Below are 72,089 nucleotides of genomic sequence, written 5' to 3' on the forward strand. Positions count from 1 at the left end.
AAGAATGTGCAAAGCAGTCATCAAGGCAAAGGCTGGCTATTTGAACAATCTGAAATATAAATTATATTTTGATTTGTTTAACACTTTTTTGCTTACTACATGATTCCATATGTGTTATTTCATAGTTTTGATGTCTTCACTATTATTCTACAATGTAGAAAAAAAGTAGTTTGAATTATTGTTTTTGCAAGCAGGAATCAGGTGGATAAAATGATGGTCAGATTTGCTAAATGGAGGGCGAGGGAGAGCTTTGTACACGTCTCTGTGTGTGGAGTAAAGGTGGTCTAGTGTTTTTTTTCCCTTTAGTTGCACATGTGACATGCTGGTAGAAATGAGGTCAAACGGATTTAAGTTTGCCTGCATGAAAGTCCTCGGCCACTAGAAGCATCGCTTCTGGGTGAGCATTCTCTTGTTTGCTTATGGCCTTACACAGCTTGTTGAGTGCATTCTTAATGCCTGCATTGGTTTGTGGTTGTAAATAGACAGCTACGAAAAATATAAATGAAAACTCTCTCAGTAAATAGTGTGATCTACAGCTTATCATGAGGTACTCTACCTCAGGTGAGCAAAACCTTCAGGATTCCTTAATAGGCCTATAGCCTACAGTAGGTTTGATATTTGATTGGAGGTTAACTTTACAGTAATGCTATTGGTCAACAACTCCGATTTTGAATCCGAAGAACCAAAATGTTATAAAAGAGTCTTAGATTCCTTGTCTCTTTCTTTTTTTATTGTTCCTGAACTGCTGTGGTAAGATACTGCAGTATCTCTCTCTCTTCTTTCTTTCTCTCCCTATCCCATGAGCTATGGGCCATGGCTCAAGTTATGGTTTCTTTGTCTCGCTCTCTCTTTCTCTGACCATGCTTAGAATAATGCCTTGTAATGCTTGGTAATGCTTTGTAACTTAAGCTGTATGCCTTCGATGTGAATCAATTTATTTTACAAAGTAATTAAACCTGTTGGGGCTAGGGGGCAGTATTTGCACGGCCGGATAAAAAGCGTACCCGATTTAATCTGGTTACTACTCCTGCCCAGTAACTAGAATATGCATATAATTAGTAGATTTGGATAGAAAACACTCTAAAGTTTCTAAAACTGTTTGAATGGTGTCTGGGAGTATAACAGAACTCATATGGCAGGCCAAAACCTGAGAAGATTCCATGCAGGAAGTGGAAATCTGATTTGTGGAATCACCTTCAACACTTTGCCTATGAAACACACCGTGAGTTAGGATTCATTTAGCACTTCCTAAGGCTTCCACTAGATGTCAACAGTCTTTACAAAGTGGTTTGAGTCTTCTCCGGAAGAAACTGACCGAAAGAGAGGCCTGGAAAGTTGGTCATAGGGGGAGGGCCATTACTACTATGACGCGGGCGCCCATGGGTACCCTTTTGTTCCGAAACGTTTAGTAAGACAATGCAATCGTCCGCCTTGAATATTATTGAAGCTCTGATTGAAAAAGGCCCTAAAGATTTATGTTATACAACGTTTGACATGTTTGAACAAATGTAAATATATATTTTTTGCACATTCGTGACGACAAGTCCCGTGCGCCTCGTACATTATGAGTAGCCTTCGGAACGCGCTAACAAGAAGGAGCTATTGGGACATAAATTATTAACTTTTTCAAACAAAACAACATTTGTTGTGGACCTGGGATTCCTGGAAGTGCCTTCTGATGAAGATAATCAAAGGTAAGGGAATATTTACAATAGTATATTTGATTTTAGATGGTTCCAAGATGGCGCTAACCTGTATCGCCTAGCCTATTTTTCTGAGCATAGCACCTCGTTTATTGCAAAGTGTGATTTCCCAGTAAAGTTATTTTTAAATCTGGCAATGCGGTTGCATTCACGAGATGTTAATCTATAATTCTTTTAATGACAATATTACATTTTAACAATGTTTTCGAATACTAATTTTGTAAATTGTAGCGCCGATTCACCGGAAGCATTTGAGGGAAAATATTTTCTGAACGTCACGCGCCGATGTAAAATGCTGTTTTTATATATAAATATGAACTTTATCGAACAAAAAATGCATGTATTGTGTAACATGATGTCCTAGGAGTGTCATCTGATGAAGATTGTCGAAAGTTAGTGCTGCATTTACTGTGTTTTGGGTATTTGTGATGCATGCTAGTTGCTTTGAAAATGGCAGTGTGATTATTTTTGGCTGGGTACTCTCCTAACATAATCTAATGTTTTGCTTTTGCTGTAAAGCCTTTTTGAAATCGGACAACGTGGTTCGATTCAGGAGAGGTGTATCTATAAAATGGTGTAAAATAGTCATATGTTTGAGAAATTGAAGTTCTAGCATTTATGAGGTATTTGTATTTCGCGCGACGCGATTCCACTGACTAGGGTGGGACGCAAACGTCCCAGGTTCCCAGACAGGTTAAATATACTTGTATTTAGAATTCCTTTCACAGACATTTCTTGATTTCCTATTACTGTGTCACAACTATAGTCTCCATAGTCAGATAAACATTTTAATAGGCTAATTGCATAGTCTTATCACGGGTCGCATGTGAGGTAAATATAATATAGACATATCAAATATTACCCCACTACAATATTCTCCCCCTCAAATCTGAACAGACACAAAACCATACCTACTTATTTATTTCATAATTCATAAAGTTCAATGCATTTAATAGGTAATAGTAACTATAGCCAATATTTATGAATGCTGTTTTGTCAATGCAATATTGAAGTTTACCAAAGAATGTTTGTCAAACTTATTGTGTCATTTTTATCCATAGAAGCTGCAGCAGTTGTGAAACAAAGCTGATTCTGTAGCGCGGTGAGTTGTGTTATAAAATATCCTAAAATTAGCATATTCATATTTTGGAACAGATGCCTTTTGTTTTTGATGGTTATTTTTGTTGAACAAACAAAGCTATGTAAAGAAGGTAACTTTCAGAGCAAAATAATCAACTTTTCAAAACTCTAATTTTACAATGATAGGTTGGGGTAAATTCAAAATATTTAATACTATTTTAAAGCTAAACAGAAAATATTGACTTAGTATGATTAACCTGCAATGGCCTCAAAGACATTCCAAATAGTACTTTCACAGAACTCACTCCGGTGATTGATGGTGTCTAAAGTTTCTGTTTTATGACAAATTCAGAGACCAAAGTAGAGTACAGATAATAACTTTGACAAAGTGAGATTAAACATGAGAGTAGAATCTCACATTGCTTTGAAACATCAGAAGAACAGATAAGCTAAAATAAAATGTAAGCATTATGAGAGAAACACATTCATCTCAACTAGTCTAGTGTAAAAATGCAGCAAGCTTCATTTTCCCCAATACAGTTAGAAGGAACTTAAGCTTGGGGCCCTGAGTCTGAACTCCGACCTGTGCAAATGGGTCCTGGACTTGCTGACGGGCCACCCCCAGTTGGTGAAGGTAGGAAACAACACCTCCACTACGCTGATCCTCAACACAGGGCCCCACAAGGGTGAGTGCACAGCCCCCTCCTGTACTCCCTGTTCACCCATGACTGAGTGGCCACACACGCCTCCAACTTAATCATCAAGTTTGCAGATGACAGAACAGTAGTAGGCCTGATTATTAACAATGACAAGACAGCCTACAGGGAGGAGGTGAGGGCCCTGGCTGAGTGGTGCCAGGAAAATAACCTCTCCCTCAAAGTCAACAAAGCGAAGGAGCTGATCGTGGACTTTAGGAGAGAGCAGAGGGAGCACGCCCCCATCCACATCGACAGGACTGTAGTGGAAAAGTTTAAAAGCTTGAAGTTCCTTAACGTACACATAAATGACAATCTGAAATGGTCCACCCACACAGACAGTGTGGTGAAGACGGTGCATCAGGAGGCTGAAGAATTTCGGCCTGGCCTCTAAGACCCCCACAAACTTTTACAGATGCACCATTGAGAGCATCCTGTTGGGCTGTATCCCCACCTGGTATGGGAACTGCACAGCTCTTAACCGCAGGGCTCTCCAGAGGGTGGTGCAGTTTGTCCAACTCATCACCGGGGGCTCACTGCCTGCCCTCCAGGACACCTACAGCACCCAATGTCACAGAAAGGACAAACACATCATCAAGGACATCATCCACCCGAGCCACCCGAGCCTGTTCACCCAACTGTCATCCAGAAGGTGAGGTCAGTACAGGTGCATCAAAGCTGGGACCGAGAGACTGAAAAACAGCTTCTATCTCAAGGCCATCAACCTGTTAAATAGCCATCACTAGCCGGCCTCCACCCAGTACCCTCTCCTGAACTTAGTCACTGTCACTAGCCGGTTACCACCCGGTTACTCAACCCTGCACCTTAGAGACTGCTGCCCTATGTACATAGACATGGCATCACTGGTCACTTTAATAATGTTTGTATACTGTTTTACTCTTTTCATATGTGTATACTGTATTCTAGTCAATGCCACTCCAACATTGTTCGTCTTAATATTTATAGATTTCTTAATTCCATTCTAATACTTTGAGATGTGTGTGTGTATTGTTGTGAATTTTTAGATACTGCACTGTTGGAGCTAGGAACACAAGCATTTCGCTATACCCGCAATAACATCTGCATGTGTGTGTGACCAATACAATTTGATTTGACTAGGCAAGAAAGCACCCGGTTAAGTTACAACCAGTATAACTGCTGTTGTAATTAGAGGCTTATCAAACAACCTCCTATATTCTCTTTCCCCATCCACATGTGATGAAACAGAGGAGAGCTGTCTCCCTGGATGGTGGGCTCCTAAGGCACAGTGGCAGCACAATGCCTTGTGAAGTAGCAGATTCTCAGATTCTCAGCTGCTACCCTAGGTGGGTGTCTTGGTCTCTGGATCTACATTCTTCTCGTGGTTCAAGGTTATCTTCCTCCATGGCCCATATTGTTTCCCCCGCAGTCTCTCTCAACCTTCAAACTGGAGGGACAAAGCCAAGAGTCTTCTGGACACGAGGGCACATGCAGTGCAGTCAACCCACTCTGTGCATTCCTGCTCTCTATCTCTGTTCATAGACCCTCCCTGACAAAACAGATGGACTACTGAAGACATTAGATAAATGTCAAACATGTCTCCCTCCAAGTGTACTCCATTTATAGAGTGGCCAAAAGCCATTCAAACCGTGCTACTATTTATAAAAAGAAGCAATGTGTTCACCCATGAACAGCATAACTCTATTGTGCAAGCTACAGTCAGTTGTTCTCATGGAGTTTTGACTCTCATGACCAGCATGCAGTGAACAATTAGCGTTGTGCAGATTTAATTTGACACACCTCCTACGTTAAGTTTATAGGCTTATGTGTCAGGCTAAAGTATAATAGCTTTTTTGACATGGCATACAATGTGTAGTTCACACTTTCTGAAGAAACATTCTCTTTTAACTGACTTGCCTAGTTAAATAAAGGTTAAATAAAAAAAGTATATATTAAAATGCTCATGATGACTGAAGTCAATGCTATGGGGCAGTAGTCATTTAATTCAGTTACCTTTGCTTTCTTGGGTTCAGGAACAACGGTTTCTACTTCATTCAATTCAGACAGTCAATACGGTTGAAAGTATGGATTATATCCCTCATGCTCTGCGCATGTCGAGTAATAATAACAACAAAGTCACGCCGGTGACGTGATAGCGTGGGAGGACCACACACTGTCTCTTATTTCTTCTTGAAAAATTAGCTTAATTGTATCACACAAGCTGACTGCTCCTGTTTTTTTTTCAGATTGCATCTTCCCAGGTCCCGGTAGGGCAAGCTATGTGAGTTTATGTACTGTCAGTCTGTCATCAACAGGTTCTGACCTGTGGGTCAGAGTGCAAAATTCGCCCTCCAAGGCTGTATGACAGCTCTCCCCTACCTATCCATTTTATCGGAAGATATCAGGCTTCCTTGTCTTGTGCTGATTTAGCCTACCAGCTAGTGTGTGTGTTGGCCACCGTACTCCGCTGCTAACCTTGTCAAGATATCCTACACTGCTATGCTCGTTATCGAGGCTACAGAGCACCAGTCATCTTTCGACTTTTTAAAACTCGAACGAGTCACTTCCCTACATAACCACCTCTAGGAAGGTTGTCAGCTATAAAACGTGAGATTCAGATTGCCTCCCTTAGGCATCCCTCTGCCCTAGTTTACCAACTCAACCTAGCTGCCACTGTGTGTTGTCAGCTAGCTAACCAATTCAGCCTAGTTGCCGCTGTGTGTTGTTAGCTTGGCTTACCTAACGACAGCCATTCATGCATGTTTTGCATAAATAAGCCTACATTTAAAAATTATATCTCTCCTGCTCCAGCCCTAGGCATTGGACAACTGCCTGAGGCCCTTTCTTACCCCTGCTTTTACTGCACCATCCTGCCTGTGAAGGTAAGGGAAGCGCGACTCAGATAGCCATGATGATGACCTGCTCTCCACTCGGGCATCCAACCACCACTTTAGTAACCAGGAGTATGACACGCTCAACATGGTGAAGGAGGTGCCAACCAGTGTTGTGGACCCATTCAGTCTCAATGCTAAAGATGGGTTAGAGGAATCATTCCCAGGCTCTGATCACGCGGAGTCAGAAGAAAGTGCTGCCTGACTACGTGCTGTCCTGCGAGCAGCCTTAGCTAGGCTAGAGCTTGATGACCCTCAAGCCACAGCCCCTGCAGCTAACCTGTTCTTTAAGAAGGCCCGGGCAGCTACGCTGTTCAGTGTGCCACCTTCACCGGCTTTTCTTACGGAGCTTCAGAGATGCTAGGCCGACACGCAAGATGGCTTTTACTCATCCTATTTCCTGGTTCTGAAGAAAGACAGATGCTTCGGTCCAGTTCTAGATTTAAAATAGTTCAATGTTTTCCTAAAAGTTCTCCCCTTTCACATGTTCTCCAGACCATAGCCGCAGGTTAATAGTTCACGCCCCTTGACTTAAAGGATGCTTACTTTCACGTTCCTGTGTTACTGGAACACAGACATTTTCTACGGTTCACCTTCCAGGGTCAGGCATACCAGTTTGCGGTATTACCCTTCGGTCTCTCCCTGGCTCCTCGTGTCTTCACAAGATGTGTGAGCGCAGCCCTGAACTCCCTCCACCTACAGCGAATCAAGATCCTTCCTTACCTCAACGACTGGCTCATCTGCGTCCTCTCTCACGAGCGTGCGGCCAAGTGCACAGCGCTGACACTGACCCACGTCACCGCACTGGGTCTTACTGTGAACAACAAAAAGAGCAACTTCACACCAAGCCAAAAGGTCTCCTTTTTGACATGCTTCTGAACTCCCACACTATCAGGGCATGTATAACACCCCAGTGCGTGGATTGGTGAAGGTATGAACGTTCCAACAACTGATGGGCATGCTCGCGGCCGCCTCCGTTGTGAAACCGTTAGGCCTTCTGTCTTTAAGGCCACTACAAGTGTGGTTCAATGACCTCCACTTGGACTCCAAGCCGGACAGAAATGCCAAAATATGGGTTACAAGGTCTTGCTACCCTACTCTTCGGCCGTAGAGGAAGAGGGCTACCTGACTGCAGGTGTCCCTCTCAGATTCCAGCAAGGCGGGAAATAGTTACGACCGGTGCCTCACTAGCAGGCTTGGTGAGCAGTGTGGTAACACAGGTCTGTACGGGAAGAGTGGTGCCCCCGCTGTAGGAAAGAGCACATCAACGTACTAGAACTTCAGACAGTTTACCTAGCCCTGAATCACTTTCTGCCGGTTCTCCAACACAAACATGTCCTGATATGATCAGACAATACATTGACAGTATTCCACATCAACCATCAAGGGGGAACGAGGTCTGTATGGTCCCAACAGGTGGCACAACAGCTCTTGATATGGGCCCTACCACATCTGGCCTCCCTACGAGTCATTCATCTCCCAGGCAAGGTGGACGAGGTGGCAGACTTCATGTCACGACAGAAACTGCCCCCGGGGGAATGGAGACTCCACCCACAAGTAGTGAAGATTATATGGCAGCCGTTGGACCTGTTCGCCTCAGAGCAAACGTCCCACTTTTCCCTCTGGTTCTCTCTGGCAAAGTCCAAGAGCCCCCTGGGCATGGATGCCTTAGCCCACACATGGCCAGAGGGCCTACTGTATGCTTTCCCTCTGACCCCCCTGATCTTAGCAACGCTGCACAGTGTCTCTCAGGCTCAGCACAGCCTGCTGCTTGTAGCCCCCAGATAACCAGCGAGACCCTGGTTTCCTCAGTCTTCTGGAGGGAGAGCCATGGCAGCTCCCTCACAGACAGGACGTGCTCTCACAGTTGGACGGCAGGATATGGCATTCCAGCCCATACCAACTACAACTATGGGTGTGGCCTCTGAAGAGCATGACCCTCTAATGATCGACTGCGATCCTGCTATTATCGAGACGTTACTGAACACCAAAGTCCCATCGACCAGGATGATGTATTCTGGTTGCTGGAACATGTTTTCCGAATGGTGCTCTACCAGGGCGGAGGAACCGGTGTCCTGCGCTGTACCTATTATACTGAGCTTCCTTCCGAAACTATTGGACTTTACGCATTGATGGAAAATTGGCAGGGGGCCACTACCTCATCTGCCAATTGTTTTAAAGTGTCCACCGGCTGCATCCCCCCCAGGGTCCTGGGATCTGCCACTAGTGTTGGAGGTTTTAACGAAACCTCCTTTCAAGCATACGGAGGAGTCGGACATAAAATCTGGCCACGGAGGAGTCGGACATAAAGTCTGGCCACAGCACTGTTTCAGCAACATTGAAGATTTTAAATGACATCCACTGTGCTCTTGATAAGAAGTTACATTCTGTGTCTGTTTTTATTGATTTGTCAAAGGCTTTTGACACCGTGGACCATGCTGTGTTATTGCAAAGGTTAAAATGTTGTGGAATTACTGGTCATGCTCTAGAATGGTTTATAAATTACCTATCAAATCGTACACAATGTGTAATGGCAGATGGTTGTAAATCTGAGTCCATAGAGGTGTGCTCAGGTGTTCCGCAAGGTTCTATTTTGGGCCCACTGTTGTTTATTTTGTATATCAACAACATTGGGGATCTTATTGAAACAGCGGATGTTCATATTTATGCAGATGATACTGTTCTTTATTCAAGTGGTAGTAGTTTATCTTTAGCTTTTGAAAATGCCCAAAGAGCATTTAACATCATACAACATAATCTGTATTATTTATAGCTGATTCTAAGTTCGGGTAAAACAAAATGCATGGTATTTTCAAATGCCAGGCATGTTACAAATCATGTCATTGTTACATTGGCTGGACATACTATAGAGCAAGTTAAAGTGTACAAATATTTGGGTGTGTGGGTTGATGATAAGCTGAGCTTCACTGTGCATGTAGAGAAATTGATAAGGAAGCTCAAGCTGAAAATAGGATTTTATTACCGGCATAAGGCTTGTTTTTCTTTTGAGGCCAGGAAGGAGCTGGTACGAAGTACATAACTGTCGGTTTTAGATTTTAGTGATGTTATATACACTGTGTGCACAATTATTAGACAAGTTGTATGTTTGAGGATTAATTGTATTATTGAACAACTACAGCGCTCTCGGTCAATCCAAAATGTTAACAAACCTCAAACCTGAATATTTAAGAACGTAAAAGTGAGGTTTTGGCTTTCTTTGGAGAATATCTATGTGTGCACAATTATTGGGCAACTATTAGTGTGCAGAATTATTATGCAACTAAATGAAAAACGAAAAAATATGTGCCCATATTAAACTGCCTCCTACTCAAACTCAGAACGTAGGATATGCATATTATTAGTAGATTTGGATAGAAAACACTCTGAAGTTTCTAAAACTGTTTGAATGGTGTCTGTGAGTATAACAGAACTCATATGGCAGTCAAAACCCTGAGAGAAATCCTAACAGGAAGTGGAAATCTGATGTGTGGAATCACTTTCAAGCCTTTGCCTATGAAACACACTGTAAATTAGGACTCATGTAGCACTTCCTACGGCTTCTACTAGATGTCAACAGTCTTTACAAAGTGGTTTGAGTCTTCTCCTGTAAAAACTGACCGAACGAGAGGCCTGGAAAGTTTGTCATATGGGGAGGGCCATTACTACTATGATGCGCGTGCCTGTGGGTACTCTCTCGTTCCGAAACGTTTTGTAAGACAATGCAATCGTCCGCCTTGAATATTATTGAAGTTCTGATTGAAAAAGGCCCTAAAGATTTATGCTATACAACGTTTGGCATGTTTGAACGAATGTAAATAATATTTTTTTGCACTTTCGGGATGACAAGTCCCGCGCGCTTTGTACATTTTGATTAGCCTTCGGAACGCGCTAACAAGAAGGAGCTATATAGACATACATTTTTCGAAGAAAACTACATTTGTTGTGGACCTGGGATTCCTGGAAGTGCCTTCTGATGAAGATAATCAAAGCTAAGTCAATATTTACAATAGTATATTTGATTTTAGATGGTTCCAAGATGGCGCTAACCTGTATCGCCTAGCCTATTTTTCTGAGCATAGTACCTCGTTTATTGCAAAGTGTGATTTCCCAGTAAAGGTATTTTGAAATCTGGCAATTCGGTTGCATTCACGAGATGTTAATCTATAATTCTTTGAATGACAATATTATATTTTACCAATGTTTTCGAATAGTAATTTTGTAAATTGTAGCGCACATTCACCGGAAGTTTTGGAGGCTAAATATTTTCTGAACATCACCGCCATTGTAAAATGCTGTTTTTGGATATAAATATGAACTTGATAGAACAAAAAATGCATGTATTGTCTAACATAATGTCCTAGGAGTGTCATCTGATGAAGATTGTCAAAGGTTAGTGCATAATTTTAGCTGGTTTTCTGCTTTTGGTGACGCCTGTCATTGCATTGAAAATAGATGTGTGTAATGTTTTGTCAATGTACTGTCCAAACATAATCTAACTTTATGCTTTTGCCGTAAAGCCTCTTTGAAATCGGACAACGTGGTTGGATTAAGGAGATGTTTATCTTTCAAATGGTGTAAAATACTTGATTGTTTGAGAAATTGAAATTATTCGATTTTTGCTATCTTGTCAAGCAATCCCGTTACCGGGATGAGAACGGGAAGGGGTCCCATAGAGGTTAAAGTGAGAATAATAAACAAACTCAAAATGTATTTCAAAAAAAATAAATCAGTGACCAATATAGCCACCCTTCTTTTCAATAACAGTCATAAGCCTTCCCATCCATGGAATCTGTTAGTTTCTTGATCTGTTGACGATCAACTTTTTGTGCAGCAGCAACCACAGCCTCCCAGACACTGGTCAGAGAGGTGTATTGTTTTCCTTCACCGTAAATCGTCCGTTTAAGAAGGGACCACAAGTTCTCAAAAGGGTTTAGGTCAGGTGAGGAAGGGGGCCATGTCATTATTCTTTCATCTTTAAGGCCTTTACTGGCTAGCCACGCAGTGGAGTACTTCGATGCATGAGATGGAGCATTGTGCTGCATAAAAATCATGGTCTTCTTGAAAGATGCAGACTTTTTCCTGTACCACTGCTTGAAGAAAGTGTCTTCTAAAAACTGGCAGTAGGTTTGGGAGTTGAGTTTGAGTCCATCTTCAACCCGAAAAGGTCCAACTAGCTCATCTTTAATAATACCACCCCATACCAGTACCTCACCTCCACCTTGCTGGCGTCTGAGTCGAAGTGGAGCTCCGTGCCCGTTACTGATCCAGCCACCGGCCCATCCATCTGGTCCGTCAAGAGTCACTCTTATCTCATCAGTCCATAAAACCTTTGAAAAATCTGTCTTCAGATATTTCTTGCCCCAGTCTTGACGTTTCAACTTATGTGTCTTGTTCAGTGGTGGTCGTGTTTCAGCCTTCCTTACCTTGGCCATGTCTCTGAGCACTGAACACCTTGTACTTCTGGGCACTCCAGGTAGGTTGCAGTTCTGGAATATGACAGCACTGGAGGATAATGGGTTCCTGGTAGCTTCACGTTTGATTCTTCTCAAATCTTTGGCAGTTAATTTGCGTATTTTTTTTCTCAACACGGTTCTTGCGATCCTGTTTACTATTTGCAACAAAACGTTTGATGGTTCTGTGATCACGCCCCAATATCTTAACAATTTCAAGAGTGCTGCATTCCTCTGAAATACTTTTTACAATTTTTGACTTTTCAGAGTCAGTTAAATCTCCTTTTTGGCCCATTTTGCCTGAGGAAAAGAAGCTGCCTAATAATTATACACACCTTGATATAGGGTGTTGATCTCCTTAGGCCACACCCTCCCTCACTACACAAATACACATCACCTGATATGCTTAAATCCAATAAGCATTCCAGTTTATACAGCTTGGAGTTGGGAAATATGCATAATAATGATGATATGGTCAAAATACTGACTTGCCTAATAATTGTGCACACAGTGTATATGCAGGCCTCAGCCACTACAGTGAGAGCACTTGATTCAGTGATTTATAAGGCCATATTGGGTTTAATGCCATTTTATCTCTGTTCTTTTTTAATCAGGTCAGTAAATAATTATCAATTACGGTCATGGTAGAAATAGTTTTAGTTACTTAGCACCGTGGTCCTGGAATTATCTCCTGAACATTTTAAAATGTGATGATCTAGTTTCGTTGGTGGAGTTTAAACACTTGATCGATGTATATATCATAGAAGAGTGTAATTGTTTTTAGGCCAGCTGTTTTAGTCAAGATGTTTGTGTTTTTAATGTAATATGTAATTGTTGTACTGTATGTGTGTTTATAGTTTTGTTTAATGTTGTGTTAGTGTATGTAAGTTGTTTTGTCTGAAATGTTGTTCCCCCTGCTGCTATTAGACCAGGTCTCTCTTGGAAAAGAGATATCTCAATGAGGAAAAAAACTGTATAAATAAAGGTTAAAAAAAAATAATAATTGGTTATCTCTGAAAACGGCTTTCCTCTAAGCTATTGCATCAGCGAAATGTGTGATTGAGCTCCACACCCTCTCTATGAGCCATGTTTGCCTACAGTGGAAGCCAGGCGACCTAGGCATGACTTTATGGCCCAATCCAGCCTTTTTGCCTAAGGTTTTTATCACCCGTTCACATCAATCAAGCCATCAAACTGGCGGCCTACTGCCCCCCTCCTTTCCAGAATGCAGAGAAGGAGCGAGAAAATCTCCTGTGTCCAGTCTGTTCCCTTAAACGCTATATGCCGCTGAGCACTACAGGAAGTCAGACCAGCTGTTTCTGTGCTTCGGTGGGAAGTCAAAAGGCCTTGCATTGTCCAAGCAGAGGCTTTCACACTGGGTTGTGAATGTCATCACTCAGGCCTACAACGGTGCAGGGCTCCCTGTCCCAGAAGGTGTGATATGTCACTCGACCAGAAGTGTCGCCATATCCTGGGCTGCGCTGAGCAGCATCCCCCTGAATGAGATATGTGCAGCTGCTACCTGGTCATTGCCCTGCACGTTCTCAAGATTTTACAAGGTCAACGTCGCATCCTGCCACATCATTGACCCGTGACCTTGTTGGTATGAGTCATCCATACTTTCAACCTGAAAGGTATGCAGTATAACGAAAGTTACGAATGTAACTATGGTTCTACAAATACCTGAAAGACCACCAGTACTTTCCTGTCACTCTGAATCTTTTGTGCGAGAATATTCTCTGAGACATTGCATGGTCTGACGTACGGTTTTATATGAACCGCGGGGGCACGTCCTCCCACGCTGTAACGTCAACGGCATGACTTTGTCGTTATTATTACTCAACCTGCGCCGAGCGTGAGGGATATAATCCGTACTTTCAATCGTATTGACGGTCTTCCAGTTATTTGTAGAACCATAGTTACATTTGTAACTTCTGGCCTTAGAATGATGTTTTACAAACAAAAACACTAGCTAGCTCAATTAACTACCTAATATCACATAGGCTAGACCCTAAACATATTGACTTAGCTAGCTACCTTAACGTTAGCTGCCGTTAACAGAGAAGCTTTGACTAGCATGACCAGTCCAGAAATGAAGATAGCTAGCAATGTCACAAACCAATTAGTGACTGTGACGAAATACACTACTATAAATTAACTTTTTGGTATCTTCTCTGGCTGGCCTCGACTGTTAACCAACTGACGGATTAACCAACGACAGTTGGAAAGTCAGGTGCTGATGCCGGCTCGAGCAGCAAGGCAGACGGTTCGAGCAGCAGAGGCCACCGCTGCTGGATCGTGTGTTATTGGTTCCTTTAGAGGTAATGCTAGCTCCCTATTAAGGATACTTCAGCAAGAATTGTTGTCGGCAATTGAGATACATGTATGCTGCTATTAGCTATGCTGAAAATTACAATCACAGATTTGTAAAACAGACAGGAAATAGTAGCCTATTGTTGACTTGGGGATGTGAGGTTTCAATCTTGAATTAAACTTAGTCTATGTTCAGGTTCAGCAAAAATGTTGCTTGGAACTTTGGGCTATGACAAAGAAACACTATGACAAAGTTACACAGTTGGTGATACAATTGGATCATGTATCCCAAGTCATCCTATAATTAACGAGGCCACCAGCATATGCCTACAAATTGCTAATGCCATTATATTAAGCCAGGATTGGCCGAAGGACTTAAATGAATAGAATTAGTATGTGGGGTTCCAAAAAATAATATTTGCAAAAATCTAATTCATTTAAAGTGTAGATTTTCTAGTGTCCTTCTCCATCTAATGGGACACATTTTGGCTTGCAAATGACCTAACAAATTCGAGGTGAAATTATTATATTAAATTGTTTTTTTATTCTTCCATCGCCTGCCAAATAAAAACCTCATCAAAACAAAAATAAAATATATTTTTATTGGTCACATACATGTGTTTAGCAGATGTTATTGTGAGTGTAGCGAAATGCTTGTGTTTCTAGCCCCAACAGTGCAGTAATATCTAACAATTTCACAACAATACACACAAATCTAAAGTAAAGGAATATACAGTACCTTGCAAAAGAATTCATCCCCCTTGGAATTTTTCCAATTTTGTTGCATTACAACCTGTAATTGAAATAGATTTTTATTTAGATTTTATGCAATGGACATAAACAAAATAGTCCAAATTGGTGAAGTGAAATGAAAAAAACAACTTCTTTCAAAAAAATCGAAATAGAATAAAACGGAAAAGTGGTGCGTGCATATGTATTCACCCCCTTTGCTATGAAGCCCCTAAATAACATCTGGTGCAACCAATTACCTTCAGAAGTCACATAATTAGTTAAATAACATCAACCTGTGTGCAATCTAAGTGTCACATGATCTGTCGCATGATCTCAGTATATATACAGTTGAAATCGGAAGTTTACATACACCTTTGCCAAATACATTTAAACTCAGTTTTTCACAATTCCTGACATTTAATCCTAGTAACAATTCCCTGGCTTAGGTCAGTTAGGATCACCACTTTATTTTAAGAATGTGAAATGTCAGAATAATAGTAGAGAGAATGAATTATTTCAGCTTTTATTTCATTCATCACATTCCCAGTGAGTCAGAAGTTTACATACACTCAATTAGTATTTGGTAGCAATGCCTTTAAATTGTTTAACTTGGGTCAAATGTTTTGGGTAACGTTCCACAAGCTTCCCACAATAAGTTGGGTGAATTTTGGCCCATTCCTCCTGACAGAGCTGGTGTAACTGAGTCCGGTTTGTAGGCCTCCTTGCTCGCACATGCTTTTTAAGTTCTGACCACAAATGTTCTATAGGAGTGAGGTCAGGGCTTTGTGATGGCCACTCCAATACCTTGACTTTGTTGTCCTTAAGCCATTTTCCACAACTTTGGAAGTATACTTGGGGTCATTGTCCATTTGGAAGACCCATTTGCGACCAAGCTTTAACTTCCTGACTGATGTCTTGAGATGTTGCTTCAATATATCCACGTAATTTTCCATCCTCATGATGCCATCTATTTTGTGAAGTGCACCAGTCCCTCCTGCAGCAAAGCACCCCCACAACATGATGCTGCCACCCCCGTGCTTCACAGTTGGGATGGTGTTCTTCGGCTTGCAAGCCTCCCCCTTTCTCCTCCAAACATAACAATGGTCATTATGGCCAAACAGTTCTATTTTTGTTTCATCAGACCAGAGGACATTTCTCCAGAAAGTACAATCTTTGTCCCCATGTGCAGTTGCAAACCGTAGTCTGACTTTTTTTGATGGTTTTGGAGCAGTGGCTTCTTCCTTGCTGAGCGGCCTTTCAGGTTATGTCGATATAGGACTCGTTTTACTGTGGATATAGATACTTTTGTACCTGTTTCCTCCAGCATCTTCACAAGGACCTTTGCTGTTGTCCTGGGATTGATTTGCACTTTTCGCACCAAAGTACATTCATCTCTAGGAGACAGAACACGTCTCCTTCCTATGATGGCTGCGTGGTCCCATGGTGTTTACACTTGCGTACTATTGTTTGTATAGATGAACGTTGTAACTTCAGGCGTTTGGAAATTACTCCGAAGGATGAACCAAACATGTGGAGGTCTACGATTTTTTTCTGAGGTCTTGGCTGATTTCTTTTGATTTTCCCATGATGTCAAGCAAAGAGGCACTGAGTTTGACTCAAATTATGTCAATTAGCCTATCAGAAGCTTCTAAAGCCATGACATCATTTTCTGGAATTGTCCAAGCTGTTTAAAGGCACAGTCAACTTAGTGTATGTAAACTTCTGACCCACTGGAATTGTGATACAGTGAATTGTAAGTGAAATAATCTGTCTGTAAACGACTGTTGGAAAAATGACCTGTGTCATGCACAAAGTACATGTCCTAACCGACTTGCCAAAACTATAGTTCGTTTTCAAGAAATTTGTGGAGTGGTTGAAAAACTAGTTTTAATGACTCCAACCTAAGTGTATGTACACTTCCGACTTCAACTGTATATGTTAACTAGGCACTACATCATTTTGGTTAAGTAGTTTTGAGCAGTTTTATTAAATGATATAGTTAATTGTATTGTTAAAAATGACAAGAAAATCATATCAAAAGTAAAGTGAATATTGCATTTTGAAAAACAGATACTTAAATTGAATATATATTCAAATTAAAAGAGTGATTTGGTGCAGTGTTACAAGTGGCTTTGTGAATTTGTTTGTTGTACTCAGTCAATTGAAAATGTGCTTAGTTTTGAAACATGAGCCATTTTGATGATCTGTTTTGTGTTGTGAAAATTGCACAAAAGTCAATGAAAACTTAAATACAGTGTGTGATAAAGCTCTCTTGATAGCCATTTAATCAGATTAATTCTCTCACAGTAACTCTTAATAATATAAATGTACATTCACTTTAGAGAGATATCAATACAACCCAAAAAATACCTTGATGCAGGATTCATACACATAAGGATTCATTAGTTGAATTAGTTACATGCTTTTGTGTGTAATACATACAGAGGTGCTGATATCATGCTACTTTCAAAGTAATGACGTCATCATGTCACATTTATCCATTAACGTAACAGGAAAGGTAATAAAGACTCAGAAAGTGTAGATACTGTGCATCTTCAGGATGTCTTCATGTGATCCAAGGGGTCGTATAGGTGATGTGGACAGTACGTAGATGGAATCCCCTTGCATTCCTGAAAGCAGAAGCAAACATCAATAGATTACACATGGCATACAGTGCCTTCAGAAAGAATTCGCACCCATTGATATTTTCCAAATTGTGTTGTGTTACAGCCTGATTTTAAAATGTAGTAAATTGACATTTTGTGTCACTGGCCTACACACAATGTCAAAGTGGAGTTCTGTTTGTAGAAATGTTTACAAATTAATAAAAAATGTAAAGCTGAAATTTCTTGACTCAATAAGTATTCACCCAAAAAAGGTCAGAATTAAAAAGTCACATAATAAGTTACATTTTATTTTTTTTATTTTTTTATTTTACCTTTATTTAACCAGGTAGGCTAGTTGAGAACAAGTTCTCATTTGCAACTGCGACCTGGCCAAGATAAAGCGTAGCAATTTGACACATACAACAACACAGAGTTACACATGGAATAAACAAAACATACAGTCAATAATACAGTAGAACAAAAGAAAACAAAACGTCTATATACAGTGAGTGCAAAAAATAGGCCATGGTGGCGAAGTAATTACAATATAGTAATTAAACACTGGAATGGTAGATGTGCAGAAGATGAATGTGCAAGTAGAGATACTGGGGTGCAAAGGAGCAAGATAAATAAATAAATACAGTATGGGGATGAAGTAGGTAGATAGATGGGCTGTTTACAGATGGGCTATGTACAGGTGCAGTGACCTGTGAGCTGCTCTGACAGCTGGTGCTTAAAGCTAGTGAGGGAGATGTGAGTCTCCAGCATCAGAGATTTTTGCAGTTCGTTCCAGTCATTGGCAGCAGAGAACTGGAAGGAAAGGCGGCCAAAGGAGAAATTGGCTTTGGGGGTGACCAGTGAGATATACCTGCTGGAGCGCATGCTATGAGTGGGTGTTGCTATGGTGACCAGTGAGCTGAGATAAGGCGGGGCTTTACCTAGCAGAGACTTGTAGATAACATGTAACCAGTGGGTTTGGCGACGAGTATGAAGCGAGGGCCAACCAACGAGAGCGTACAGGTCGCAATGGTGGGTAGTGTATGGGGCTTTGGTGACAAAACGGATGGCACTGTGATAGACTGCATTCAGTTTGTTGTGTAGAGTGTTGGAGGCTATTTTGTAGATGACATCACCGAAGTTGAGGATTGGTAGGATGGTCAGTTTTACGAGGGTGTGTTTGGCAGCATGAGTGAAGAATGCTTTGTTGCGATATAGGAAGCCGATTCTTGATTTAATTTAGGATTGGAGATGCTTAATGTGAGTCTGGAAGGAGAGTTTACAGTCTAACCAGACACTCAGGTATTGGTAGTTGTCCACGTATTCTAAGTCAGAGCCATCCAGAGTAGTGATGCTGGACGGGCAAGCAGGTGTGGGCAGTGATCGATTGAATAGCATGCATTTAGTTTTACCTGCGTTTAAGAGCAGTTGGAGGCCACGGAAGGAGAGTTGTATGGCATTGAAGCTTGTCTGGAGGTTAGTTAACACAGTGTCCAAAGAGGGGCCAGAAGTATACAGAATGGTGTCGTCTGCGTAGAGGTGGATCAGAGAATCCCCAGCAGCAAGAGCAACATCATTGATGTATACAGAGAAGAGAGTCGGCCCGAGAATTGAACCCTGTGGCACACCCATAGAGACTGCCAGAGGTCCGGACAACAGGCCCTCCGATTTGACACACTGAACTCTATCAGAGAAGTAGTTAGTAAACCAGGCAAGGCAATCATTTGAGAAACCAAGGCTGTCGAGTCTGCCAATAAGAATGTGGTGATTGACAGAGTCGAAAGCCTTGGCCAGGTCGATGAATACGGCTGCACAGTAATGTCTCTTATCGATGGCGGTTATGATGTCGTTTAGGACCTTGAGCGTGGCTGAGGTGCACCCATGACCAGTTCTGACACCAGATTGCATAGCGGAGAAGGTACGGTGGGATTCGAAATGATCAGTAATCTGTTTGTTAACTTGGCTTTCGAAGACCTTAGAAAGACAGGGTAGGATAGATATAGGTCTGTAGCAGTTTGGGGCTAGAGTGTCACCCCCCTTGAAGAGGGGGATGACCGCGGCAGCTTTCCAATCTTTGGGAATCTCAGACGATACGAAAGCGAGGTTGAACAGGCTAGTAATAGGGGTTGCAACAATTTCGGCAGATAATTTTAGAAAGAGAGGGTCCAGATTGTCTAGCCCAGCTGATTTGTACGGGTCCAGATTTTGCAGCTCTTTCAGAACATCAGCTATCTGGATTTGGGTGAAGGAGAAATGGTGGGGGCTTTGGCGGGTTGCTGTGGAGGGTGCAGTTGACCGGGGTAGGGGTAGCCAGGTGGAAAGCATGGCCAGCCGTAGAGAAATGCTTATTGAAATTCTCAATTATAGTGGATTTATCGGTGGTAACAGTGTTTCCTAGCCTCAGAGCAGTGGGCAGCTGGGAGGAGGTGCTCTTTTTCTCCATGGACTTTACAGTGTCCCAGAACTTTTTTGAGTTAGTACTACAGGATGCAAATTTCTGTTTCAAAAAGCTAGCCTTAGCTTTTCTAACTGCCTGTGTATATTTGTTCCTAACTTCGCTGAAAAGTTGCATATCATGGGGGCTATTTGATGCTAATGCAGAACGCCACAGGATGTTTTTGTGCTGGTCAAGGGCAGACAGGTCTGGAGTGAACCAAGGACTATATCTATTCCTGATTCTACATTTTTTGAGTGGGGCATGCTTATGGGCTAGGCGGGACGAATTCGTCCCACCTACGTAACAGCCAGTCTAATCCAGTGGCGCGATTTTTGAATCGTTTGAAATACTATTACTTCAATTTCTCAAACATATGACTATTTTACAGCTATTTAACCTGTTAGGGCTAGGGGGCAGTATTGACACGGCTGGATAAAAACATACCCGATTTAATCTGGTTACCACTCCTACCCAGTAACTAGAATATGCATATACTTATTACATATGGATAGAAAACACCCTAAATTTTCTAAAACTGTTTGAATGGTGTCTGTGAGTATAACAGAACTCAAATGGCAGGTCAAAACCTGAGAGATTCCTTTACAGGAAGTGGCCTGTCTGACCATTTCTTGAACTTCTTTTCCATCTCTATCATTTACTAAGGATCTCTGCTCTAACGTGACACTTCCCACGTCGTCCATAGGCGCTCAGAGCCCGGGAAAAAACAGAATGTCGTCATTCCAGCCCCAGGCTGAAACACATTATCGCCTTTCTCAAGTGGCCGATCAAGGGACACTGGGCTTATGCGCGTGACCCGACCGCCCCGCCTTTGGGATTTTTTCCTCTGTTTGCCGAAAAGGAGATTCCCTGTCGGAATATTATCACTTTTCTACGAGAAAAATGGCGTAAAAATTGATTTTAAACAGCGGTTGACATGCTTCGAAGTACGGTAATGGAATATTTAGAATTTTATTGTCACGAATTGCGCCATGCGCGCGACACTTCTTTACTATTTCGGATAGTGTCTGGAACGCATCGAACAAAAACGCCGCTATTCGGATATAACGATGGATTATTTTGGACCAAACCAACATTTGTTATTGAAGTAGCAGTCCTGGGTGTGCATTCTGACGAAGACAACAAAAGGTAATCAAACTTTTATAATAGTAAATATGATTATGGTGAGTGCTAAACTTGCCGGGTGTCTAAATAGCGAGCCCGTGATGCCTGGGCTATGTACTTAGAATATTGCAAAATGTGCTTTCACCAAAAAGCTATTTTAAAATCGGACATATCGAGTGCATAGAGGAGGTCTGTATCTATAATTCTTAAAATAATTGTTATGCTTTTTGTGAACGTTTATCGTGAGGAATTTAGTAAAATGTTAGCGAATTCCCCGGAAGTTTGCGGGGGGTATGCTAGTTCTGAACGTCACATGCTAATGTAAAAAGCTGGTTTTTGATATAAATATGAACTTGATTGAACAAAACATGCATGTATTGTATAACATAATGTCATAGGGTTGTCATCTGATGAAGATCATCAAAGGTGAGTGCTGCATTTAGCTGTCTTCTGGGTTTTGGTGACATTATATGCTGGCTTGAAAAATGGGTGTCTGATTATTTCTGGCTTGGTACTCTGCTGACATAATCTAATGTTTTGCTTTCGTTGTAAAGCCTTTTTGAAATCGGACAGTGTGGTTAGATTAACGAGAGTCTTGTCTTTAAATAGCTGTAAAATAGTCATATGTTTGAGAAATTGAAGTAATAGGATTTTTAAGGTTTTGAAAATCGCGCCACAGGCTGCCAGTGGCTGTTACGTAGGTGGGACGCAAGCGTCCCACCTAGCCCATAGAGGTTAAAGACAAGACTCTCGTTTATCTAACCACACTGTCCGATTTCAAAAAGGCTTTACAACGAAAGCAAAACATTAGATTATGTCAGGAGAGTGCCCAGCCAGAAATAATCAGACACCCATTTTTCAAGCTAGCATACAATGTCACATAAACCCAAAGCCACAGCTAAATGCAGCACTAACCTTTTATGATCTTCATCAGATGACACACCTAGGACATTATGTTATACAATACATGCATGTCTGTTCAATCAAGTTCATATTTATATCAAAAAACTGCTTTTTACATTAGCATGTGACGTTCAGAACTAGCATACCCCCCGCAAACTTCCGGTGAATTTACTAACAATTTTACTAAATTACTCACGATAAACGTTCACAAAAAGCATAACAATTATTTTAAGAATTATAGATACATTACTCCTCTATGCACTCGATATGTCCGATTTTAAAATAGCTTTTCGGATGAAGCACATTTTGCAATATTCTAAGTACATAGCCCAGCCATCAAGGGCTAGCTATTTAGACACCCAGCACGTTTAGCCTTCACCAATATCAGATTTACTATTATAAAAGTTTGATTACCTTTTGTTGTCTTCGTCAGAATGCACTCCCAGGACTTCTACTTCAATAACAAATGTAGGTTTGGTCCCAAATAATCCATCTTTATATCCAAATAGCGTCGTTTTGTTCGTGCGTTCTAGACACTATCAGAATGGTAATCCACGGTCGAGCGCATGGCGCAGAACGTGACAAAAAAATTCTAAATATTCCATTACCGTACTTCGAAGCATGTCAACCGCTGTTTAAAATCAATTTTTATGCAATTTATCTCGTAGAAAAGCGATAATATTCCGACCGGGAATCTGCAATAAGCTAAACAGCCTAATGAATATACTCCACGGGGGCTAATCGCGCACGCGCCTCATTCAATGGTCCTCTGATCGGCCACTTGGATAAGGTGATAATCTGTTTCAGCCTGAGGCTGCCTCGTCATCCTTCAGGATTTTCCCGGCTTCTGAGAGCCTATTGGAGCCCTGGGAATTGTCACGTTACAGCTAAGATCCTTACTCTTCAATAAACAGATGCAAGACGCACGACTCCTTGTCAGACAGGCCACTTCCTGCATGAAACCTTGTCAGGTTTTTGCCTGCCATAGGAGTTCTGTTATACTCACAGACACCATTCAAACAGTTTTAGAAACTTTAGGGTGTTTTCTATCCAAACCTGAACAATAATATGCATATTCTAGCTTCTGAGTTGGTGTAGGAGGCAGTTAAAAATGGGCACATATTTTTTCCAAAATTCTCAATACTGCCCTCTCGCCCAAACAGGTTAAAATGGTGAGGAAGGCACTTTTAAAGAATATCCAGGTATCATCTACTGACAGGATGAGGTCAATGTCATTCCAGGATACCCCGGCCTGGTCGATTAGAAAGGCCTGCTCGTAGAAGTATTTTAAGGAGCGTTTGACAGTGATGAGGGGTGGTCGTTTGGTTGCCGACCCATTCCGGATGCAGGCAATGATCGCTGAGATCTTGATTGAAAACAGCAGAGGTATATTTGGAGGTCAGTTTAGTTAGTTAGGATGACATCTATGAGGGTGCCCGTGTTTACGGATTCAGGGTTGTACCTGGTAGGTTCATTGATAATTTGTGTGAGATTGAGGGCATCAAGCTTAGATTGTAGGATGGCTGGGGTGAGGACCCCTTCGAGATAAAATCCCGTTAACGGGATTGGTTGGACAACAACCAGTGAGATAGCACGGCGCGAAATTCAACAAAAAAATATCTCAAAATTAACCTCTTACATCTAGACGTTCCGCTAGCGGAACACCTCCTCCAATATCCAATGATAGGCGTGGCGCGAATTACAAATTCCTCAAAAATACAAAAACTTCCATTTTTCAAACATATGACTATTTTACAGCATTTTAAAGACAAGACTCTCCTTTATCTAACCACAATGTCCGATTTCAAAAAGGCTTTACAGCGAAAGCAAAACATTAGATTATGTCAGCAGAGTACCCAGCCAGAAATAATCAGACACCCATTTTTCAAGCTAGCATATAATGTCACATAAACCCAAACCACAGCTAAATGTAGCACTAACCTTTGATGATCTTCATCAGATGACAACCCTAGGACATTATGTTATACAATGCATGCATGTTTTGTTCAATCAAGTTCATATTTATATCAAAAAACAGCTTTTTTACATTAGCATGTGACGTTCAGAACTAGCATACCCCCCGCAAACATCCGGTGAATTTACTAAATTACTCACGATAAACGTTCACAAAAAACATAACAATTATTTTAAGAATTATAGATACAGAACTCCTCTATGCACTCGATATGTCCGATTTTAAAATAGCTTTTCGGTGAAAGCACATTTTGCAATATTCTCAGTAGATAGCCCAGCCATCACGGCTAGCCATTTAGACACCGACCAAGTTTAGCCCTGACCAAACTCCGATTTACTATTACAAAAGTTTGATTACCTTTGTTGTCTTCGTCAGAATGCACTCCCAGGACTGCTACTTCAATAACAAATGTTGGTTTGGTCCAAAATAATCCATCGTTATATCCAAATAGCGGCTTTTTGTTCGTGCGTTCTAGACACTATCCGAAATGGTAAATCAGGGTTACGAGCATGGCGCAATTCTTGACAAAAGATTTCTAAATATTCCATTACCGTACTTCGAAGCATGTCAACCGCTGTTTAAAATAAATTTTTATGCCATTTCTCTCGTAAAAAAGCGATAATATTCCGACCGGGAATCTGAGTTTCGGTAAATAGAGGGAAAAACAGAAAGACGGGGGCAGCCAGTGCACGCGCCTAAGCCCACTGTCCCCTGATCGGCCACTTGACAAACGCGATAATGTGTTTCAGCCAGGGCTTTGAATTACGTCATTCAGCTTTTTCCCGGGCTCTGAGAGCCCATTGGAGCCGTAGGAAGTGTCACGTAACAGCAGAGATCCTTTGTAATGGATAGAGATAATAAAGAAGGGCAAGAAATGGTCAGACAGGGTACTTCCTGTACAGAATCTTCTCAGGTTTTGGCCTGCCAAATGAGTTCTGTTATACTCACAGACACCATTCAAACAGTTTTAGAAACTTTGGAGTGTTTTCTATCCAAAGCTAATAACTATATGCATATTCTAGTTTCTGGGCAGGAGTAATAATCAGATTAAATCGGGTACGTTTTTTATCCAGCCGTGAAAATACTGCCCCCTAGCCATAACAGGTTAAAATTCAAGTATTATACGGCATTTTAAAGATACTCTACTCGTCAACCCCTGTGCGGACTCTTGAGCGCATACGGGACGGACATCCAGCGAAAAATCATATCGCCATTAGCATAACAAAATTTAATAATTAAAAAAAAATAATAATTCAAATTATATCGTTTTATAGATACACCTCACCTGAATCGAACCACGTTGTCCGATTTCAAAAAGGCTTTACAGCAAAAGCAAAACATTAGATTATGTTAGAGGAGTATATCGTAAAAGTAGCCACATAGCCATTTTCCGACCAACCACATGCATCACAAATAACCAAAAAACAGCTAAATGCAGCACTGACCTTTGACAATCTTCATCAGATGACACACCTAGGACATCATGTTACACAATACATGCATTCTTTTGTTCGATAAAGTTCATATTTATATATAAAAACAGCATTTTACATCGGTGCGTAACGTTGACTATTTTCCCTCAAATGCATCCGATGAAACAGAGCTACAATTTCCTAAATTACTATTCGAAAACATTTTTTAAATGTAATATTGTCATTCTAAGATTTATAGATGAATATCTCTTGAAAGCACCTGTAATGCCAGATTTAAAATTAACTTTACTGGGTAATCATACTTTGCGATGAAAGGGGATGCGATACTCTGAAAAATAGGCTAACGTTACAGGTCAGCGCCATCTTGGAACAATCGCATCTCACATCTAGTCTTGTATACTATTGTCAATAATCCCTTACCTTTGGTTGTCTTCATCAGAAAGCACTTCCAGGAATCCCAGGTCCACAACAAATGGATTTTCGTTCGAAAAAAATACTCCTTTATGTTCCAAGAGCTTCTACTTGTTAGCGCGTCTGAAAGCTGCTCCAAAACTTCCGTCGGCCACGGGACAGCCATTTCGAGAAAAAGCATTTTTTTCCCATTTAGGTTCGTTCAAACATGTCAAACGTTGTATAACATAAATCTTCAGGGCGTTTTTCAACAAGAGAGCCAATAAGATTCGAGGGGGACGATTGCATTGTGTTTCAAAACGTTTCGAAAGGGGAGGGTAACCAGGGGCGTCGGCGTCATAATGGTGATGGCCCTCTCCGTGTGACCACGTTCCACTGCGTCTCATTCATTCAGTTTTCACATTAGGAGTCTCAAATCACTTTGTAAAGACTGGGGACATCTAGTGGAAGCAATAGGAAGTGCTCAATGAACCATAGCTCACGGTGTGATTAATAGGCAACGTGATGAAGTTGAGTTCGCAATTCAGAATTCCACTTCCTGTTTCGATCTGTCTCGGGGTTTTGACTGCCATATGAGTTCTGTTATACTCACAGACACCATTCAAACAGTTTTAGAAACTTTAGGGTGTTTTCTATCCACAAATATTAATTATATGCATATCCTAGCTTCTGAGTTTGAGTAGGAGGCCGTTTAAAATGGGCACGAATTTTTTTCAAAAATCGCTTTAGCGCCCCTATCCTAGGGGAACGCCAAGAGGTTAATCCAACCACATTGTCCGATTTCAAAAAGGCTTTATGGTGAAAGCAAAACATTAGATTATTTTAGGATACCACCTTAGCAACAAAAAAAAGCCATTTTCCAAGCACGGATAGCCATCACAAAACCAGATATACAGCTAAAATTAAGCACTAACCTTTGACAATCTTCATCAGATGACACTCCTAGGACATCATGTTAGACAATACATGCATTTTGTGTTCGATCAAGTTCATATTTATATCCAAAAACCCAATTTTTACATTGACGCGTGACGTTCAGAAAATGTTTTCTCCCCATAACTGCCGGTGAATGCGCACATTAATTTACAGAAGAACTCATAAACATTAACAAAATGTATAACAATTATTTAAAGAATTAGAGATAATCTACTCCTTTATGCAACCACTTTGTCAGATTTCAAAATAACTTTACGGAAAAAGCACATTGTTCAATATTCTGAGTACAGAACGTAGCCTTCAATGCTAAGCTATACAGTTAGCCTACAACCACGGCATCGACAAATCTCTAAAAATATGTTCGAAATATTTTCTTACCTTTGCTGATCTTCAGCGGAATGCACTCGGAAGGGCTCCCACTTCCACAAGAAATGTTCATTTGTTCTGCAAAGTCCATCATTTATGTCCAAATACCTCCGTTTTGTTGACCCATCCAGAACACTTTACAATGCCATATGGCGTGGGCCCAAATCCATAGACGAAAAGTTCAAAAGTTCCATTACCGTTTGTAGAAACATGTCAAACGATGTTTAAAATCAATCCTTTACGGTATTTTTTAACGTAAAATTTAGATAATTTTACAACCGGGCAATAGGTATTCATCCCAGAAGAAAAATAACAAACAGCGAACTCGCGTGGATGCGCGTCACGAGACACCTGTCCTCAGACTGGCCAGTGATTGACTGAGCCACAATTTTCTGCCCGGTAACAGGTGACGGATGAAACCAGTTCCTAAAGATTGTTGACAGCCAATGGAAGCCTTAGGAGGTGTAACGTAAATCCTATGTCACTGTAGTTTTTCAAGGGATTCAAAAGAAAAACTAAATTTCTAATTTCTCCCACTTCCTGATTCAATTTTTCTCAGGTTTTTGCCTGCCATATGAGTTCTGTTATACTCACAGACACCATTCAAACAGTTTTAGAAACTGTAGGGTGTTTTCTATCCAAATAAATTAATTATATGCATATTCTAGTTTCTGGGCAGGAGTAATAACCATATTAAATCGGGTACATTTTTTATCCGGCCCTGCAAATACTGCCCCCTAGACCCAACAGGTTAACATGCATGAAACCAAGGTTTTTACGGTTACAGAAGTCAACAAATGATAGCACCTGGGGAGTGGGAGTGGAGCTAGGCACTGCAGGACCTGGATTAACCTCCACATCACCAGAGGAACAGAGGAGAAGTAGGATAAGGGTATGGCTAAAGGCTATATGAACTGGCTGTCTAGCACGTTTGGAACAGAGAATAAAAGGAGCAGGTTTCTGGCCACGATATTATAGATTCAAGGCATAGTGTACAGACAAAGGTATGGTAGGATGTGAGTACATTGGAGGTAAACCTAGGCATTGAGTAATGATGAGAGAGATAGTCTCTAGAGATGTTCAAACCAGGTGATGTCATCGCATATGTAGGAGGTGGGACAACATGGTTGGTTAACCTTTTGGGCTCACCCTAGGATAGGGGGAGCCACAGCGCATTTTGAAAAAAATACGTGCCCATTTTCAACGGCCTACTAATCAAACTCAGAAGCTAGGATATGCATATAATTAATATCTGTGGATAGAAAACACCCTAAAGTTTCTAAAACTGTTTGAATGGTGTCTGTGAGTATAACAGAACTCATATGGCAGTCAAAACCCCGAGACCGATTGAAACAGGAAGTGGAATTCTGAATTGTGGACTCAACTTCACATCTTTCCCTATTAATCACACCCTGAGCTATCGTTCATTGAGCACTTTCTATTGCTTCCACTAGATGTCCCCAGTCTTTACAAAGTGTTTTGAGTCTTCTACTGTCGAAACTGAATGAATGAGACGCTGTGGAAATTGGTCACAGGGGGAGGGCCATCACCATTATGACGCCGGCAGCCCTGTCGACCCCCTACCTTTCGAAACGTTTTGAAACACAATACAATCGTCCCCCTCGAATCTTATTGGCTCTCTTGTTGAAACAGGCCCTGAAGATTTATGTTATACAACGTTTGACATGTTTGAACGAACCTAAATGGGGGGAAAATGTTATTTTTCGAAACTGCTGTCCCGCGCCCGACGGAGCATTTGGATACAGCCTTCAGACGCGCTAACAACAGCAAGCTAATGGAACATAAAGGATGGACTTTTTCGACCGAAAATACATTTGTTGTGGACCTGGGATTCCTGGAAGTGCTTTCTGATGAAGACAACTAAAGGTAAGGGATTATTGACAATAGTATACAAGATTAGATGTGATATGCGATTGTTCCAAGATGGCGCCGAGCTGGAATTACTAGCTAATTTTCTGAGTATCGCATCCCATATTATCGCAAAGTGTGATTACCCAGTAAAGTTATTTTTAAATCTGGTATGACAGGTGCTTTCAAGAGATATTCATCTATAAATCTTAGAATGACAATATTACATTTTAAAAATGTTTTCGAATAGTAATTCAGTAAATTGTAGCACTGTTTCCCGGGATGCATTTGAGGGAAAATAGTTAGTCAACGTCAGACGCCGATGTAAAATGCTGTTTTTATATATAAATATGAACTTTATTGAACAAAAGAATGCATGCATTGTGTAACATGATGTCCTAGGTGTGTCATCTGATGAAGTTTGTAAAAGGTTAGTGCTGCATTTAGCTGTTTTTTGGTTATTTGTGATGCATGTGGTTGGTCAGAAAATGGCTATGTGGATACTTTTACCATGTACTCCTCTAACATAATCTAATGTTTTGCTTTTCCTGTAAAACCTTTTTGAAATCGGACGACGTGGGTCGATTCAGGAGAGGTGCATCTATAAAACGATGTGAGACAGTCCTATATTATGCTAATGTCGCTAGGAGTTTTTCGCTGGATGTTGATCCCGCTTACGGGACGAGACGCTCAAGAGGCTTATTGAGCAGGGCTAGAGGCTCTACAGTGAAATAAGACAGTAACCACTAACCAGGACAGTAATGGACGAGGCATATTGATATTAGAGAGAGGCATGCGTAGCCAAGTGAACATATGGGTCCAGTGATTGGTTGGGCTGACTGGGGACACGGCGATTCAGACAGTTAGCAGGCCGATGCTAACAAGCTAACAGTTAGTAGGCCGGGGCTAAACAAGCTAGCAAATGTAAATGCAATTAGCAGACCGGGGCTGGCAAGCTAGCAGTTAGCAGACCGGGTTAGCAAGCAAGCAGTTGGCAGACCAGGGCTAGCAGTTAACAGACCGGGGCAGGCAAGCTAGCAGTTAGCAGACCAGGGCTAGCAAGTTAGCCTTTGGGGGACGTCGCGATGGGGGTAAGTCTGTTTTTGCCTCTTCGTGCGGTGACGTCGATAGACCAGTCGTGGAATTAGTATGGTTCCAAGTAGCTCTAGATAGCTAGCAGGCCGGTTAGCAGAATGAGCCTTCAGTGGACGTCGCGCCTGAGGGGCCTGTTGGAATCCTCAGGCAGATTATGTCGGTATTCCAGTCATAGAGGATCGGCGGGATTCCGTGCCCCTTACCGGCAGTAGAAGGGGTCTGGATATTGTAGCCCAGGAGTGGGCTTCGGTGGTAGCACAGGAGCCCTGGCCGGGCTAGCTTCAGGCTAATTGGTGCTTGCTCCGGGATGAAACGCTAGCCAGGAGTAGTCACCCGGGATTGCGGTTAGCTAGTTGCGAAGATCCAGATGAAAATGTTCAGAGTTTGCGGTAGGAATCCGAGGATATGGGGGGAAAAAATATATAAAATAATAATAGGTCCGTTATGCTCTGGTTTGAGTCATGTTGTTCTAACTGGCGAGAGCTTTCCGAGCTAAAGGTTAGCTGATGACTGCTAGCAATGGTTTGCTGACTGATAGCTGGTAGGTAGTTAGCTGGCTAGCTTCAGTTGAGGGATTCCAGATCCGAAGTAAATAGAAATACTATATTAAAAAAAAAAAAGATCCACGCCACATTGGGTGAGGCGGTTTGCAGGAGAGTATTTAGAAGTTGAGGTTTAGGAAAATATTTCAAAATGATATGCGAAGAAAAAGATGTAAAAAGATATATACAAGGGACACAACAGGACAAAGACGTCTGACTGCTACGCCATCTTGGAAATTGAACATGAACTCACTCACTCTCAATAATAGTGTTTAACATCATTTTTTTATGACTACTTCAATTATCTGTATGGTCCCTCAGTCGGGTAGTGAATTTCAAACACAGATTCAACCACAAAGACCAGGGAGGTTTTCCAATGCCTCACAAAGAAGGGCACCTATTGGGAGATTGACTATCACAATGTCTTTTATTAATTACACTTTGGATGGGTATCAATACACACAGTCACTACAAAGATAAAGTAATTCTTCCTAACTTATGGTAAGAACAGCTCAAATAAGCAAAGAGAAACTGTCACGGCTGTCTGAAGAATGGGACCAAAGCGCATCGTTCCACATTTTATTATAACTGTGAAACTATGCAAGACATACAAATAAACTAATGAACAAAACAACAAACCGTGACGAAGAGGTGCAACATACACTTACTCAAAATAATCTCGTACAAACCCAGGTGGGAAAAACAACCACTTAAATATGATCCCCAATTAGAGACAACGATGACCAGCCCCCTCTAATTGGAGATCATCCCCCCCCCAAAAAAAACATAAAAATACAACAACTAGAACCCCACATAGAAATACATAAACAAGACAATGATGATGAAACTGGATCTCATGAGGAACGCCACAGGAATGGAAGACCCAGAGTTACCTCTGCTGAAGAGGATAAGTTCATTAGAGCTACCAGCTTCAGAAATTGCAGCCCAAATAAATGCTTCACAGAGTTCAAGTAACAGACACATCTCAACGTCAACTGTTCAGAGGAAACTGTGTGAATCAGGCATTCATTGTTGAATTGCTGCAAGGAAACCACTACTGAAGGACACAAATTAGAAGAAGAGACTTGCTTGGGCCAAGAAACACGAGCAATGGACATTAGACTGGTGGAAATTTGTCCTTTGGTCTGGAGTCCAAATTGGAGATTTTTGGTTCCAACAGCCATGTCTTTGTGAGGCGCGGTGTGGGTGAACGGAGGATCTCCGCATGTGTATTTCCCACCGTAGCATGGAGGAGGAGGTGTTATGGTGTATGGGTGCTTTGCTGGTGACACTGTCTGTGATTTATTTAGAAATCAAGGCACAAATAACCAGCATGGCTACCACAGCATTCTGCAGCGATACGCCATCCCATCTGGTTTGGGCTTAGCGGGACTATCATTTGTTTTTCCACAGGACAATGAGCCAACACCTGTTGTATTCGGCACATGTGACAACTAAAATTTGATTTGAAAATGTATTGACTCAGGGTGTTAATGTAACTGACAATTAACCGGTAAGTCTAAGTCGTTGTTTTTTTGTTTGAATTGTTTACGTGTTCGCAATGATAAGACAAGCGGAACTATGTGGCTAAGAACTGTTGTAGCGGGGATTATTATCGTTGCAACACACTTTTGGAGTGAAGGCAATCCCGCACTGAGTTAGCTAAATGTCCATGTCTTCGGGGGTAGTTCGTAAAGGTTGAAGTGTGTATGTTAGGATGGTAACGTTATAACAATTAAGGATGAAGCGTGAATTCATGCCAGGAATAATAAGTGTGAAGTTTTTGATTTCCTCCCTTCTGTAATAAGCAGACAATGAGGTATTTTTCCTTTATTCACGTGTTTAATCTGATACTGTTATAGCTCCGGCTAAACTGTGTATGTATGTAAGCACTTCAGAGTTATATCAAGCTAATAAGTCACTCGTAAGACAAGAAAGTTGTAAGATGGTGCTTAACTGTATTTTCATTTACTTTATTGTTCTCAAGGAAGGTTATAATTCTGACTAAAACTACAGAATAAATCCACCAGGGAACAGCTGTGCTCGTGGTTACTGGAGGGAGCTACAGTTAATACATTTGCTCAAATTTAAAAATAGATATGTTTTCACATTTTCATTATGGGGTATTGTGTGTAGATGGGTGACAAAACAAATCTATTTAATCACTTTTGAATTCAGGCTGTAACACAACAAAATGTGGAGTAAGGGGTATGAATACTTTCTGAAGGCACTGTATCCTGTGGCAAGAGAGAGGTCAAGGACAGTTGAACTCTGTTAGATGAAAATGCCACTCCATGTGCATGAATCTGATCATTTAATTGTGTAGGCTACTATGTGCTGTGCTGCATTTACATTGTTTATACTTTGAGTTTACTTATCCTTTTACTGGCTGATAACAGTTTTTTTCATGACATACCTGGGTTATTCTGCCACTTGCACCCCTGCACAGTTATCTTTACTCTCCGATGCTATAGCTAAATATTCTGCATTCCTGGAAAGAAAGGAGAAAGATAGAAATTGTTAGAATATCATCATCTGCTTATTACCTAAAAACCTGAGATTTCATCACATGGAGATTGATAGAGGACTCTAGTGCCCAAATGCCTGTTTTAGCATAGGCATAGCCATTAAGGACTTACACCATTTTGACATAGTCAACTGGGTGGGACTTCCTATGGATTAAGGAAGGATCACATAATTCCATGCAGGTCATCAGGAGGAATCAGCCAATGAATTATACGTGTGAGAAAACATTCCATAACTACAGGTGGCATTAAATCGCTAGCCTTTGCTTTATAACTGTTCAAACAACAAACACACTCCACCCTTTCAGTTTGTTTATTAACTCATAGTGGGACAGATAAAATGTTGCGTCCTTCTAACTATCTCTATGTTTAATCCTAACCTTAATCATTCATCCCTCCATTCATTCTTTATTCATCTATCTATTCATCTATAACCATTCGAACCACTCTCATTACTTAAAGTATTTCAATAAGTTAAACTACACTGCATATCTCCTACTATTCCTGTCTATTCCACTCTTTTTTATCTATTCATTCATATCCTCTATCAATCCACGTACCCCTCTAACCTCTCTATCCATACAACAACCCCTCTAACCTTCTTTCATCACTCCATCCATCCATAATGACTTCCTTTATCCTTCTATCAAGCAACCATGCATCCAACTTAAGTAACCAGATGTATTACTTTAATGTAGCAAAGCGAAGCAAGCAGTGTCAACTGAGCTAACATTCAATCAGAGACTGAATATAATTTATTTTAAAGGCAGCTTATTTAGTTTGGCCATTCAGCAAGCACCATCGCTTGCAACTGCTGTGCTTTTGCCAACCAGCTCCCCAGCCTCCACCTGCTTTTGGTTCTGTTATTCTATCTATGCGGGGCATGGCAGATTCTCTGCTCCCTACCTATAGCTTGCTTTTGATTGTATACATTAACTGAGCACTTTCCCCACGTTGTATCATACAGAGCACAGCCTTAACACCAAGGCCAAATGTAGTATCATACACATTTTATGTTCAATGAAATGTGATGTCAACGAAATACATGTATTCCCCTCCTGACACAACTATATTTAACTCTAACTTCTTTTCAACTTGAATTTTACATGAGCTTTTAACCTATTTAAACATACTTCTAGACTGCTGAAGCAAGCAAGCAAACGTTTTTCAGGAAAAGTACCTTCTTTGGCTTTTCTAGAGAGTGGAAAATGTGATGATTGTGGGACACAGAGATTGAAAGAGTGAGAGAGAATGGGAGTGGCAAGGAAGACGAAGATCGAGAGAAAGACAGACAAGAGTACAGGGAGAGAATATTGAACAAGGAGGAACAGAGGAATTGCACTACTCAGCACTATGAAAGAGAGAGGAGAGAACACAAATCAACAGGATGGACAGGTTCATAACAGACAAGGATAGTGAGATTTTATGTAGGGAGACCGTAATAGAGGACCTAAAATGAAAGAATACAGCTGCAGGAGAGGAAGTAGGGTTACAGTGTTACTCACGCGCTTTCTCTTAATGCTTCCTCTCCTGCAGCTGATATCTTTCTGAAGCAGTATACCATCTCTATGTAGAGCCAAGCCTGTAGCCCGATGATGGACACATACATCATCACCTCAGAGACTATGGAGGCCGTCCCTCTGGTGGCTAGAGAGAGAGAGAGATGGAGGTAGAGAGTGGGTGAAAGAGGGGGGAGTCAAAGCACAGTACACACCCCATAGGCTCTTAGCACTTACAAAACACTTACAAGCTTCATTTCAAGTCATAAATGTTTCCTAACAATTGGGATAATTGACATCGGAATTCAAATTGCTTACAAAAGCATGTCTGTATTGTAATACTGAACCTTTAGCCACCACTTTCAGGTGCACAAGCTTGCTGACAACAGTCTGGTATTCGTAGAACTCATACGTCAAGAGCCGGTGGAAGTGGCAACTGTAGGTGCCCGAGTCATTGAAGGTGACATTGAAGAGGTAGATGGATGCATCCTGTATGTCTTGGCTCCTCTTACTGCCGTTCCAGTCGACGCGCTCCTCAAAGCGCTCATCCACAATGTGGGGGCCCTCCTCATCGTAATTATATATCTAATGACACAATGAAATCTGGGTTGTTCACCTGGCACTGAAAATCTCTCTTGTTTCACTTCCTAGATCCCCACCCACATCTGGCAACATCCAAGTTAATGGACTCAAAAGGATACAACTGTGTTTTGAGAGAGGTCCCTTGATTAGGAAAGTATACCCAAAGTTACATACAGTAGCTGTGAGCCTACAGTGCATTCGGAAAGTATTCAGACCCCTAGACTTTTTCCACATTTTGTAACGTTACAGCCTTATTCAAAAATGGATTTAAAAAAAATATATATCATCAATCTACACACAATACCCCTTAACGACAAAGCAAAACAGGTTTTTAGAAAAGTTTGCACATTTGTGACTCGTTTCAGGAAACCAGGCGTATGTCGAAGGGTCACTACTTCACAGGAGAGCCATTTGAATGTCAACTTTTTGATTTTATCAAAATGCGTTTTTGGGGCAGAAATGCCTTCTGGAACATGTCAACTTTCATGTGCCTTAAAAACAAAGTTGTATGCCATCTGTAAATATGAATCAAATTGTTAAATTACGAGCTAAATTAGTTGGTTTAGTCACAGAAAAAGACAGCAACCATCCCACTAGCCATGATTGGCTGAGATAATGAGTGGACTGGACATGCCGAGAGATGAGTTCGGATTGGTCTGCAATATAGCACTTCTGTCCATTTGAGCTGGTCAGTATGTGTAGGTAATCCTGTCTAACGCGGCTTAAAAATATATATATTGCGTAGTAGAACTGCATAAGTGTTGCACGCCACTTTCTGGAGGACTGAGTTTTGAAATCAGTGGAATTAGAGTATGATAGCTAAGGAGATGGAGAAACCACCTGTCTCCGGATAACATCTTCAAACTAAGGGCAACCATGGCTCCCGCGTGGCACAGCGGTCTAAGGCACTGCATCTCAATGCTAGAGGCATTACTACAGACCCTGGTTTGATCCCGGGCTGTATCACAACCAGCTGTGATTGGGAGTCCCATAGGGTGGTGCACAATTGGCCCAAAGTCGTCCGGGTTTAGCCAGGGTAGGCAGTCATTGTAAAATAAGAATTTGTTCTTAACTGACTAGTTAACATTAGCTGGTTTGCTCAATAATGTTACGTGCATACTATTATTATTCATATCTCCGAGGAATTTACTTGCTAGTTATAGCTAGCTAACATTGAACCTGGTTGTTTAGCTACCTGTAGATTCATGCAGGTTAGTAACATCATGAGTTGGGATTATGGTTCATTGTTTACCTACATTTGAAGTCGGAAGTTTACATACACTTAGGTTGGAGTCATTAAAACTAATTTTTCAACCACTCCACACATTTCTTGTTAACAAACTATAGTTTTGGTTCCAACAATTGTTTACAGGCAGATTACTTCACTTACAATTCACTGTATCACAATTCCAGTGGGTCAGAAGTTTACATACACTACGTTGACAGTGCCTTTAAACAGCTTGGAAAATTCCAGAAAATTAAGTTATGGCTTTAGAAGCTTCTGATAGGCTAATTGACATATACTTTGTGCATGACAAGTAATTTTTCCAACAATTGTTTACAGGCAGATTACTTCACTTATAATTCACTGTATCACAATTCCAGTGGGTCAGAAGTTTGCATACACCACGTTGACAGTGCCTTTATACAGCTTGGAAAATCCAGAAAATGATGTCATGGCTTTAGAAGCTTCTGATAGGCTAATTGACATAATTTGAGTCAATTGGAGGGGTACCTGTGGATGTATTTCAAGACATATGTACAAACTCAGTGCCTCTTTGCTTGACAGCATGGGAAAATCAAAAGAAATCAGCCAAGACCTCAGAAAAAAATTGCAGACCTCCACAGGTCTGTTTCATCCTTGGGAGCAATTTCCAAACGCCTGAAGTTACAACGTTCATCTGTAAAAACAATAGCACGCAAGTATAAACACCATGGGAACACGCAGCCGTCATACTGCTTAGGAAGGAGACGTGTTCTGTCTCCTAGAGATGAACGTACTTTGGTGAGAATAACAGCAAAGGACCTTGTGAAGATGCTGGAGGAAATAGGCACAAAGTATCTATATCCACAGTAAAACGAATCCTATATTGACATAACCTGAAAGTCCGCTCAGCAAGGAAGAAGCCACTGCTCCAAAACCACCATAAAATAGCCAGCCTACGGTTTGCAACTGCACATGGGGACAAAAATTTTACTTTTTGGAGAAATGTCTTCTGGTCTGATGAAACAAAAATAGAACTGTTTGACCATAATGACCATCGTTATGTTTGGAGGAAAAAGGGGAAGTCTTTCAAGCCCAACCGTGAGCACGGGGGTGGCAGCATCATGTTGTGGGGGTGCTTTGCTGCAGGAGGGACTGGTGCACTTCACAAAATAGATGGCATCATGGGGGGGAGAAATTATGTGGACATATTGAAGCAACATCTCAAGACATCATTCAGGAAGTTAAAGCTTGGTCGCAAATGGGTCTTCCAAATGGACAATGACCCCAAGCATACTTCCAAAGTTGTGGAAAAATGGCTTAAGGATAACAAAGTCAAGGTATTGGAGTGGCCATCACAAAGCCCTGACCTCACTCTTATAGAAAATGTGTGGGCAGAACTGAAAAATTGTGTGCGAGCAAGGAGGCCTACAAACCGGACTCAGTTACACCAGCTCTGTCAGGAGCAATGGGCCAAAATTCACCCAACTTATTGTGGGAAGATTGTGAAAGCCTACCCAAAACGTTTGACCCAAGTTAAACAATTTAAAGACAATGCTACAAAATACTAATTGAGTGTATGTAAACTTCTTACCCACTGGGAATGTGATGAAAGAAATAAAAGCTGAAATAAATCATTCTCTCTACTATTATTCTGACATTTCACATTCTTAAAATAAAGTGGTGATCCTAACTGACCTAAGACAGGGAATTTTTACTAGGATTAAATGTCAGAAATTGTGATAAACTGAGTTTAAATGTATTTGGCTAAGGTGTATGTAAACCTCCGACTTCAACTGTAGCTAGCTACATGTCTTAACAAAAGACTCCACTATGCAAGTAACCATTTCAATAGAATGTCACTGCGACAACTGTTGATAGACGTAGCTGTTAAATTCGCTCTGGCTAGCTACTCTGATTTCAGAGCACTCTCATCTGAGTGTGCCAGAGCGCAAAATAACTGACGAATTTACGAATGCTCAACACGTTAAATATGGCCGGTGTCAGTAAACGTTGGCAATAAAGCGTAAATTGTTTCCAGCAGCACAGTTGCAGTCACCAACACTGGATAACATGAAAACATCCTAACCAGCTCTGCTGGAGCGAGTAAAATGGTCTGTGAGCTGTTCTCTCATTTGTGTCTGGAAGTAGCTAGCAAGCTAGACAACGTTAGCCAGTTAGCCTGGGTGCTTGACTGCTGTTGTTAGGACAGAACACTCTGATCAGCCCTTAAAGAGATGGGTGGGGCTAAAGCTTAAGAGGGTGTGAACGATGCTAAATTGTTGTTGACAAAGAAGAACTCTCCAATAGCTACCAACACATTCAAAGGCCATTTTCTCAAAAGTGAGGTTACAAGTTTATCAACTTTCAAAGCAGAATTACACAGAATTACACTACCGTTCAAAAGTTGGTGTATAGAGGCCCATTATCAGTAACCATCACTCCTGTGTTACAATGGCACATTGTGTTAGCTAATCCAAGTATCATTTCAGGATAATTGATCATTAGAAAACCCTTTTGCAATTATGTTACCACAGCTGAAAACTGTTGTTCTGATTAAAGAAGCAATAAAACTGTCCTTCTTTAGACTAGTTGAGTATCTGGAGCATCAGCATTTGTGGGTTTGATTACAGGTTCAAATTGGCCAGAAACAAACAACTTTTTTCTGAAACTCGTCAGTCTATTCTTGTTCTGAGAAATTAAGGCTATTCCATGCGAGAAATTGCCAATAAACTAAAGATCTCGTATAACGCTGTGTACTACTCCCTTCACAGAACAGCGAAAACTGGCTTTAAACAGAATAGAAAGAGGAGTGGGAGGTCCCGGTGCACAACTGAGCAAGAGGACAAGTACATTAGAGTGTCTAGTTTGAGAAACAGATGCCTCACAAGTCCTCATCTGTGCAAAGTGATCCAAGATCCAAGATGGCGTAGCAGTGCAGACGTGGTTTGTCGTCTTCTCTTTTTCTTTTGTATTTTTTGTATATATTTCAATTTGTTTTCAATCTCTTTTCCATTTTTAAATATACCTTCCGGTAACCCGCCTCACCCAATGTGACACAGATCTGCTATTTTCTAGACCTTATAGCCAGAACCTCCATCAGAAGCTAGCCATCAGAAGCTAACCAGCTAATTAGCAACTAGCTATTTAGTCATTGTTAGCCACTGCTAGCGGCCTTTACCTTCTGCACAGACACCAGCGGTTTAAACATTTTTTTGCCTGGATAATACTTGCCAGCCTGCCAGTATCGGACTGTTTTCTCCACTACAAAACCGGATTCCTGCCGTAAACCCTGGACCATTACTCTTGATCATCACAGCTAGCTAGCTGCCACCAAGTGACCCAGCCCCGAAGCTAGCCCTGAGCCAGGCCCACCTCCCGGCCTACTCTGTGATCACTCGGCAACTCAGCCAATGCCTCCCGGACTCTTCCCCAACACGGCTAGAATTCACTACTCCACCAGATCCTTGCCGAAAGCTCTGGACCTTTGCATCGGATCATCGCTGCTAGCTAGCTGCTACCGAGTGGCGATAGTGGCTAAAGCCCCTGCCCCAAAGCTAGCACCAGTTAGCCGCGAGCCAGGCGCATCTCCCGGCTAGCAAACGAAATTACTACAACTACAATACCTTTTTCGCCATCTGGCTCGGACCCTTTGTCGACATGGCGCCGCAGCGTACCACCACGGCTGGTCCGCCGACGTAACTTCATCCGCTGTGCCCTCAACTGGCCTTTGCCAGACGTCAGAGCAGACGCTTCTTCTTACCCCGGCCTGCTAACTTTAAACGCCGTGTCCCCCGCATGTTCGAGTAGTAATGACTACCCCGCGGCTTCCCTGTTCCATCTATTGCTGTTCACTGGACCCTATGATCACTTGGCTACATAGCTGATGCCTGCTGGACTGTTCATTAACCACGGTATTCCATTTAGTTTATTTTTTGTTTATCTGTCGGCCCCAGCCTCGAACTCAGGCCCTGAGTGTAGTTAACCAACCCTCTCTGCCCTTTCATCGCCATTTTACCTGTTGTTGTCTTAGCTGATTAGCTGTTGTTGTCTTACCCTTTGTTGTCTTAGCTAACTCTCCCAATCAACACCTGGAATTGCTTTATGCCTCGCTTTATGTCTCTCTCAAATGTCAATATGCCTTGTACACTGTTGTTTAGGATAGTTATCATCGTTTTAGTTTACTGCGGAGCCCCTAGTCCCACTCACCATGCCTCAGGTACCTGTCCCACCTCCCACACATGCGGTGACCTCACTCAGCATAACTAGCCCGTCCAGAGATGCAACCTCTCTTCTCATCACTCAGTGCCTAGGTTTTCATCCACCCACCATACCCCTGTCTGTACATTATGCCCTGAATCTATTCTACCACGCCCATAAATCTGCTCCTTTTATTCTCTGTCCCCAACGCACTAGATGACCAGTTTTGATAGCCTTTAGCCGTAGCATCTTCCTACTCCTCCTCTGTTCCTCGGGTGTTTTGGAGGTTAACCCAGGCCCTGCGTGTCCCCAGGCACTCTAATTTGTTGACTTCTGTAACTGAAAAAGCCTTGGTTTCATGCATGTTAACATCAGAAGCCTCCTCCCTAAGTTTGTTTTACTCACTACTTTAGCACCCTCCGCCAACCCTGATGTCCTTGCCGTGTCTGAATCCTGGCTTAGGAAGGCCACCAAAAATTTGGAGATTTCCATACCCAACTACAACATTTTCCGTCAAGATAGAACTGCCAAAGGGGGAGGAGTTAGCCTGCAAAGTTCTGTCATACTTTCCAAGTCTATGCCCAAACATTTCGAGCTTCTAATTAAAAAAATAAATCTCTCCAGAAATAAATCTCTCACTGTTGCCACCTGTTATAGACCCCCCACCCCAGCTCTCAGCTGTGCCCTGGACACCATATGTGAATTGATTGCCCCCCATCTATATTCAGAGTTCATTCTGTTGTGTGACCTAAACTGGGATATGCTTAACCTGTTAGGGCTAGGGGGCAGTATTGACACGGCTGGATAAAAAACGTACCCGATTTAATCTGGTTACCACTCCTACCCAGTAACTAGAATATGCATATACTTATTACATATGGATAGAAAACACCCTAAAGTTTCTAAAACTGTTTGAATGGTGTCTGTGAGTATAACAGAACTCAAATGGCAGGTCAAAACCTGAGAGATTCCTTTACAGGAAGTGGCCTGTCTGACCATTTCTGGAACTTCTTTGCCATCTCTATCTTTTACTAAGGATCTCTGCTCTAACGTGACACTTCCTACGTCGTCCATAGGCGCTCAGAGCCCGGGAAAAACCTGAATGTCGTCATCCCAGCCCCAGGCTGAAACACATTATCGCCTTTCTCAAGTGGCCGATCAAGGGACTCTGGGCTTAGGCGCGTGACCTGACCGCCCCCGTCTTTGTGATTTTTTTCCTCTGTTTGCCGAAAAGAAGATTCCCGGTCGGAATATTATCGCTTTTCTACGAGAAAAATGGCATAAAAATTGATTTTAAACAGCGGTTGACATGATTCGAAGTACGGTAATGGAATATTTAGAATTTTTTTGTCACGAATTGCGCCATGCACGCGACCCTTCTTTACCATTTCGGATAGTGTCTGGAACGCACGAACAAAACGCCGCTATTCGGATAAAACGATGGATTATTTTGGACCAAACCAACATTTGTTATTGAAGTAGCAGTCCTGGGAGTGCATTCTGACGAAGACAACAAAAGGTAATCAAACTTTTATAATAGTAAATATGATTATGGTGAGTGCTAAACTTGCCGGGTGTCTAAATCGCTAGCCCGTGATGCCTGGGCTATGTACTTAGAATATTGCAAAATGTGCTTTCACCAAAAAGCTATTTTAAAATCGGACATATCGAGTGCATAGAGGAGGTCTGTATCTATAATTCTTAAAATAATTGTTATGCTTTTTGTGAATGTTTATCGTGAGGAATTTAGTAAAATGTTAGCGAATTCCCCGGAAGTTTGCGGGGGGTATGCTAGTTCTGAACATCACATGCTAATGTAAAAAGCTGGTTTTTGATATAAATATGAACTTGATTGAACAAAACATGCATGTATTGTATAACATAATGTCCTAGGGTTGTCATCTGATGAAGATCATCAAAGGTTAGTGTTGCATTTAGCTGTCTTCTGGGTTTTTGTGACATTATATGCTAGCTTGAAAAATGGGTGTCTGATTATTTCTGGCTTGGTACTCTGCTGACATAATCTAATGTTTTGCTTTCGTTGTAAAGCCTTTTTGAAATCGGACAGTGTGGTTAGATTAACGAGAGTCTTGTCTTTAAATAGCTGTAAAGTAGTCATATGTTTGAGAAATTGAATTAATAGGATTTTTAAGGTTTTGAAAATCGCGCCACAGGCTTCAAGTGGCTGTTACGTAGGTGGGACGAATTCGTCCCTCCTAGCCCATAGAGGTTAACACCCCAGCCGTCCTACAATCTAAGCTAGATGCCCTCAATCTCACACAAATTATCAAGGAACCCATAAGGTACAAAACGAAATCCGTAAACATGGGCACCCTCATAGATATTATCCTGACCAACTTGCCCTCCAAATATACCTCTGCTGTTTTCAATCAGGATCTCAGCGATCACTGCCTCATTGCCTGCATTCGCTATGGGTCCACGGTCAAACGACTGCCCCTCATCACTGTCAAACGCTCCCTAAAACACTTCTGCGAGCAGGCCTTTCTAATCAACCTGGCCGGGGTATCCTGGAAGGATATTGACCTCATCCCGTCAGTCGAGGATGCCTGGCTATTCTTTATAGTAAATCTGAGTTTGGTGAGAGCCAAACTTGGTGGGTGTCAAATTAGCTAGCCGTGAATGCCGGGCTATCAACTCAGAATATTGCAAAATGTGCTTTCCCCGAAAAGCTATTTTAAAATCTGACACCGCGATTGCATAAAGGAGTTCTGTATTTACTATAATTCTTAAAATAATTGTTATGTATTTTGTAAACGTTTATCGTGAGTAATTTAGTAAATTCACCGGAAGTTTGCGGTGGGTATGCTAGTTCTGAACATCACATGCTAATGTAAAAAGCTGGTTTTTTATATAAATATGAACTTGATTGAACAAAACATGCATGTATTGTATAACATAATGTCCTAGGAGTGTCATCTGATGAAGATCATCAGAGGTTAGTGCTGCATTTAGCTGTGGTTTTGGTTTTTGTGACATATGCATGCTTTGAAAATGGCTGTGTGATTATTTTTGGCGGGGTACTCTCCTGACATAATCTAATGTTTTGCTTTCGCTGTAAATCTAATGTTTTGCTTTCGCTGTAGATCTCCGCCATGGGCTGTGCCGTGGCGGAGATCTTTGTGGGCTATACTCGGCCTTGTCCCGGGATGGTATGTTGGTGGTTGGAGATATCCCTCCAGTGGTGTGGAGGCTGTGCTTTGGCAAAGTGGGTGGGGTTATATCCTACCTGTTTGGCCCTGTCCGGGGGTTTCATCGGATGGGGCCACAGTGTCTCCTGACCCCTCCTGTCAGCCTCCAGTATTTATGCTGCAGTAGTTTATGTGTCGGGGGGGGCTAGGGTCAGTCTGTCACATCTCTTGTCTTTTCCGGTGTCCTGTGTGAATTTAAATATGCTCTCTCTAATTCTCTCTTTCTCTTTCTTTCTTTCTCTCTCTCGGAGGACCTGAGCCCTAGGACCATGCCTCAGGACTACCTGGCTTGATGACTCCTTGCTGTCCCCAGTTCACCTGGCCGTGCTGCTGCTCCAGTTTCAACTGTTCTGCCTGCAGCTATGGAACCCTGACCTGTTCACCGGACGTCCTACCTGTCCCAGACCTGTTGTTTTCAACTCTCTAGAGACAGCAGGAGCGGTAGAGATACTCTCAAAGATCGGCTATGAAAAAGCCAACTGACACTTACTCTTGTGTTACTGACTTGTTGCACCCTCGACAACTACTATGATTATTATTATTTGACAATGCTGGTCATTTATGAACATTTGAACATCTAGGCCATGTGCTGTTATAATCTCCACCCGGCACAGCCAGAAGAGGACTGGCCACCCCTCATAGCCTGGTTCCTCTCTAGGTTTCTTCCTAGGTTTTGGCCTTTCTAGGGAGTTTTTCCTAGCCACCGTGCTTCTACACCTGCATTGCTTGCTGTTTGGGGTTTTAGGCTGGGTTTCTGTAAAGCACTTTGTGATATCAGCTGATGTAAGAAGGGCTATATAAATACATTTGATTTGATTTAAAGCCTTTTTGAAATTGGACAGTGTGGTTAGATTAACGAGAGTCTTGTCTTTAAAATGGTGTAAAATAGTCATATGTTTGAGAAATTGAAGTTATAGCATTTATGAGGTATTTGTATTTCGTGCCACACGATTTCACTGCCCAGGGAGGTTAAGGGGGTGATAAGGTTTAAAAAATAAAAATAAAATCTAATAAAAAATAAATTTCACTCTTGGGTGTTGACTTGTGTTACATTTGCAACATGAAAATCCACGGTGGAGCGCGCTCGCCATCTATAGGATTTTGGGGGTTTTACACTTGGCATTTGCCATATGAAATTTGCAATATGATTTGGATGAATGTGGACCAAATTGGGTGGTATTGTCAATAGGGTGTATGATTCGTGTGGTGCCAATACGTTCCCATTCATTTTTGTCCATTTCATAGCAAAGTTGTCTGAATAAATAAGTCATTAATGTATTTCTGTTTAAACATTTTTATACATTTGCAAAAAAATATTCTAAACCTGTTTTTGCTTTGCCATTATGGGTTATTGTGTGTAGATTGATGAGGGGGGAAAATTATTTTATACATTTTAGAACGAGGCTGTAACGTAACAAAATGTGGAAAATGTCAAGGGGTCTGAATACTTTCCGAATGCACTGTATCTGCCTATCGGCTGTCCCAGTGGCCCTAGTGATCTCTGAGATCCAAAATGTCATCCAGATTGATTCTATCTGAACTGCACGCAGCACTCTGCCATATTATGTGGTTGGGCATTGTGGTATGTGCGTGTGTGCATGTGAATGTAAGCGTGCAAACCTTTGTGTGTTGTGCCTTGTGGTTGTGGGCTTAAGAATGGGCTCTGGACCATATGGAGTACGACAGGTTTGTCTAAAGAACAACGTAAACCTAGTCCTAGCCAATCTGCAATGACGCTGTCGGTGTGATTGAAGCGTAATCCAACAATCTACTACCGTGGCAGCAATTTGGACTACTATAGCAATCATAATCCATCTCAGATACTCACATGAGCAAACTCAGCTTCCCCTTTCGCCTTGAAATACCAATTAACTGTGGCAGAAGCCTCCACCTCGGGCCTCATCTTACAGGAGATGCAGCCCAGTTTGAACCCTTTGCCTGCAACGGCCTCAGTGTCCGAGTCCACCTCTGAACAGGCCCCATGGCACAGGGACACTTGATACAGGAGAGAGAAGACATGTTATTAGTGCTTAACATTTTGGTTGTAGAAATGGGTAGATTCCTAATTCAACAGTACACTGAAGAATATCCATATACTGAAAGATGTGACTATACACAAATGGTCAATCCACTAAGGTGGTCAACTCCACTTACCAAAATGGGAACAAAGCAGAAACAGGAGCAGCAGTCGCACAGCAGACATGTCCATAAGTGTAATGTAGCGATGAAAGTAAAGATCTTAGGGGAAAAGGCTTTTCTTTGAACACTTGATAGTAAGATATTCCTTTGAGATGTTATCCAGGAAGATGTTGTTTGAGCAAAGTAAGAAATTGTAGGGACTGAAGTTGCTTCCTCCGAAATTACCTTAGAAATAAAAGAAATAGAAGTCCCAACACCTTCAATAATACATTTGACATGATAAAATACTTAAACTAACACTTAATATAATAATAATACAAATATATGCCATTAAGCAGATGCTTTTATCCAAAGCAATTTACAGACATGCATGCATACATTTTACTCACTGGTGGTCCCGGGAATGGAACCCACCATCCTGGCATTGCAAGTGCTATACTCTTGGTGCCATGCTCTTAGTGCCATGCACTTCTCTTTAAATGGAAACAATATTTTCATCAAAGACTATTGCATTAATTAATTTACTTTGTTACACAGGATACATGCAAGTATTACCATGAATATTTGTTTACAATTAAAGTGTTTTAGGAAGACTCTGGAGCTTGTTGATTTCAATTAAATAATGTTGGTTTGAGTGGATGATTACTGACTCTAATAAAGTGTAAACTATTAAACGCCAATAGGCCAAGAACAGACTTTCTAGAGAACAAGCAGAAGAACAAGCACACATTTTGTTGTTGTTTTGGCTCTGTACTCTAGCACTTTGGATTTGAAATTATATAATGACTATGAGGTTAAAGTGCAGACTGTCAACTTTAATTTGAAGGTATTTTCATCCAAATCAGGTGAACCGTTTAATTATAGCACTTTTTGTACATAGTCATTCAGGATTCTCTGTAATCACAGTAGAATCCACATTAATGTAGAAGGGTTTACAAAACATACTATATTCTTATTTACAATAAAAGGGACTCCACAATTACACAAATTACTTTGGACACAAAATAATCTGAAGTCACAAGCTTGATGTAATCATTGCATGCTAGGAATATGGGACCAAACACTAAACTTTTGACTACTTTAATACACATATAAGTGAATTTGTCCCAATACTTTAGGTCCCATAAAATGGGGTGACTATGTACAAAACATTCTGTAATTCCTAAACGTGTGACCCGATATGGATGAAAATACCCCAAATTAAATCTGACAGTCTGCATTTTAACCTCATAGTCATTGTATCATTTCAAATCCTAAATGCTGGAGTACAGAGCCAAAACAACAAAAAATGAGTCACTGTCCCAATACTTTTGGAGCTCAGTGTATCGCTAAACTTTAGCTGTGATTATGGTCATCTTTTTCTACTGTTCCAGATCTTTGTTGACACAAAGTGTTTACAAATCTACACCCTGGCCTGGGATTATCAGTTCCCTGAAGTCTTAATATCAATTACACTGAGCTATTATTATCTTTACAGGCTATTCATTCCAACTGTAGTCTGATGTTCTATTAGAATAATAGGCCTAGTTCTAAATGATATTCACACGGTTATAAAGGCAGTGCACCACTGAAGATGGCATAGCTTTGAAATTAGTTTATATATTATGCTTATTTGAATAATCTGTCGACACTGTAGGTCTATGGTTTAAATAGGCTACTGTAAAATCGCATGCCACAGAATAGGCTACATTAATAATTAATTGCATGCCATATGAAAGACGACCTAGGCTACATAAGCTACATACCAATTATATATTTATATATTTTTTAGGAACACTGTAAATGTGTTATTGCACTATTTGGTTTAAATAATGATATTTTGCATTGTCTCACATTTTACTGCCCTCACGTTGTCCCTTCTGAAAAAAATTGCCTCCTTATCCCGATTTGTCCGTTCTCCGGGGAAAATGTAGGCTATCCTTTCCTTCTGATGGATCAACAAATTATTTAATGAAGTGCTATTCTTTTGAGTGGAAAGAATTATCCCACGCATCAAAGGACCCTGGATATTTTTCACGGTCTGGCATTGCGAATAATACAGACTACTTTATCACTCCCTGTCTGGCGTTATTTTTTACCGCAGTGCATCTGACTGCAGCATCTTCCAAACGGAGCAGGACAACTGTGTGAAGCTAGCCACAAGGATTAGCCACAATAGTTGAATGAGGTTCGCCTTCACAATAAAAGTCCCAGCAGTCCCAACACCTTACCACTGCTACAACTGGCTATCAGCGGAGCCTTGTCTGGCAGCGAAACAGTTCATGCAGCATCTTTTACTGACTTAAAAAAAATAATACGCCGCGTCACCGTCCTGTTCAAGTGAGCACAGCACAACAAGGTGAGTTCAGAAATGTCTTGTATGCTGCTGTATAAATGATGTAATATGCCAGGGAGATATGTGTAACAGGGTTATATTGGTGATTCCCCTTACCACTTTATTGTTAAACCAATTTGGTTTTATTTTTGTCTTGCCTTCACCTACTCAACATGGCATCTTATTGGCTGGTTTGCGTAGCTTGCTTACGAGGGAGGACGTTTCAGTTAGAATCGTCCCAGTGAACAAGCACCAAACCAGCGGTAAGTTGTTGGTTGCAAAGCACTGTACGTCAAAAGTGATTTTTATACTCCCAAGTGATGATTTAAATGTACAATTTATATCAATTTGTTTGTAAATGTTATTCGAACATCACACATAAGATGCAGCGTTTTTTGGTGAATATTGTTTGTGCATTTTGTTGTAGAGAATTCCAGCTAATACTAGCTAGCAATTTACTGTGTCTGGTGGGGGTGTTGTATATTTTGTACAGTGCGTGAGTGCAGAGTTGGATGGTGAGCCGTGCATTGCATGACGTGCAATTTTGTGCTGTTCCTATCAGAATAAAGCTCCATGACTGGTGTTGCAAGTTGGAGTTCGTGTCGATGATTGATTGTACACAACGCAAGAAGAGTACTGTTACATATGTATACTGTAGATAACCTCTATGGGCTAGCAAGCATCCCACCTACGTAACAGCCACTTGCAGCCTGTGGCGCGATTTTCAAAACCTTAAAAATCCTATTACTTCAATTTCTCAAACATATGACTATTTTACAGCTATTTAAAGACAAGACTCTCGTTAATCTAACCACACTGTCCGATTTCAAAAAGGCTTTACAACGAAAGCAAAACATTAGATTATGTCAGCAGAGTACCAAGCCAGAAATAATCAGACACCCATTTTTCAAGCCAGCATATAATGTCACCAAAACCCAGAAGACAGCTAAATGCAGCACTCACCTTTGATGATCTTCATCAGATGACAACCCTAGGACATTATGTTATACAATACATGCATGTTTTGTTCAATCAAGTTCATATTTATATCAAAAACCAGCTTTTTACATTAGCATGTGACGTTCAGAACTAGCATACCCCCCGCAAACTTCCGGGGAATTCGCTAACATTTTACTAAATTCCTCACGATAAACGTTCACAAAAAGCATAACAATTATTTTAAGAATTATAGATACAGACCTCCTCTATGCACTCGATATGTCCGATTTTAAAATAGCTTTTTGGTGAAAGCACATTTTGCAATATTCTAAGTACATAGCCCAGGCATCACGGGCTCGCTATTTAGACACCCGGCAAGTTTAGCACTCACCATAATCATATTTACTATTATAAAAGTTTGATTACCTTTTGTTGTCTTCGTCAGAATGCACACCCAGGACTGCTACTTCAATAACAAATGTTGGTTTGGTCCAAAATAATCCAGCGTTATATCCGAATAGCGGCGTTTTGTTCGTGCGTTCCAGACACTATCCGAAATGGTAAAGAAGTGTCGCGCGCATGGCACAATTCGTGACAATAAAATTCTAAATATTCCATTACCGTACTTCGAAGCATGTCAACCGCTGTTTAAAATCAATTTTTACGCCATTTTTCTCGTAGAAAAGCGATAATATTCCGACAGGGAATCTCCTTTTCGGCAAACAGAGGAAAAAATCACAAAGGCGGGGGCGGTCGGGTCACGCGCATAAGCCCAGAGTCCCTTGATCGGCCACTTGAGAAAGGCGATAATGTGTTTCAGCCTGGGGCTGGAATGACGACATTCTGTTTTTTCCCGGGCTCTGAGCGCCTATGGAAGACGTGGGAAGTGTCACGTTAGAGCAGAGATCCTTATTAAAAGATAGAGATGGAAAAGAAGTTCAAGAAATGGTCAGACAGGCCACTTCCTGTAAAGGAATCTCTCAGGTTTTGACCTGCCATTTGAGTTCTGTTATACTCACAGACACCATTCAAACAGTTTTAGAAACTTTAGGGTGTTTTCTATCCATATGTAATAAGTATATGCATATTCTAGTTACTGGGTAGGAGTGGTAACCAGATTAAATCGGGTATGTTTTTTATCCAGCCGTGTCAATACTGCCCCCTAGCCCTAACAGGATAAGAAAGTAATACTAACCGTATGTTGTTAGTAGCCCATGTGCCTCACCCTAATAATTTGGTCTATTTTAACCTATTCATTTTGCCAACTGTTCTGACTTGGGGGTTTTGTCATCAAACTTTGTCATCAAAGTCTGGCATTCTCTGGATTTATGGTGGGAACTCTGAAGAAAAAACACACAGCCACTCCATTGAATAGCATGCTACCGGTTGCTTTGCACTGCTTGCAGTTAGCCACTGATTCCTTCCAAAGGACTCATTGTTGAATTTGCGATTTCCAAGTTGTTGTGTAATCTTTATGGCCAATGGCCGATGAGCACCGATAAGTTTTATCTATAATTTCTCTTCATTATTTCTCTTCATATGACAAAGATTAAAAATGATTTGCCAGTAGATTGTCAAACTGATTCATGACGATGACTGCTAGCTAAGTAAGATGTTGACATGATCAGTCCAATCAAAGCTACTGTACATATAATGCGATTTGATGTAATTTTATCTATGGCCAATGACCTTGAGCCTTCATGGAAGGGCACTTGTAATAAAACTCTATGGCAGGATCCAAAGATGTCTACCCTTACTAAGGACATTAACTTCGCAATGACATAGTGTCCCCATGAGTGACAGAACACAGAGCCAATCATGGCGCAACGCTCCTATTTTTTGCTGGCTCGCCCCACCACCACAGAAAGCACTGAGCTAGGACGCGAGCTGCCTTACTCAAGAAAACAAAAAAGAGTGTATGCGGCTTTATTAACTCATTGAGATATTGTTTTTATGCCAAAATAAGCAAGCCCCCAAAAAATAATAATATATTTTGCTAAAAATGTGGGGCTCAAAAGCCCCACCTGCCCAGGCCGCCACTGCAGCTGGCTACTCTTCTTCTGTGGTTTAACTCAAAAAGAGGTCACAAGTGTTTTCCTAAAAGCTGTCTGGGTTTAAACATCTTCTATTGTACAGAAAGTGAATATCTTAATCAATAAATATAGAGGATCTTATTCCGGGGTTTTATTCTGTCTTGACTGCTGTTTGACAAATACAAATATCCATAATAATCTCATCATGTAGACTCGACAACCTGCACAGCCTAACCGCACTGTATCTGTGAGCTGTTAGTTAGAGTGCAGGTTCCAAGACCAGAGTAGGCACATTTTCACAGTTTTTATGACAAAACTATTGTAGAGTTCAAAATGCGATGGAAACGCACTGAACTTTAGGTTTTTATTCGGTACATGAATACTTCAGCGAAAAAATTGGCTACATTTTGTGTGCGCTATGTCATCACTCACTGATTTTTATTCACAATAAGTCAATTTTGTGGAAATACCAACGGTTGGAAATGCTCATATTTTCTTTATGCGGATTCTAAAATATTCACATGAAAATCTATCACCAATTGGATGGAAGCTACAGGCAGGTTTCCATTGACCCCCAAAAATGAATCATTGTGACTTGTAATGGAAACAAAGATATAGGAGACATTTTCTAAAGATCGAAAACATTTTAATCCATTTGACGAGGGTGAATTTCTATTTTGTAAAACGTTTTTTACTGAGGCAAATTATGACGAAAATGTGTTTTTTGACTAAATGATGATTGCCAAATACATTTGAAGGTACGCAGGGCACATGATGTAATCACGTAACTATAAACTCCACTCCCCATTTAATTATAAATGCCTACTGCTAGCAAAATAAAAAATGTCAGCTATAAAAATTGTTTCTTTGCAGGACAACAATTGTCCTGACTTTCAAAAATGCCTGAATTGCTTCCCTGCTTTTCTAGGTGGCTGGCAAGTTTCACAATCTAATTATTCCAGATCTACAGAAGTGAAAGTTTCACAATGGCATGGACCTTGGCGATATGTTGGCAAATGATAATTATTAGAATATTGCAAATATTAGCCAATTATTGCATTCTATCCATGCTGGCTTTTGCAGGCTACTTAAGACTTGAAACAGATAGGTGGGAGGGCATACAGGCTGTCGCCAATTTATTAATGCGCAATTTGTCTAAATGGGTATGCCTAATGGAAACACTTCAACAACTGCATTTTTATTTGACACTGTAGGTTTTTGCTTAAAGCTGTTCTTTTTCATAGGTGTGACGTCATTATGTCCACCTCTTTTTTTTATCGACACAAGACAGTTAGGCCTAAATAGAAACACACCCTAGCAGGCAATTGTCGCTTCTGTTTTCTATGTGAACTAAATGTCGACAAAAAAATCACTGGGCATAGCTACAAACCACGTTCCCATCCAACCATTTCATAATGTGTAATATTGTTATTATTGTTGCAATAAATACATGTGTATATATATATATATATATAGTGACAATTTTAGCATGTGAACAATTTGATAGTACAAATGCGACGAAGTCTGCCAGTTCATATGTATTTTCCAAAGCCTGCAAGGATGTAAACTTTTATGCCTGTGTTTAGCTTTAAATGGAGGGATTACCCTATATTCATAACCCTGCTGAATAAGCTGGACAGTCTTTTCCAAAATCGTGAACAATTACGGGGGGGGTGTGCGTGTGCAGGAGTGTAGGTGTGTGTGTTTCAAAACAAATAGGGGGTGGGGGTGTGTGTCTCTGCATGGGTGGCTTTTGAAACCAAAAGGCTAGGGCTGTTGTTTAGGATTGTGTGCGTCTCTTCAATTGGGCTTGGGCACTTTCGATTTTATTACCACACAAGCCTTTCAAATGCGTATTTATCTCACCCCCAAGGATGTGGGGGCTAAAAAGTCAAAAAAGCCCAGGCTGAATATTACATTACATATTACATTTAAGTCATTTAGCAGACGATTACTTTATCCTATCCTAGGTATTCCTTAAAGAGGTGGGGTTTCAGGTGTCTCCGAATATAGCATGTCTAGACAACCTCCTACGGTTTAAAACATATGTTATTTCTAATCAGCGTCCCCAAGCTGTGCTATGAAGCATAAATACAATATCGGCAGACCAAATATGTCGAGACACCCGCCTGTGGTTTTTGGGTCTCTTGACATTCGAGGGTACTTTATATGACCCTTTTAGGCATACAGGATGTTGCCCGAAAAAACGGCACCCCCAGCTCTGTAAACTCATTGCAGAATATATCTCTCGTTAGAGTACGAAAGGCTAAAGCGCAACATCAGGCCAACAGCCAGAAGAGTTATCCGCCCAGAACAGCTAAAAGATAATCGTTGAATCCGTCCTAATGGAGCTTTCTGAAGGTGAGTTAGTGAAAATAATATATTGGATTCGGAGAGGTATTTTCAGGGAATTGTATGGATATTACAAATTTGATATCGATATTCTAAAACGGATGGAAAACGATTTTTTTAGGTAATATGTCAAATGCCCGTATTCGTATATTTTAAAAATGTATATATAGTATAAATATATGTTAATATTAGTTTAAGGCTTGTAGGGTCTCAATCCTTTACACAGATGCTGAGGGGAATAGATGATTGGGAAAACGCGTGCAGCCAGTCCCCATCACACTATTGTCGACGTAAGTCCAATAATAAAATCCATAAGAATATTTATACATTAAAAACAAAAAGTGTGAACCCTATATTCAAAGCTATGTTTGTGTTTACAGCTGACAGACCCCAAAGAAGGATCACGGATGCTTCATGTACTCTGAACGATGACATAGATGCTATTCTCCCGTTCTGTTCGAACGGCTTTTCAAACGCACCGAGAATCGCCACATTACCTCCCCCAGGAACCAAGCTCCATATTTCCGACCCAAACAAACAATGCACAACTTGTGCGCAAGTGCAATGCGCAGAATCACCCCGGCCCGAAAAGTGTTCTGGGACGGAAACTTACTGCTTCAAGAAACGGGGCTACATGGACAAGGTATGAAACCAATATATATGTTATTAGTAATACATATTTTATTATAATTTATACATTTTTACGATTGAATATGTTAAAACAATGACAAATAATGTTTTTTCAGACTCCAACGAGACATGCCCTGCAGAATCTGGAAGGCCTGGTGAAAAATGTCTAGAGCCCAAGGCTTCCGCGATTCGTTAGAACAGCCCGTGTCAAAAAAAGCAGAGGTAATTTAATTATGTATTGTTAATATATAGTATTATATCTGAAATATATTTGATATTTTAACCTAATATATTACATGTTTAACAATCTATTTTTTGTATATATTATTTTCTTTCAGACTCCTCCCCGGCGTATAATGGCTCAGAAGACCATACACACCGAGAGCACGCGGAGGATTTCGGCGCGCCTGACATTCCCAATAAAACAACGAAACCGGATGATTTCACTGTTTTAAATGACATTCCAGAGGTAGACGACTGGATATTCTGTGACGCTGCCAACCTTATTGATTCCTCCAAATCTTATGTAGAAACACCCAAACCTGAAATAGACCAAGCTAGGTTTATCAATGCCTTTTCCAGGGCTCTAAAATCCAGAAATGTCTTGCTACACAAACGAATGGTGGATTTACTCGAGCGGCAATACAGTCAGGATCTATCCTTTTGGCGTAGAACAATGCTCCGTTTGTTAACTTCTATGGGCTACGTGGGACGCTAGCGTCCCACCTGCGGGACACAGCCAGTGAAATATCAGGGCGGCAAATTCAAAACAACAAAATCTCATAATTCAAATTTCTCAAACATACGACTATTGTACACCATTTTAAAGATACACTTCTCCTTAATGTAACCACACTGTCCGATTTCAAAAAGGCTTTACAGCAAAAGCAAAACATTAGATTATGTTAGGAGAGTACATAGACAAAAATAACCACACAGCCATTTTCCAAGCAAGGATATATGTCACAAAAACCCAAAACACAGCTAAATGAAGCACTAACCTTTGACGATCTTCATCAGATGACACTCCTAGGACATCATGTTACACAATACATGTTTTGTTCGATAAAGTTCATATCTATATCCAAAAACAGCATTTTAGATTGGCGCGTGATGTTCTGAAAATGTATTCCCACCAAAACCTCCGGTGAATGTGCACATCAATTTACAAAAATACTCATCATAAACGTTGACAAAATACATAACAATTATTTTAAGAATTATAGATACAGTACTCCTTTATGCAACCGCTGTGTCAGATTTTAAATAGCTTTTCGGTGAAATCACATTTTTCAATATTCTGAGTACATAGCTCGCCATCAAAGCAAGCTATACAGACACCCGCCAAGTTCTGGGGTTACCTAAACTCAGAATTAGTATTATAAATATCCTCTTACCTTTGCTGATCTTCGTCAGAATGCACTCCCAGGACTGCTACTTCCACAAGAAATGTTGTTTTTGTTCGAAATAATCCATATTTATGTCCCAATACCTCCCGCCGACCAGATCGAAATAATTAAACATATGAACGAGTCCGGGACGACCGATGAAAACCAATTACCCCAGGGACGGCAACCCCTGGGTGGTGGGGAGCAGAGAAGGAAACTAGATAGCCTAATGCAATCAGAAATCATAATCAATAAAAGGGCATGCCTCATAAATGTTCACAATCCCGGTAATAAGCTATGCTTTGCAATAGGCCTAGCACATTTACTCAACCCTGGATGTACGGATCTAGAGGCATTACAAAAGGCTAGAGAGCTTCAAAATGCTGTCGGTCTGGGCATGCAGGATGCTGTGGCATTCTCTGACATAGTCAAATTTGAAAACTTTCTGAACATCAAGATTGTGGTTTTGTACCACAGTAGAGCTAATGCAGCTCTCTTCAAATTCCAAAACAACCCACAACCACAACCTCATCATCAGATTCTGTACTTTTATGTGCAAAACGACCATTATTATGCTGTTACCAACATCGGTGCGTTTTTAGGCGCACCTTATGTGTGTCCAGCCTGTCATACCGGCTACACCCGAAGGGGGGGCACTCGTGCCGTTATAACTGTTCCGTATGTCTGGATGAAAATTGTCCGATGCAGCCCTTAAACCTGATACCCTGTGAGGATTGTCACAGGACATGTCGTTCGGCCTACTGTTACGAAAAACACAAAATTGAAACATGGCACCCCAAGGCCTGTAAATCTGTAAGCAGTTGTGACATTAACAAGAAATGTCCAAAATGTCAATGCAATTACAACCTTAAAATAGACAGCCCTAAACCTCATGTGTGTAGAATCATACATTGCCCAATCTGTAAAGGGCCTTTGAAAAGCAGAGACTCTGAAGTGGTTCAAGAAGTGCCACACGAGTGCTATATTCAACCCTTGGCTGAAGATGAACATTCAGAGAAATACGTTTTTTATGATTTTGAGACTAATCAACAATCAGGGGTTCATTTGCCTATTTTTGTATCTACCATGACTTTCAAGGAGGATAAGTGGTCAGCAGAGGGACCCAATTGTGCACTCCTCTTTCTAAAACACTTCAGAAAACCCCAGTACAGAAACTTCACGTTTATAGCGCACAATTCTAGAGCTTATGATTCATACCTTCTTTTAAACCCTCTGATACAGCAAGGCGTTGCACCCAGTGTCATAGCTCAAGGTAGTAAAATCTTGTGTTTTGTAGACCCCGCTTTCAACCAGAGATATAGTGACAGTTTAAGCTTCTTACCCATGAGATTGGCTCAAATGCCTGAGGCCTTGGGTTTTGAGAACTCTGTGAAAGGTTGGTTTCCCCATTTTTTTACATCATAGCATTTGTAGTCTAAAATGTATCTAACAAACAATTACAATGGCAAAATCACAATAATCACAAGAAGAGTGTGCGGCTTTCCCTTATTTTCTAGTTTTCTACTCCGCTAGCCAGCACCTCGCCTTTATAGGTGTGCGTTTCTTTTTTCTAGATTAATCCATATCGTATCACCATCATAATTACATTAAACATAATTTTAATAGAAAAACACATCCCAGCATTTCCATAGTAATTGACGTTTCACATGATTATGAAAGAGACATTGCATTACTACAGAGTTGGCTTCACTACAGTACAAATGTATCCCGTACAATATGCTATTATTCCCCAACATCCCTGTTCTGATATCTTTCCATTGCTTGATGTAAAAATAGATAAACATGTGGACAAAGACATACAAAAGAAAGACAAACAAATAACATAGAATTATAGAAAAGTTATTGATTATAAAGAGAGGAGAGAGGGAGAGAAGAGAGAGAAGATGAGAGAAGAGAGCGAGATCAAGTGTGTGTGTGTGTGTCCATCCGTATGTGTAAGCGAGCATGTAATTGAGTGTGTGTGTGGGCGTATAAACTTCATAGTGTTCAGATATTTTTACGGTCCCCATTATTTTCCCCGTGGAATTTAGTACAGCCATGGTGTTATGGAGCTGTCTCTGAAGAGCTGTCGGTCTATAAGGAGTTGAACTGTAACTCTTGAACTGTTCAAGGTAGACACATCAAGCCAACTTTTAAATGTTGAGGCTATCCTAACTTCTAATTCTTAAAAACTTTTATCAACTATAACGATAGAAATTTTCATAAGTAATTTAACTTAACCCCCCCCCCTTAAAAGATTTAGATGCACTATTGTAAAGTGGTTGTTCCACTGGATATCATAAGGTGAATGCACCAATTTGTAAGTCGCTCTGGATAAGAGTGTCTGCTAAATGACTTAAATGTAAATGTAATTTCCGAACATTAAATCTTATCCGTTCATGCTAGAGACACCAAACCAACTTTCACATCTTTAGGCTATCATAACTTCAAATTCTTAAAAACTTTTATCAATTTTAACTATATAAGTTAACATAAATTATCTCACTAACAGTAACTCTTGAACGATTGAAGCTAGAGATACCAAACCAATGTTCTCATGTTCAGGCTTTCCTAACTTCAAATGCTTAAAGAATTTTTATCAACGATAACTATATAAATTAGCATAATTGAACTCACCAACCGTAAATCTTGAACTGTTCAAGTTAGAGACACCAAACCAACTTTCTCATGTTCATGCTATCCCAACTTCCAATTCTTAAAAACTTTTATCAATTTTAACTATATAAGTTAACATAAATTATCTCACTAACAGTAACTCTTGAACGATTGAAGCTAGAGATACCAAACCAATGTTCTCATGTTCAGGCTTTCCTAACTTCAAATGCTTAAAGAATTTTTATCAACGATAACTATATAAATTAGCATAATTGAACTCACCAACCGTAAATCTTGAACTGTTCAAGTTAGAGACACCAAACCAACTTTCTCATGTTCATGCTATCCCAACTTCCAATTCTTAAAAACTTTTAACAACTATAACTACATAAATTAACTATAATTATATAATTTTGCAATAAATTAGCATAAAATAACCAACCCACAGTATCTCTTGAACCTATTTAAGCTAGAGACACCAAACCAAATTCACAAGTTCAGGCAATCTTAACTTACAATTTCTTTTGTTGTTGTATAAACTACAATTATATAAATGTGCATAAATTAACACACCAACAGTAACTCTTGAACCATTCAAGCTAGAGACACCAAACCATTGTTTTCATGTTCAGGTTTTCCTAACTTCAAATGCTTAGAGAGTTTTAATCAACTATAACTATTTAAATTAGCATAAATTAACTCACCAACAGTAACTCTTGAACTGTTCAAGCTAGAGACATCAAACCAACTTTCACATGTTTAGACTATCCTAACTTCCTATTCATAAAAAATATAACTATATACATTTGCAGAAATTAAATCTGAGGGATTGGGGAGGTGGGCGAGATATTGTCAATATAATTGCATAATGGAACTGTATTTGATTTGTATGTGAACTGCATGTCCAATTACAAAAAAAAGGAGCTTTGCACTCCAGACTGGGACTCATCAAAGCCAACATCAGGGCCAGGAAGGGTGAAATGGCTGAAGGCCTTCCTTCTTCTACAGACCTACTGTACTTCACCAACTGTTGGTCTGCCTACATCACTACCAGTATCTTCAGAGGGACCTGGGAGTTCGTCGGTAGGCAAGGGGTCCTCAGATTCAGTGTTCTCAATGGCCACAAGGTTTGGGGACAGCTCCTCACTGTCACTGACATAATCTGATTCCTCACTGTCATATTCAGAATCATTGTCATTGAGTTTCCACATTTGTGAGTTGTCTCATTTTGAAAGACATTGCTAATGCTACCGCTTAGCCCATTAGATACATACATAAGTAACAACACTGAGGGGCTCCAAGAGAGTGTCAGGGGTGACGTGATTGGCTGATGGTGTGGGGATATTGAAGATTTGTCTCCACAGATGGTTTGTTTACATAGCAGATTAGAATAATTAACGTGGCAGATTAGGAGAACTAACGCAGCAGGTTAGGCTTGGCTACAATGCTGCAGTTGTCAACAACTGTTGTCCCCAACACGACCACTAGTCACAATGGTAGAAATGTAAACAAACCATCTGTGGTGACAAATCATCAGTTTCGTAACACCAGCACGGGCCACTTGTATCCATAAATCATTATCACAAAAGGGTTTGAGTGGTAATAATTTATTTACTTAACGTTTTATTCACGTTTTCAAGAACTGGTGGCAAATCATGTATTCTGATTCTTGCATGGATTGTAATGTACAGTGTTGGAAAATGTACCCACTTGTAAAGGTACCTTAATAGTAAATGACTCAAGTAAAAGTGAAAGTCGCCCAGTAAAAAACTACTTGAGTAAAAGTCTAAAAGTATTTGGATTTAAATATACTTAAGTATCAAAAGTAAATGTAATTGCTAAAATGTACTTCAGTACCAAAAGTAAAAGAACATGTATAAATAATTTCAAATTCCTTATATTAAGCAAAGCAGATGGCCACATTTTCTAGTTTTTATTTACAGGTGCACGCTCCAACTCTCAATTTATAAATGCAGCATGTGTTTACTGAGTCCGCCAGATCAGACGCAGTCGAGATGACCAGGGATGTTATCTTGATAAGTGTGTGAATTAGATCATTTTCCTGTCCTGCTAAGCATTCAAAATGTAACGAGCACTTTTGGGTGTCAGGAATATGTATGGAGTAAAAAGTACATCATTTACTTTAGCAATGTAAAAGTAAAAGTAGTCAAAAATATGAATAGTAAAGTAAAGTACAGATACCCCCAAAAACTGCTTAAGTAGTACTTTAAAACCTCTAGGGGCTAGGGGGCAGTATTTTCACGGCCGGATGAAAAACATTCCCAATTTAAGCAGGTTACTACTCCGGCCCAGAAAATAGAATATGCATATTATTAGTAGATTTGGATAGAAACCACTCTGAAGTTTCTAAAACTGTTTGAATGGTGTCTCTAAGTATAACAGAACTCATATGGCAGGCAAAAACCTGAGAAAAAATACAAGCAGGAAATGAAAATATTGTGGCTGTACTATTTTCAAGTCATTGCCAATAAAACACACAGTGACAAAGGATTCATTTTGCACTTCCTATGGCTTCCAATAGATGTCAACGATCTTTATAAAGTTGTTTGAAGCGTCTATGATGAACAGAGACCGAATGAGAAGGAAGGGAAGTTGACGTCGTCACTTCATTATTGCGCGCACATGCGCGTTCATGTGAGGCGAGACCTTTTTCAGAACATGTTTCAAGACACAGGAGAGGTCGGGTTGAAATATTACTGATGTTTCACGTTAAAAATGGACCAAAAGATTGATGCTAAACAACGTTTGACATGTTTGAACGAACGTAAATAGATTTTTTTTTGTTACTTTTCATCGTGACTTTTCCCTCCCGCGTCCTACATTTTGAGTAGTCTACCGAACGCCCTAACAACATGGAACATCATTGAGTTATTTGGACATAAATTATGAACTTCATCGAAAAAAAACAACATTTGTTGTGGACCTGAGATTCCTGGAAGTGCCTTCTGATGAAGATTATTAAAGGTAAGGGAATATTGCTAATGTTATTTATGATTTTAGATGATTCCAACATGGCGGCTATCTGTATAGCCTAGTGTATTTGTCTGACCAGAGTACTCCGATTATTGCAAAGTATGCTTTCCCAGTATAGTTATTTTGAAATCTGTCAATGCGGTTGCATTCAGGAGAATATTTTGAAATCTGTCAATGCGGTTGCATTCAGGAGAATGCAACCGTTATTCTTTGAATAACAGTTTAATACTTTAACCACGTTTTATAATGAGTATTTTTTGTAAATTCACTGGCAGTTTTGGGGGAGACACATTTTATCAATGACATGCGCCGATGTAAAATTCTGTTTTTGGATATAAGTATGAACTTGATAGAACAAAAATGCATGTATTGTCTAACATAATGTCCTAGGAGTGTCATCTGATGAAGATTGTCAAAGGTTAGTGCATAATTTTAGCTGGTTTTCTGCATTTGGTGACGCTTGTCCTTGAATTGAAAATGGATGTGTGTACTTTTATGGCTAACTTTATGCTTTCGCCGTAAAGCTTCTTTGAAAATTGGACAATGTGGTTTGATTAAGGAGATGTTTATCTTTTAAATGGTGTAAAATAGTTGATTGTTTGAGAAATTGAAATTATTAGATTTTTGATGTTTTGAATTTCCCGCCATGCTAGCAATCCCGTCACTGGGATTAGGTTACCCTCGATCCCCAGTATTTTTACTTAAGTACTTTACACCACTGGTAGTGTACACATATGATGTGCGTAAAATATATTTTTTTAAGGTTGTACTGATTATGATGACCTAATGCTAAGCTATTTGCCGGCTATGTATGGAGACATATTGACATCATTCAATGCATTCTGGATGGGAACTGTCGCCTTCCCTGTAGCTCAGTTGGTAGAGCATGGTGTTTGCAACACCAGGGTTGTGGGTTCGATTCCCACGGGGGGCCAGCACAGAAAAAGAAAAAAAAATGTATGAAATGTATGCATTCACTACTGTAAGTCGCTCTGGATAAGAGCGTCTGCTAAATGACTAAAATGTAAAATGTAAATGGATGTCACATAAACGTTTGTTAGACCAAAGATGCTATAGCAAAATGAGGTGAGGGGATGTTTCACTCATCTTTTGAGTAAACTTCCGGAAATTAAGGATGGGAAGTTAATGATTGCAGAGGACCATGACAACTTTGCCTTCAACATGCATACTGCAAACAAACCAAACTCATATTGTCACCTCTTCTTATCTTTGGTTGACGAAGGATAACAAACATGGCGGTGTGCAAAAACTACCCAGCGTCAGATTACTTTTGAATTTTAGAAATAGTTACTAAATTATTTCGATCATTGATGAGCTCACCCGTGATGTAATGAATTGTAAATAGTAATTGCTATTAACTAATTCATATTATGATTTCTATCTGCCGAGAGTTGGCTAAATATGACCGTTTGTGTTTGCGCTAGGAATAATATAGCCTACATTTTCAGACTTGGATGAGAATTGTGGTATGCTGTTGCTACTTCTATGAATGTCTGAACATTGCCTCCAAAAATAAACTATTCACATTGAGGACACAACATTGTAAATGTTTGTGCAAAATGTTTCTGTGAAAAAAACAGTGTGGCCAGTTCAAACGCTGACTGTTGCGCCAATCGTAACTAGACGTAGAACTAAGTGTTCTATTTGTTTGAGCGTATACTGTAGACTACACACAATACCCAATAATGACAAAGTGAAAACATTTTTTGTTTTTTGCAAATTCATTGAAAATGAAATACAGAAATATGTCATTTACATACAGTACCAGTCAAAGGTTTGGACACACCAACTCATTCATGGGGTTTTCTTTATTTTTACTATTTTCTACATTATAGAATAATAGTGAAGACATCAAAACTATGAAATAACACATATGGAATAGTAACCAAAAAAGTGTTACAAAAATCTAAATATATTTTAATTTGAAATTCTTCAAAGTGGCCTTGATGACAGCTTTGCACCCTCTTGGCATTCTCTCAACCAGCTTCAAATGAATGCTTTTCCAACAGTCTGTCACGGTTGTCGTAAGGAGAAGCGGACCAAAGTGCAGCGTGTGTGTCGTTCCACATTTTATTTATACTGTGAAACTATGCAATACATAAATAAACTGAAAGACAAAAACAACAAACCGTGACGCAGAGGTGAAACATACACTACTCTAAATTAATCTCCCACAAACCCAGGTGGGACAAACACCAACTTAAATATGACTTCCAATTAGAGACAACGATGACCAGCTGCCTCTAATTGGAGATCATCCCAAACACAGCCCTACATAGAAATACAAAACTAGAAAAACCCAACATAAAAATACAAACTAGACAACCCCCCTGTCACCCCCTGACCAACTTTACCATAGAAAATAACAGCTTACTATGGTCAGGACATGACAGTACCCCCCCCCCCCCCCCCCCAAAAGGTGCAGACTCCGAATGCAACTAAACTAAACTAAACAACTCTGGGCTGCGGGCCGCCGCTGGAGACTCTGGGCTGCGGGCCGCCGCTGGAGGTTCCGGGCTGCGGGCCATCTCGGAGGTTCCGGGCTGCGGGCCGTCTCAGGAGGTTCCGGGCTGCGGGCCGTCTCAGGAGGTTCCGGGCTGCGGGCCGTCTCAGGAGGTTCCGGGCTGCGGTCCGTCTCAGGAGGTTGCGGGCTGCGGGCCGTCTCAGGAGGTTCCGGACTGTGGGCCGTCTCAGGAGGTTCCGGACTGTAGAACGTCGCCGGAAGCTCTGGACTGGGAACTGTCGCCGGAAGCTCTGGACTGGGAACTGTTGCCGGAAGCTCTGGACTGGGAACTGTCGCCGGAAGCTCTGGACTGGAAGAGCATTAGTGGTCTGCGTTCTCTCCTAGGCAACTGAGGACATTGCTCTACTTCACTGTTGCTGTCACTTTGAGCTGGTAACAGAGGAGCTGCAACTTCTTTGTTCACGGGTAAGTCCACTGTTTGTTCCACAGGTAAGTCCACTGTTTGTACCACTTTGATCTGAGTCTCTTCTGGCAGAGGCATTGGGTTGTCCACAGATGTGTCCTGTTTGGGTTCCACTACGTGTTCAGCAGGTTCTACATCAGTACTTTCACTTCTTTCTGGGTACGTCCAAGATGGTATTTCATATCTGTAGTATTCATCATTGTCCTGTTCGAAGTTCTTCCATTTGTCCATTAATTTTGCTTGTTCATCTTTTCTTTGACTTGGAGTTTTGCTGTTTTTGAACATTCAGAGGCAGGTTGTCATACAGTAAGTGTAGGTTGTGATGCAAGACTCGTCGGACATTCATTTTCCTTGCTCCGGTTTCAGTTACTAGATTAGAATGTCTTTTCCCACCTGGCATACAACTGTGTGAATGTTGTCTTCTCAGTGATTCTGAAGTTTGCCTGTACCTCCACGTGGTGTCATGTTTCTGATGAGGACACGATCGCCTGGTTGCAACATTGAAGTTCTGACTTTGCTGTCGTAGTTCCTTTTGCCCGTCTGCTGATTTTTTAACATCTCCCTTGCGATTCCGTATGTTTCCTGCATTCCTTATTTCCATTTATTAGTGTACTCCTAATAATTGCGGTTTCCTGACCCCGAGTTCAAGTTGAAGAGAACGTTAATGGGTCGTCTGTATAATCGTCAATACAGGAGGTAAAACAGAGAGAATCCTGTCACTTCACAGCGAGTACAGTTGCATACATACAGCAGTTTGATCAGGGACTCTTTCCAGTTTGTGATGTATTCTTGTAGGAAATCCGAACTTCAAAGCGTAGTCATTGAAGATCCGGTCAGCCACTCTTTTGCCTGATTTTGAGGTTGTAGCATACGCCTGGGCAAAGCGTGTGAAAGTGTTGATTATCACTCATAACCGCCCTTGTATTTGTCTAAGTCAATAAGTCTATTGATACAATTTCAAACGGCTGAGTTGTCACTATGTTGATCAGTGGGGCTCTCATTTCACAGCAAGGTTTTTTCTGTTTCAGGCAAGTGCAGCTTCTCATGACACGATGCTCTATCTCTCTTTGCATGTACGACCAGAAGAACCTGTCTCGTATCAGCAAAGTTGTGCGATCTACACCTTTGTGATGACCCTCCCACTCTGTCTGCCGAATTCTCTCTTGTTTTCCTTAATAGGATGTCGGTGGGCAGAGCCAGGAGGGTCGTCAGAGAAATGGGACACACCTGGGCTCAGGTGTGTCCCAGGATAAATACACCACTTCCCCATTAATGGAGGAGACTCTCTCCATGCAGACACAGACAGATTTTGGTTGTGGCATTTTTGTGGCTATTTGGTTTGTTTGCGTTGGCACTTTTCGACACCCCTCATTATCACATGTATACACGCGACCACTCACTACTGACTAAACACACACCATTGTTAATTGTATTTACTTTACTTCAGTTAAATAAATATATTTTGTTATTCTTTATCTCCACGTTGTCTCCCTTTTTGTTACGGGCTTCGAGCCAGTTCGTGACACCTTGATGTCCCATTTCGTCATGTAGCTCCTTCAAGGACAACACAAGTTGTGTTATGACTGCTGTCTTTCGATGGAGGATGCCATCCTCATCCAAGTCAAAGCTGCCCACACTCGAAGAAGACACTTGCTTTTCACGTTGAATGTTTTCAGTTCTTGCCCTGTTGGTTTTCAACCTGAAAGTTTGTGCTCCGTTTCTGGTCCAATGTTCTCATCTTCTCTTTGTGCCTGTCGTATTTTTGCGTTTGTTGTATATCAGCTACAGAAGCCCTTTGAGCAGGTTGTAGAGCAGGCTAGAAATGTGCGAGAAGTATTTGATGTATTTCCTATAGTAGTTCAGCAACCCCATGATTCCTTTGAGTTCTCCTGCTTTACTTGGTATTTTGTCCTTCAGAGCTCTGACTGCTGCAGTATCAGTTCGATAGATTGTTCTTCTCTTGGCAGACACTATTCTCCCTAAATAGCGAACCTCCGCTTTGAAAATATCACACTTGCTGAGCTTCTGCTTGATTCCATATTCTCTCAGTTTCTGTAGCACTTTTCTCACATCGAAGGTCTTTCTGAAGGCGAGGGTGTCATCCAGATATGGGACACAGATTTCATCTCTCAAGCCATCCAAACATTCCTCCATACAACGCTTCAAGGCTTCTGGTACATTCATGAGTCCAAACGGAATCCGAACCCACTCAAACAGGCCCCAGGGGGTCACAAAGGCTGTCATGGACTTGCTTTCCTTTGCCATGAACCCTGGTGATATGCTTTTCCTTGATCCAAGAGTGAAAACCAGGAATTTCCTCCAAGGCTGTCCATGATATCCTGCACTCTGGGTATTGGTTGGCGGTCTGGGTGAGTCTTCCTGTTCAACTCCCTGTAGTCTATGCACAGTTGTAAGCTGCCATCCTTTTTCCTTACACATATGGCTGGGGAAGAGTAAGGGGAGTTGGAGTTCTCCACCTAGCTTTTGCTACGGGTCATGCAAGTAGTCTCATCTCTTTGTACAATGACTTTGGCACAGACAGGTGGGTTCATGCATCAGGATCCCTGTTTTTCGATTAAATGCTCAAGATTTAGATTCTCAATGCAGCCGATGACACTGTCTGATTTGAAAAAGTAGCTTGATTCCTCAAAACATTTGGTGAATGATTTTTTACTGATGTGTGTTGAGGTGGATCAGATCAACAGGAGAATCCCATAAGTCTTCAGTATTTCCATTCTGTGTCTGAACTCTGTTGACAGCAATGGGGAGGATTGATGGCAGTTCTCTAGCATGGTGGCAGGATAGACTGATTTTATTTCCTGCACAGTGCCAATTACAGTTCACCCTATTAACATGATGTTGTGGTCTGTGATGTTTTGAACATCAGTGATCACGTGTGGAGAGGCATCTTTTTCTCAGCTTTACAACAGTCTTACATAACTCAAGTCCTTCTGCCCACTGATTGTTTACATCTGACTGTTCACTGTTATTGACAATTTGCTCAATCACATTAAAGCCAATAATGGGATGAAATAGATCTACCCTAAGTCTACCCATCATGAGCACTGGGATGGCTAGTTATTTAATGTCAGTTGACTATGAGGCCAGTTTGGTAGTCATTTCTATTCAAACTACATAAGGCATGTCATTCCATTGGCAGCTACTATCTTTAGTGAGTCAGGTGAATCAATTATATCTTAAACATTTCTCAGCCTAACCAGGTAAGTGTTCATCTTTCCACACTTCATCAATGATGAACCAGTGTCCCACAAGGCTTGAGTTCTCCAAGATACAGTCAGAGATGGCGTAATAATTTTGTGACAGGCGGTGCAGGATTTGAATATGTTTCTGCTTATAATTTCCAATATTTTGGTAGGTTGTTTGTTAGTCAACTTTACTTTAATTAGATACATGCAGCTTCTCTTCTGTCATTATGTTTTCATTTTTTAAATTTATTTAACCTTTATTTAATAAGGCAAGTCAGTTAAGAATAAATTCATATTTACAATGATGGCCTACACCGGCCTGTAACGACGGTCGTCAGGAATGGACCAAGGCGCAGCGGGTTGAGTGCTCATAATTAACTTTAATGAAAACACTACTACAAACAAAACAAACCGATGGACGACGAATACAGACTTGACGGCTAAAGACAGCAATTCAAGTGACAACCTCCCACAAATTACAAACACAAACACACCCTAATATATAGGACTCTCAATCAAAGGCAACTAGACAACACCTGCCTTCAATTGAGAGTCCACACCCCAATTAACTAAACATAGAAACAGACTAACTAGAAAGAACATAGACTAACAGAGCAGTGACCAAAAACACCGGAATACATAAATCAACTACCCTCTACATAATACACACACCCCGAACCACATAAACCAAATACCCTCTGCCACGTCCTGACCAGCCTACACTAACAAAATAACCCTCATACTGGTCAGAACGTGACACGGCCAAACCTAGACAACGCTGGGCCAAGTGTGCGCCGCATTATGTGACTCCCAATCACGGCCGGTTGTGATATAGCCTGGATGTTGCCCTAGAAGACAAAAAAACAACCTTGCTCACCACAATGTCATAAATCGATAGAATGAATGCTTCAATCTAGTTGACATCGGGAAAGTTCTCTGTGATCTCTGCTTCTTTCACAGAGCAAAAACATTTAGGGACTGGGGGGAAAACGCAAGAACCAAAAAATGGGAAAGATTATATGTGCAAAATGTCCAAATGACATACGTAACAGCCGTAAATCCAAAATGCAAAACAGACAGTTTTTATTTGGTTTGAGCTTGAGTTTTTCTGAAAAGTAACAGCTAGTCTTACAGATGCAATAAGTGCTCTGATGGAGAGAACAAAATGGATTCTCAAAAAGGCAACACTCCAAAATACATCTCTTACAGACACAATATAATTACTCCTTAAGGAAGGAATATAGCCAGTAAATGTAAGTGCTTACAATCAAAGTCACTTTGCTTTAGACAAAACATCCTATAATAAAACCCTATATCAACAAAGAAAAATGTAGAAAATGAGCTCATCAAAAGTACATAGAACAACACTGCAAGAATATGAGGACATCACCACTGATGGAACTGTATTAGAAATAAGTGTGTCAGGTTCAGCTTTTTTAACAAGGTCACTTATAACTTTGGAATTTTAAACATAAATTAACAAAACTTATAAGGCATCCCTGTCCTTGGGCTTGCAAGCGTTAAGCTGTCATTACTTGAAGTTGACGAATTTGCTCTTCAGTAAAATCTGTTTTACAAAGTTTATGGAATCCAGCCTTGCTCTCCTGGGGATGAAAACAAGTCCTGCAATGCTGAACAGCCTTTCACAGGCAGCTGTGGCAAGTAAGGGTGTGTTTAGCCGCAGAGACAGCTTACAGGCTGCTGGGAAGGACTTGAGCAACTCCATATGATCAGCTGAACAGGCCAGATATTAGGAGATTTCTTGTGCTTGAGACGTCTTCATGGCAGAGAAGAAGTCCTCCTCGTCTGATGAACTGTTGCCATCACCTAGCTGCAACAAGGGTTATTCCACGTGGTCCTTGATGTAGTCCATTCCTGAAGTAGGGAGATGACAATAGAAATCTTGCAGTTATGTTTTTGTATGCCTACATTAATCCATCCCCATCCCCCATCTACATAATCCAAGCAACAGGGCTAAGTAGGCTACCCATTGGACTGAACCACAAAGTCAGCATTGTAGTTTAAATGGGTGGTTCTCAAATCTATGAAGTGTTTGTTCCCCTTGTCAGCATTATTGGCATTATGTTTCCCCTGTCCAGACGTTGTCCTTCTTTGTTTCTTGTCGGTTATTTATTAAATGTTCACTCACTGTACTTGCTTCTTGTCTCCCAGCTTCTGTCCTTACACTTTAGTCATATCCTAATTTACCTATTTGCTTATGACCTTTCCTACACTTAGCGACTTGTTTTTTAAATAATTTGAGTAAAAAATATTTCATTTTATTTGGAACAGCAAGCCAGACAAAATTAAACTGCCAATTTATATAATGAATATGAATTCGGCGGGCAGAAATTATTAAATATTGAAACATTAGACCTCTCACTAAAGGCTTCAGTCATACAAAATGTATACTTAAATCTGAACTGGTTCTCTAGCAGATTAGCAAGAATGTCTCACCCCATGTTCAAGAATGGCCTTTTTCCCTTTATTCAGATTACAACCAATTGTGCTATTTTGTAAGGTTTGTGTAACTTATTTTTTTACTTATTGTGTACATAATGCTGCTGCTACCAAATAACTTCTGGACATCAGAACTGCGATTACTCACCACGGACTGGAAGAAACTTTTTCCTTAAACGAGTCCGACGAGAAGGATATCCTGCTTTCACTGGAACAGGCCCAGATCCATGCCTTTTGCTTTTTCTCACTTTCTGTTATTTGAAAATGAAACCATCCCCAAAATATTGCTATTTCTAAAACAAGCCATAGAAAGTTGGTTGCAATTTCAGTTTAATCCACCAGAAAAGACCGAACAAATATTACAACAAATACTATGGTTACAAGGACCGGACCCTTTTTTTATATTTCCGCCTAAAATAACATATCCAAATTTAACTGCCTGTAGCTCAGGACTTGAAGCAAGGATATGCGTATTCTTGATACCATTTGAAGGAAACACTTTGAAATTTGTTGAAATGTGAAATTAATGCAGGAGAATATAACAGATTAGATCTGGTAATACAAACAAAAATACATGTTTTTTTTCTTTATTTTCATCATCTTTGAAATGGAAGAGAAAGGCCATACATTGAGATAGGATTCTAGGTGTAATTGAGATGTTGTCCACAAGATAGCAGCAGTGTATGTGCAACGTTTCAGAATGATCCAGTGAAGAAATACATCACCACAATATTTTGTATCAAGTCTGACAGGAGTTTGCCAAATGTGCCCAATTGGTCAATTTATTAATTTTCAAGTACATAACTATAGAGAACATACAAAAGTGCTATGGTAATAAAAAATTCAAGTTTACACACTCCCAGGAATGTCATACATGATGGATAATTAGCTTCCCTACAAAAGCTAACCTGGAATGCTTTTCCAACAGTCTTAAAGGAGTTCCCACATATGATGAGCACTTGTTGGCTGCTTTTCCTTCACTCTGGAGTCCAACTCATCCCAAACGATCTCAATTGGTTTGTGGTCGGGTGATTGTAGAGGCCAGGTCATCTGATGCAGCACTCCATCACTCTCCTTCTTGGTCAAATAGCCCTTACACAGCCTGGAGGTGTTTTGGGTCATTGTCCTGTTGAAAAACAAATGATAGTCCCAGTAAGCAAAAACCAGATGGGATGGCGTATCGCTGCAGAATGCTGTGGTAGTCATTCTGGTTAAGTGTGCCTTGAATTCTAAATAAATCACTGACAGTTTCACCAGCAAAGCACCCCCACACCATAACACCTCCTGCTTCATGCTTCATGGTGGGAACCACACATGCGGAGATCAGCCGTTCACCTACTCTGCGTCGCCAAAGACACAGCAGTTGGAACCAAAATTCTCATATTTGGACTCATCAGACCAAAGAACATATTTCCACTGGTCTAATATCCATTGCTTGTGTTTCTTGACCCAAACAAGTCTCCTCTTATTATTGATGTCCTTTAGTAGGGGTTTCTTTGCATCAATTCGACCGTGAAGGCCTGATTCACGCAGTTTCCTCTGAACAGTTGATGTTGAGATGTGTCTGTTACTTGAACTCTGTGAAGCATTTATTTGGGCTGTAATTTCTGAGGCTGGTAACTCTAATGAACTTATCCTTCACAGCAGAGGTAACTCTGGGTCTTCCTTTCCTGTGGCCGTCCTTATGAGAGCCAGTTTCATCATAGCGCTTAATGTTTTTTTGCGACTGCACTTGATGAAACTTTCAAAGGTTTTGAAATTTTCCGTATTGACTGACCTTGATGTCTTAAAGTAATGATGGACTGTAATTACTCTTTACTTATTTGAGCTGTTCTTGCCATAATATGGATTTGGTCTTTTACCAAATAGGGCTATCTTCTGTATACCACCCCTACCTTGTCACAAGACAACCGATTGGCTCAAACACATTAAGAGGGAAAGAAAGTCCACAAATTAACTTTTTAGAAGGCATACCTGTTAACTGAAATGCATTCCAGGTGACTACCTCATGAAGCTGGTTGAGAGATTGCCAAGAGTGTGCAAAGCTGTGCAAAGCTGCCATCAAATACTACATGATTCCATAGGTGTTATTTCATAGTTTTGATGTCTTCACTATTATTCTACAATTTAGTACCTCAGACTGGGGCGACGGTTCACCTTCCAACAGTACAATGATCCTAAGCACACAGCCAAGACAACACAGGAGTGGCTTCAGGACAAGTCTCTGAATGTCCTTGAGTGGCCCAGCCAGAGCTCAGACTTGAACCCGATCGAACATCTTTGGAGAGACCTAAAAATAGCTGTGCAGCAACACTC

At 40.8% G+C, this 72,089-nt stretch overlaps 1 protein-coding gene and 1 long non-coding RNA gene across 4 annotated transcripts; one reads left to right on the forward strand and one right to left on the reverse strand.

Annotated features, from left to right (window-relative positions):
- Positions 1 to 17,100: 17,100 nt before the first annotated feature.
- LOC106569775 (sodium channel subunit beta-1) lies at positions 17,101 to 48,030 on the reverse strand. Of its 3 annotated transcripts, XM_014141375.2 has the most exons (8): positions 47,727 to 48,028; positions 46,283 to 46,366; positions 45,909 to 46,118; positions 45,583 to 45,749; positions 34,907 to 35,144; positions 34,566 to 34,707; positions 32,952 to 33,026; positions 17,101 to 17,473 (listed from the first exon to the last, which is right to left on the reverse strand). In XM_014141375.2, the coding sequence occupies exons 3-7, from the start codon at positions 45,961 to 45,963 to the stop codon at positions 32,957 to 32,959; spliced, it is 672 nt and encodes a 223-aa protein (XP_013996850.1). In that variant the 5' UTR covers positions 45,964 to 46,118; positions 46,283 to 46,366; positions 47,727 to 48,028; the 3' UTR covers positions 17,101 to 17,473; positions 32,952 to 32,956. The 3 variants fall into 3 exon arrangements, with proteins under 3 accessions (XP_013996850.1, XP_013996849.1, XP_013996851.1); XM_014141374.2 differs by lacking the exon at positions 46,283 to 46,366 and having other exon boundaries at positions 47,727 to 48,030; XM_014141376.2 differs by lacking the exon at positions 46,283 to 46,366 and having other exon boundaries at positions 47,972 to 48,006.
- Positions 48,031 to 53,287: 5,257 nt separating this feature from the next.
- Positions 53,288 to 54,929, forward strand: LOC106569785 (uncharacterized). Its single transcript, XR_001320555.2, has 5 exons — positions 53,288 to 53,540; positions 53,758 to 53,821; positions 53,912 to 54,174; positions 54,278 to 54,383; positions 54,500 to 54,929. It is a non-coding gene; the product is annotated as an uncharacterized lncRNA (long non-coding RNA).
- The last annotated feature ends 17,160 nt before the right edge of the window (positions 54,930 to 72,089 follow it).

Source organism: Salmo salar, chromosome ssa14, assembly GCF_905237065.1.
Source record: "Salmo salar chromosome ssa14, Ssal_v3.1, whole genome shotgun sequence".
Lineage (NCBI taxonomy): Eukaryota > Metazoa > Chordata > Actinopteri > Salmoniformes > Salmonidae > Salmo > Salmo salar.

Excerpts from the sequence above, each read along its gene's own strand:
- LOC106569775 (XM_014141374.2), bottom strand. The coding sequence starts at position 45,963 with ATGGACATGTCTGCTGTGCGACTGCTGCTCCTGTTTCTGCTTTGTTCC. Across the intron at positions 35,145-45,582 it reads GGGAAGCTGAGTTTGCTCAT|ATATATAATTACGATGAGGA; the intron begins GTGAGTATCTGA and ends TTGTGTCATTAG. Across the intron at positions 33,027-34,565 it reads GAAGCATTAAGAGAAAGCGC|GAATGCAGAATATTTAGCTA; the intron begins GTGAGTAACACT and ends CTTTCTTTCCAG.